The sequence below is a fragment of the Chanodichthys erythropterus genome, chromosome 12, assembly GCF_024489055.1.
Source record: "Chanodichthys erythropterus isolate Z2021 chromosome 12, ASM2448905v1, whole genome shotgun sequence".
NCBI lineage: Eukaryota > Metazoa > Chordata > Actinopteri > Cypriniformes > Xenocyprididae > Chanodichthys > Chanodichthys erythropterus.
The window spans coordinates 55,415,563-55,487,651 of record NC_090232.1 but is presented as its reverse complement, the minus strand read 5'-3'; the positions used below and the strand labels follow the sequence as shown (position 1 = coordinate 55,487,651).

General features: G+C 37.2%; 3 protein-coding genes, 1 long non-coding RNA gene and 3 pseudogenes across 4 annotated transcripts in view; all 7 read left to right on the top strand.

The window, feature by feature from the left end:
* The window catches only part of LOC137031998 (microfibril-associated glycoprotein 4-like), a 1,578-nt gene extending 231 nt beyond the window's left edge, over positions 1-1,347 (top strand). The window contains exons 2-6 of the mRNA XM_067403430.1: positions 1-28; positions 115-327; positions 408-504; positions 607-774; positions 861-1,347. The exon at positions 1-28 is cut by the window's left edge and continues 37 nt beyond it. Of these exons, the coding sequence (XP_067259531.1) occupies positions 23-28; positions 115-327; positions 408-504; positions 607-774; positions 861-1,117 (741 nt within the window). The 5' untranslated portion in view covers positions 1-22 and the 3' untranslated portion in view covers positions 1,118-1,347. The remainder of the gene's footprint in view (positions 29-114; positions 328-407; positions 505-606; positions 775-860) is intronic.
* A 1,252-nt stretch (positions 1,348-2,599) lies between these two features.
* LOC137031996 (microfibril-associated glycoprotein 4-like) lies at positions 2,600-5,103 on the top strand. Its single transcript, XM_067403428.1, has 6 exons — positions 2,600-2,642; positions 2,743-2,807; positions 3,807-4,019; positions 4,100-4,196; positions 4,279-4,447; positions 4,580-5,103. The coding sequence occupies exons 2-6, from the start codon at positions 2,802-2,804 to the stop codon at positions 4,836-4,838; spliced, it is 744 nt and encodes a 247-aa protein (XP_067259529.1). The 5' UTR covers positions 2,600-2,642; positions 2,743-2,801; the 3' UTR covers positions 4,839-5,103.
* A 2,114-nt stretch (positions 5,104-7,217) lies between these two features.
* On the top strand, positions 7,218-13,364 carry LOC137032000 (microfibril-associated glycoprotein 4-like; annotated as a pseudogene).
* A 1,929-nt stretch (positions 13,365-15,293) lies between these two features.
* On the top strand, positions 15,294-16,310 carry LOC137032489 (microfibril-associated glycoprotein 4-like; annotated as a pseudogene).
* A 6,242-nt stretch (positions 16,311-22,552) lies between these two features.
* LOC137031999 (microfibril-associated glycoprotein 4-like) lies at positions 22,553-44,802 on the top strand. Its single transcript, XM_067403431.1, has 5 exons — positions 22,553-22,650; positions 22,760-22,972; positions 23,053-23,149; positions 39,096-39,263; positions 39,343-44,802. The coding sequence occupies exons 1-5, from the start codon at positions 22,648-22,650 to the stop codon at positions 39,597-39,599; spliced, it is 738 nt and encodes a 245-aa protein (XP_067259532.1). The 5' UTR covers positions 22,553-22,647; the 3' UTR covers positions 39,600-44,802.
* Positions 44,803-44,809: 7 nt separating this feature from the next.
* Positions 44,810-49,818, top strand: LOC137032001 (uncharacterized). The gene is made up of 3 exons (XR_010896635.1): positions 44,810-46,989; positions 47,300-47,894; positions 48,683-49,818. It is a non-coding gene; the product is annotated as an uncharacterized lncRNA (long non-coding RNA).
* An 11,977-nt stretch (positions 49,819-61,795) lies between these two features.
* On the top strand, positions 61,796-62,824 carry LOC137032488 (microfibril-associated glycoprotein 4-like; annotated as a pseudogene).
* Positions 62,825-72,089: the final 9,265 nt, after the last annotated feature.

Below are 72,089 nucleotides of genomic sequence, written 5' to 3'. Positions count from 1 at the left end.
CAGCTGAGAAAATATTGAGAAGATGGCGGTAAGCTCAATCACATTTACTGTTTTTACTTTTATTATAATTGATCATCATGAACGAGGATCTTGATCAGTCGTGTCTCCGTCTAGATGACGGTGTTTGTCGCGGCTCTGTTCTCTGTTTTCACGGGGTTTGTTGTGTCGGTTCCTGATGGATTCAAGCCGGTCGACTGTTCTGACCTTTATAAAGCAGGACAAACAGTCAGTGGGATTTACTCCATCTATCCAGCAGGTGACGTTCCTGTCTGGGTTTACTGTGACATGATCTCAGGTGGGAAAGATGAAGATAAAGGAGGATGGACGGTACGAATGTGACTGTAGATCATTAAACACACATCAGAACATACATTATGAATCATATCTTCTATATAAACCCATCACAGGTGATTCAGAGGAGAATGGACGGCAGTATTAATTTTTATCAGCCGTGGAATCAGTACAAGAGAGGATTCGGGTCCACTGAAGGAGAATACTGGCTGGGTAAGATCTCACAGTGAGTGTCCATTTGTGTGGATGATCATGTGTTTGGTTGAACATGTTCTTCATGTGTGTGTTTGTGTGTGTGTGTGTGTGTGTGAACAGGGCTGGAGAACATGCACCAGCTGACACGTAACAGGAAGTACATGCTGAGAGTGGATCTGGAGGACTTTACCGGAAGGAAAGGTTTTGCTCAGTACTCGTCCTTCTCTGTGGATTGTGAAAATGTTGGGTATAAACTGCATGTTTCAGGATTCACTGATGGAGGAGCAGGTAGGACACTTTCATTCATATTAAAATCACATTCAGTTGAGTAAATATGCACCTGATGTCCTCAGTGATGCTCTTCTTCTCTACAGGTGACTCTTTGACCTACCACAATGGACAGAAGTTCTCCACTTTTGACAAAGACCAAGATTCCGATAAGAGGAACTGTGCCAGACTGTATCTCGGGGCATTTTGGTACAATACCTGTCACTATGCAAACCCCAACGGTGTGTATTTATGGGGAGAAGATCCCACCATTTTCGCCATTGGAAATGTTTGGTACCACTGGAAGAACAGTCATGCTGTTGGTATGAAATTCATCAGCATGAAGATCAGACGTGTGTCTTAGACCTTTGAAGAAACATTACAAAACAAAACAATCAAATTAAAGTTTAGTTTCCTTTCCTCTGTTAACTGTGTAACTTAGTAAATAATGTCAGAATATATATCACTGATGTTTTGTGTACTCATCAATTATTTTCTTCTTCTTTGTTTTGGGTCACTTCTTTAAATTTACAACTGAACTGAATCAACAATAAACTCCAGCAATGAAAGTCAATATATATCAATGTGGTTTTGATTATTGCCATGTGAAATAAGTCATAATTTTAGTTCTTGAAACTGAGTAATTTCTTTACTCCATTCTCAAATATTTTAAATAAAATTGAACAAAAATATTAAGTATATTTTAAAAAATATAATTTGTTAGTCAAATACTAATTTCCTTTAAAAATTTAAATGAGAAAAATGTAATCAATAGATTTTAGACAAATCAAACTGTTGGTTTTTTTAGGAGTTTATTTTGGTATGGTGCACAGATATTTTTAGAGTGTACTGCTAACCATGTAACTTACCACCAGTTTGTATTTCAACATTGTGCAGATGTTCTTACCGATAAAAGTTCAGATGGAGATTTGCAACATATCAGATCCTGCTGCTTCTCTTCTGTCCTGTCAAAATAAAAGCAAAAAGCTTTTTAATTTAATAAATAATAAGAGAAGCAGGCATTATGTCAAAGGGTTAGTTCACCCAAAATTGTCATCAAATAACTGGGATTTTATTTAAATAAGTTAGACTGGTGTGATCACATGAATTACTTGTATAAAAGGCTCAGAGTCATATCCACTTGAGTTTTGGGGTGTGCCGGGTTTAGTTATGGACTTTGTATGATACACTGCAGTGGCATCTGTAATTTTGTATGCTGTGGTATGTTGGGGTGGGGAACGAGGCCAGCCCTAGAACAAGGGGCTCTCTGAAAATTGAGATTATAGGGATCTGTCTTCCCTCATGAAGTATAAATCTCACCCTCTCCATGACACAGACTATGTGTAGCTTATTTACCAACAGACTTCAAAAGAGCGATATAGAAGGTCTTCCATCTGCTGTGAGAATCTTTAATCAAATGTGATCATGATTTGTGTACCTTGTGTCTGAGATGTTGTGTTTGGTGTAGTTTACACTGTATTTTCTGTATATATCCTATAGTATCTAACGTATCACCAGTTAGTATTTCAACATTGTGACTGAAATGACAGATGCTCTTACTGATAAAAAGGTTGGTTGAAGATGCGAGTGACTCAACTATTTTATAGACATCTCTATGATGAATGAACCCAAATTAAATTATCATTCTGTCATCATGTCAGAGGTGTGTTGATGCTGTACTTTCCTGCAGCTTCTCCTCTATCCTGCCAAAATAAAAGCAAAAAGTGATTTAATAAATAACAAAAGTAGCAGGCAGCATGTTAACATTCAGTTTGTGGCAAGAATCAAGGGTTTTGCAATATAAGTTTCAACAGTAACACAGAGGAGGAGCCTGAGAATCTGTTATAAAGAGTTTGTGTCAGACTGAACAACACAAGACACAACAAACGGTGGGTTACTGTTTTATTCTGCATTATTTCCACAGAGAATATTAAGACATTTCAAGACAAAAAACAAACATCTGATGACTTTTGGTTTGCTTTCTTCAAGATTTAAAAAGAAAACATTGATAAATCTCTGCAGTGATCAGCTGAGAAAATATTGAGAAGATGGCGGTAAGTTCAATCACATTTACTGTTTTTACTTTTATTATAATTGATCCTCATACACTTAAAAAATAACTCTTTGAATGAACATAAAAAATCATGGAAAGGATTTCCACATGATTAAGTTGCTTTATTTCAGCATTATGCAATTCTGTTCTTCCAATTTAATGTACTTATGTACTAATAGTGTCAGCCCAACTAATTTTCAATGTTTTGGAAAATAAATAAAAAGCAATAAATAAATAAATAAATAAATTGTTTTCATATACATTGATTTTTACAAGTAATTCTTCTTGTTTAATTTTGTGATTTATATAACTTTTGTGATGTTCTGTGTTAGAAATTTAGATGTGATACTGGATTCATCCTAAATTGCCTTAACCAAAAACATTGTAAAGCCTAAATTGATCATAAGTCCATTGGTGGCAATGGTTTTATAATCAACATATGCTTACAATGCTTTTGGGAAATGCAACCCAGAGCACTACCACATTGATTACTTTCTTATAAAAATAATATGAAAGTTTATTAGCAGGTACTCAACCCAAGCACAAGTGCAACAATTCACCACAATGGTAACCCTATATTAATTAAAACTAAAACTATTAATTAACAGAAACTTTTAAAGACCAACATAATAGAACAGCAAATATTAAAAAATCTTTCCATTTTCTCATCTTCCTAAAAGCTGCTTAAAATAACACTTTATTTCAACATTTACACTCCTAGTTCAGCCCCTTTGCAAAGCATGATGGGAAGTGAAAATCATGTTTGATTGAGTCCTGGTTGGGTTTACTTGATTGAATCATGTTATTCCAACATGAAACATCAAGTTATGTCAAAGAGTAATCATTTCAAGTCAATTTAACATGAATCAATCACATTTAAACCAGAAACCTGATATAATGGTGTTGAATCAAAATAAATTGTTTAAATAAACTGAACAGCATCAAAAAATCTTTTTTTTGAGTGTAAACGAGGATCTTGATCAGTCGTGTCTCTCTCTAGATGACGGTGTTTGTCGCGGCTCTGCTCTCTGTTTTCACGGGGTTTGTTGTGTCGGTTCCTGATGGATTCAAGCCGGTCGACTGTTCTGACCTTTATAAAGCAGGACAAACAGTCAGTGGGATTTACTCCATCTATCCAGCAGGTGATGTTCCTGTCTGGGTTTACTGTGACATGATCTCAGGTGGGAAAGATGGAGACAACGGAGGATGGACGGTACGAATGTGACTGTAGATCATTAAACACACATCAGAACATTCATTATGAATCATATCTTCTATATAAACCCATCACAGGTGTTTCAGAGGAGAATGGACGGCAGTATTAATTTCTATCAGCCGTGGAATCAGTACAAGAGAGGATTCGGGTCCACTGAAGGAGAATACTGGCTGGGTAAGATCTCACAGTGAGTGTTCGTTTGTGTGGATGATCATGTGTTTGGTTGAACATGTTCTTCATGTGTGTGTGTGAACAGGGCTGGAGAACATGTACCAGCTGACACGTAACAGGAAGTACATGCTGAGAGTGGATCTGGAGGACTTCACCGGAAGGAAAGGTTTTGCTCAGTACTCGTCCTTCTCTGTGGGTCCTGAAACTGAGGGGTATAAACTGGATGTTTCAGGATTCACTGATGGAGGAGCAGGTAGGAAACTTTCACACTTTCACACTTGAGTGCACTTGTTCATCCACAATCAAATGTTTTTGTAATTTCACTGAAATGTTCTTCATCTAAATATGAAGTTAATGTCCTCAATGATGCTTTTCTTCTCTGCATGCGACTCTTTATCTTACCATAATGGTCAGAAGTTCACCACCTTTGACAAAGACCAAGACCCCTATGATGGGAACTGTGCCAAACAGTTTCTCGGGGCATTTTGGTACGCAGTAGGATGTCACCACACAAACCCCAACGGTGTGTATTTGTGGGGAGAAGACAACACACATCATGCCATTGGAGATGTTTGGTACAACTGGAAGAAAAGTTTCTCTGTCGGTATGAAATTCATCAGCATGAAGATTAAATGTGTGTCTTAGAAACATTAATGTTTTCAGGAACAAATTATCAGCTGTTGTTTTCAACATATAACAAATGTAAAGCTTCAAGGTTTTACTTTCCTCGCTGTAAGTAAATCAATGTATATCTTTGGTTTTGTTCTTTTGATTTACTTAAACATAAATAAATCAAATTAACTCCAGCATTGATATGTCTTAATGCATTATGTCAAATGTGTTTGATCTCATCAGATGAATTATTGCGAACCAGAAAGATTCATTTGTTGATATGATGGGTTGATTCTGCTCGTCATTATATAATGAGGCCTGATGCATCCATATAATAACAAACCTGATGCACAGTATGTGATTTTTCCAACCTTTATGGTTGTTACTGTCTGATTTTATGATATGGTGAGATCCAGCATGAAAGCAAAGGCAGAATAGATAATATCAGTGTTTTTTAATGTAGACATTTAGGCTTACACTCTTAAAAATAAAGATTGCAAAAATAAATTTACTTTTTTTTAGTGCACAAAAATATTCTCGTTGCCTTATATAATAGTAAGTAGAACCACTGAACTCACATGAACTGATTTAAAGATATTTATGGATCTTGAGAGAGGAAATGTCATTGCTGTCTACGTAGGCCTCGCTGAGCCATCGGATTTAATTAAAAATATCTTAATTTGTGTTCTGAAGATGAACGAAGGTCTTACGGGTGTGGAACGACATGAAGTTGAGTAATTAATGACAGAATTTTCATTTTTGGGTGAATTAACCCTTTAAGTGTACTATAAGTGTAACTGGTGTGTGTTTTGAGACAAAACAATGACACTGACTTATTTTAAGTTATGTCAGTGCAAGTTTCTTTCAGTTACAACAGCTCAAACATGCATTTTAATCAGTGGCAGAGCCAGGATTTTTTTCACATGGGTGGCCACACAGGGGTCAGCAACCAGTCCGGGGTGGCACAGAAATATTCATTATTTCAACATAAAAATGAGTCTGACTCACAACTGAATACAGTTAATTTGTACTTAATTGTAATTGAGATAGTGAATTAGATCATGAATTTTTTTTTCTTTCTTTTTTTTATCATTCCTCACTTGCAGTCATAATAAAGGGGCTCACTCTATAGCTGAATTGTTCAGTCATTTCTGGTTCTCAAAACCCCAATAGCTTGTTCTTCATTGTTGCATCTCTTCATGGATGAGACATACTGTAGTTCAAAGATTATTCAACCTTCACTGAATTTTATGTATAATCAATTAAGTTCAACAATTCTGAGTTTGTCTGTTTCAAAAACTAACCAAAAACTTTCTATATTATCAAAATAAATGATTGCAACAGATCATACCTAAATTAAAAAAAGAAGAAAAAAAGTTCTCTTTCAAATTCTGATTGGATGATGTCAGAAGTGAGCACATAAATGACATGGAAAAGTAATTATGCATTTAAATGTGATACTTGTTCATTTTTACTTTGTAAATTAATGCAAAATCAGCATCTTTTAGTACAAATGCACAGTTCTCACATTTATTTACACATTAAAAAAATACATATCAGTTTGTGCCTTATATTGTGATTTCACATATAGCAGAATATTTTAGTCGCATATATATCCATCTCAAATAGACCTGCATACATGTATTACATGTTTTAATGCAACTTTAATCGCAGCTTTGGTTATTTCAAGACATAATGGACCGCAGAACTACGACGTTGCATGCTCCACTTTTGCGCTTCATTGAGTAATATACAGCGCGTCGCATTTGCGTGATTGAAAAGTGCGCAATCTTGCAACCCACCAGATGAGAAACATTTACTTAAGCTATATATATATAATGTTTGATGTTCTGCTGAAGTTCATTCAGCATTTGTATTATTTCCGCGCGCGTTTGACCTACGCTTGGCGCTGAGGTGAAGTTGGAGTGTGCGTCTGAAAAGTCTCCCGTTTTTGTGGTCTTAAAGAAACGGTTCTGCGTTTAAATAAACGCAATTCTTGTCAACAAAACATAGACAGAAACAGCAGTTGCGAGCGGGGTGGCCAAAGGGGTGGCCACGGCCACCCCTGGCCACCCCCTGGCTCCGCCCCTGATTTTAATCTTCGACTATCTCAAGCCTTGTTTGTGAAAACGGGGGATAGATTTTTCTGTCAGTATAAGTCAAGTACAATTAAGTGCACTTTTAAGTATATTTCTCAGAAGTATATAAAAAGTAAACTGAAAGTATGTTTTCTTATTTTTAGTTTAAAAGAAGTATACAAAAAGCACACTTTAAAGAACTTCTTTTTCGTAAGGTTCATCTTCCTGTTTTTTTGTTCGTTTTGTCTTTGGTCCATGTTGCATTCATATAATGTACATGATTTTTTGATGCAAAAATTCCCGGAAAAATTATCCGTGAGGAAAACATCAACAGTCTTCTCCTGCACCCCTTTCTCCCACAGTTAAATTTTAGTTGGCGATCAACAAAACATTAAAACATCAGGCTTATTTTTTGTACATATTATTTGAAGAACATTGCAAAACAGTCAAATGGACCAACTGATCATTTTCTGAACGCTTGCATCAAAGGTAGACATTCCAACATTATTGCACAATAAAATAATGATTCAGATGATTTTAAAAGGTGGTTTCATACTGATAAAAGATGGGTTGAGAAAACTGTAAACGCTCTAAATAAAGGACTCAGCCATTGAACACAAGATCCAGTGATCTGAACAGAACAGAAATGGTGAGTTACTCTTTTATTCTTCAGCATTTACCCCATAGATAATGAATTTATTTATTTATATATTTTGGTTTAATTTCAGTGTGATTTGATCATTATAAGCGAGGATCTTGATCAGTTGTGTCTCTCTCTAGATGATGGTGTTTGTCGCGGCTCTGCTCTCTGTTTTCACGGTGTTTGTGGTGTCGGTTCCTGATGGATTCAAGCCGGTCGACTGTTCTGACCTTTATAAAGCAGGACAAACAGTCAGTGGGATTTACTCCATCTATCCAACAGGTGGCTTTCCTATCTGGGTTTACTGTGACATAATCTCAGATGGGAAAGATGAAGATAAAGGAGGATGGACGGTACGAATGTGTCAGGTCTCGGGTCTGATCACCTGTCTTTGTGTTCGTGTTTTGTGTTTTGGCTTTGTTTTGACAGCTTGCCATGTGCTTGTGTCTCTGCCCTTACCTGTTCCTGGCCGTTAGCTCATCTCTCACACCTGGTTCTTGTTGTCCTCATTATTATTTCCCTTTATATAGTGGTAGAAACCATATCAGTCTGACAAAGGACAGAGACACACGAGGGGATTATGCTTGTATTGTGGCAAGCCGGGCCATTTTGTCCTTCAGTGCCCGTTAAAAGCCAAAGCCCACCAGTGAATCGGGGAGTCCTGGTGGACGCTTTTTCCTGTTCTAACTCTCCAGCCACGCGCACTCAGATGCCTTTTCATCTCGCCTTCCGGGGAGATGCCCACTCGGGTCAAGCGCTTATAGATTCAGGCACTGAGGGAAATTTCCAGGATTCTGCCTCTGTTCTCAAATGGAATATTCCCACCATCCTCTTGGCTGAACCCATTGTAGCATGGTCGCTGGCAGGAAGTCCCCTTACTACCATCACATACGTCACTCCCCGTGTAAGCCTTTCACTTTCTGGTAATCATTGTGAGGAGATTGAACTGTTTATTTTGGACTCTCCTAATGCTCTGTTAATATTAGGACACCCATGGTTGCTAAAACACAACCCGCAGTTTGACTGGGTCAATAATTCCGTTTTAGCCTGGAGTCAGTCTTGTCACGTGTCTTGTTTAGGTGCTGCATTTTCTCCTGTTTCTGTGTCTTGTGTTTCACAGGTGGATCCTCCTGACCTTACCAGTGTACCTGCGGAGTACTTTGATCTTCGGGGTGGTCTTCAGTAGGTCTCGGGCCACCTCACTTCCTCTGCATCGTCCTTATAACTGTGCCATAGAGCTCCTCCCGGGCACTTCTCCGCCTAAGGGTCGTCTTTATTCCCTTTCTGGTCCTGAAAGAGAGGCTTTGGACAAGTATATTCGTGAATCACTTAAGTATGGGCTCATCTGCCATTCCTCCTCTCCTGCTGGTGCAGGGTTTTTCTTCGTTCAGAAGAAAGACGGCTCCCTACGTCCTTGTATTGATTACAGAGGTTTGAATGACATTACTGTTAAGAACATATCCCCTACCTTTAATGTCTTCTGCCTTTGAATTATTACAGGGAGCTCGGGTCTTCACCAAATTAGACCTCCGCAACGCCTACCATCTGGTGCGCATTCGGGAGGGGGATGAGTGGAAGACGGCATTCAACACTCCATCGGGGCACTATGAGTATCTGGTTCTTCCGTTTGGTCTTACCAATGCTCTGGCCGTCTTCCAAGGTCTCGTCAATAGCATTTTGGGAGACATGATTAATCAATTTGTCTTTGTGTATTTGGATGATATTCTTATCTTTTCTCCCTCTCTCCAAGCACACACCCAACATGTTAGACATGTCCTCCAGCGTCTGTTAGAGAACCAATTGTTTCTCAAGGCAGAGAAATGCAAATTCCACGCCGAGTCTGTTACGTTCCTTGGCCACATTATTTCATCCAGGGGGATCAAGCCTGATCCAGCCAAGATAGAAGCTGTCGCTAAGTGGCCAGTCCCCGACTCTCGTAAGGCTCTGCAGCGCTTTCTAGGTTTTGCCAACTTTTACGGATCACAAGAATTTATAATATATCCGTTCGGCCAAGAGGCTAAACTCACGCCAAGCCCGTTGGGCACTCTTTTTTGGCCGGTTTAACTTCACCCTCTCATACCGGCCGGGGTCCAAAAACATTAAACCCGATGCTCTCTCGCGTCTGTTCAATGCTCCAGAGGGAGACTTTGCGGCCGATGCCATTCTCCCTGAAGGGGTGGTGGTTGGGGCGCTCTCCTGGGGTATTGAACGTGTTCGTGTTGGCTGCGCTGCGCTCTGAAGTCCTTCAGTGGGGTCATTCGTCCAGGTTGGTCTGCCATCCTGGGATTCGGAGAACGTTGTCTGCCATCCGTCAGCGTTTCTGGTGGCCCTCTCTGGCTGCAGATGTCAGACAGTTTGTGTTGGCCTGCCCCACTTGCACTCAATGTAAGCCGATTAACCGCCCTCCTGATAGTCTGCTCCGCCCCCTTCCCATACCCTCCCGTCCTTGGTCACACATCGCCCCCTTGACTTTGTTTCTGGGCTTCCTCCCTCATTCTCACGGTGGTGGATCGTTTCTCCAAAGCGGCCCATTTCCTTCCCCTCCCTAAATTGCCCTCCGCACGGGAGACCGCTCAGCTGATGTTGGATCACGTCTTCCGTTTCCATGGTTTGCCGGTTGATGTGGTTTCTGATAGGGGTCCTCAGTTCGCCTCCCGGAGGAAGGAATTTTGTAGACAGATCGGGGCCTCTGCGAGTCTGTCTTCTGGTTTTCACCCTCAGACCAATGGGCAAAGTGAGCGGGCCAACCAGGATCTGGAAAGAATGCTCCGCTGTCTGACATCCAATAACCCAAGTTCCTGGTGCCAACAGCTGTCTTGGATTGAGTACGCCCGCAACTCCCTTCCGATGGCGGCTTCAGGTATGTCCCCCTTTGAGTGTTCCGTGGGTTATAAGCCTCCTCTGTTTCCATCACAGGAACCCGATGCTGCGGTCACGTCTGCCCTGGCTTTTGTCCAGCGTTGCCGTCGCACCTGGAGAAAGGTCAGGGGGGTTTTGGCCCAGACCTTTAGACGAACCAAAGCAGCAGTCGATCACCGCCGGCCCTCTCCTCCTACCTATGTGTGTGGTCAAAGGGTATGGCTCTCTACCAGGGATCTGCCTCTCCGGGCGCCCTCTCATAAGCTGGCACCCAGATTCATTGGTCCATACCGTGACACCAAGGTGGTTAATCCAGTGGCAGGTCCAGAGGAGAGGTGCTGGGTGCCATCCCAGGACATTTTGGACCGCTCGTTGATCAAGGACTTCCGTCGGGGACGAGGTGAGCCTCCTCCTGGGGCACCTGGTGGCTCTCCTGGGAGGGGGGGTACTGTCAGGTGTCGGGTCTAATCACCTGTCTTTGTGCTCGTGTTTTGTGTTTTGGTGCGTGGCTTTGTTTTGACAGCTCGCCATGTGCTTGTGTCTCTGCCCTTACCTGTTCCTGCTCGTTAGCTCCTAACTTGTTCTCCTCATTATTATTTCCATTTATAGCCCCTCATGTGTCTCTATCCTTTGTCAGACTGTTATGGTTTCTACCGCTATTCTGACTGCCTGTGTCCGTATCAGTACGCTTGTCTTGTCTTGTCTTGTCTCTTCCTGTCTTGTTCAGGCTCCAGTGCTTGTGGCTGCAAGTTGTCTCGCCATTCTACTGCGCTCACTGTGGACTCAATCATCACTCGCATTCGGCGGCGATTGTCTGGATTTGTGAGCAGCCTTTTCCGTTTGTGCCGATTGCCGCGGTTGCGGCTTTTCCTGACCCACGACCTGTTTTTCCGACGCTTCAGTTATTTTCTGTTCAATAAACCTTCTGTTTGCACCCGCATCTGAATCCTGCCTATTTACCTGACAGAATGTGACTTTAGATCATTAAACACACATCAGAACATACATTATGAATCATATCTTCTATATAAACCAATCACAGGTGTTTCAGAGAAATTAATACTGCCGTCCATTCTCCTATCAGCCGTGGAATCGCTACAAGAAAGGATTCGGGTCCACTGAAGGCGAATACTGGCTGGGTAAGATCTCACAGTGAGTGTCCGTTTGTGTGGATGATCATGTGTTTGGTTGAACATGTTCTTCATGTGTGTGTGTAAACAGGGCTGGAGAACATGTACCAGCTGACACGTAACAGGAAGTACATGCTAAGAGTGGATCTGGAGAACTTCACTGGAAGGTGAAAGGTTTTGCTCTGTACTCGTCCTTCTCTGTGGATTGTGAAACTGAGGGGTATAAACTGCATGTTTCAGGATTCACTGATGGAGGAGCAGGTAGGACACTTTCATTCATATTAAAATCACATTCAGTTGAGTAAATGTGCACCTGATGTCCTCAATGATGCTCTTCTTCTCTACAGGTGACTCTTTGACCTACCACAATGGACAGAAGTTCTCCACTTTTGACAAAGACCAAGATTCCGATAAGAGGAACTGTGCCAAACTGTATCTCGGGGCATTTTGGTACAATACCTGTCACTATGCAAACCCCAACGGTGTGTATTTATGGGGAGAAGATCTCACCATTTTAGCCATTGGAAATGTTTGGTACCACTGGAAGAACAGTCATGCTGTTGTTATGAAAATCAGCATGAAGATCAGACGTGTGTCTTAGACCTTTGAAGAAACATTACAAAACAAAACAATCAAATTAAAGTTTAGTTTCCTTTCCTCTGTTAACCTTCTGGAGTCTGAGGCTGATTTGGGGATTGGAGAAGTTTTGACATGCCCTGACATTTGTGCTTTTTTTCAGTTGTTCATAAACACATTAATGACAAAAGTGTCATTACACTGTATTCAGCACAAACTAGGCTACAATAATATGTGAGGAACATGTATGTACATGTTTGTGTTTTTGAAGGAATAATGTTTGTGCGTGGTTATTGAAAAAAAAACAAAAAAACTTAAGTCACTGAAATAAGGCCAAAAAAAGTATGTTAAATCTGTGTTCACAAGACTTCTGGGTATTGGAGGTTGTAGACTAGAGTTTTTGCTTCATAATTATGTAAAAATTATGCTGCCTACTCCTTCATATAAAACAATATATTGATTTAGTTTTTGTAAGACATTTTTTGCCAAGAAACACAGTATGCGTGGAGGCGTGAATCTGCATGAATAATGGGCCATTTACACCTGATAAGACAAAAGAATCACATAATAATGACCTGAAATGACTTGCATATTAATGAAGTCTTTCAGTCAGGTAGGCTGTGAAAAAAACCCTCTGTAATAATGTCTCAGCTCATCATAAACAGCAACACTGTGAAATATTATTACAATTTAAAATAATGGTATTCTATTATACTCTTTAAAATATAATGTATTTCTGTGATGCAAAGTGTCTGAACAATTATGTTACCACTATGGCATTTCATATAGGCTTTTAGCTTAAAAGCAAGCACATTTGGAGAAATATTGATGGATTCTTATATATTTATGTCAATTTTCTATACTGAGAAGTAATATTTATTGTCATCACTATGAGTGTTGGATACTGTGTTTTAAATTCATACTTGCAGCTGGAGGGCGCTCTCTGTACACATTTAGTCCACAAATTATTCTAAAGAAGAAGAGGACATTTCAGGAATGGTCTTTTCAATTCATACTTGCAGCCGGAGGGCGCTCTCTGTACACCTTTAGGCCACAAATTCATATAAAGAAGAAAAGGAACTAGGAACTAATGGCATATCTTCTAGAGATCGCTAACCATGGCTTTAACATCCAAATAAGCACTTTTCAAGACAATAAATACACGACTGAGATGATGAATGCATGTATTGCCTCTGAATTTGCCTCTGAATAGCGCTCGCTCCGTGGGCGTGGCCGCATTAGCGGGTAATGAGCTGAATCTCGGACTTCTGACAAGGCTCTCTTTTCATACAGATTACATAAACACAGAATGTTTGTTTTCGATTTGACTTACACGATTTAAAACCTGACATTTCAACGTTTCTTTAGACGTAAGTGTCATTTTTTTGTCATTAGCATTCATAAGTTACAGTTCATTTTCTGAGAACTATCAGATTGGACTTCGTTCAGAGGGAGAGGAGAGATCACGCATCATGTTAGTTTTCTTTATTTTACAAAAAGCACAACATTGTGTTTTTATTCTGAGTGTATACAAATAAAAGAAGACATTCTATAGTTTCAATTGACATATTACTTATGTCTCTATGACAAGAAATGACAGTGTATTTTAAGTCTGTTTTGGTGCAATGTGAAAAAAATCCTGCAAAACGCGCCGACGCGATTAGTAAATCATGTCAGAATATATATCACTGATGTTTTGTGTACTCATCAATTGTTTTCTTCTTCTTACTTTTGGGTCACTTCTTTAAATATACAACTGGAATGAATCAACAATAAACTCCAGCAATAAAAGTCAATATATCAATGTGGTTTTGATTATTGCCACGTGTAATAAGTCATAATTTTAGTTCTTGAATCAGAGTAATTTAATTACTCCATTCTCAAATATTTTAAATAAAATTGAACAAAAATATTAAGTATATTTTAAAAATATAATGTGTTATATTTCCTTTAAAAATTTAAATGATAAAAATGTAATCAATAGATTTTAGACAAATCAAACTGTTGGTTTTTTAGGAGTTTATTTTGGTATGGTGCACAGATATTTTTAGAGTGTACTGCTAACCATGTAACTTACCACCAGTTTGTATTTCAACATTTTGCAGATGTTCTTACTGATAAAAGTTCAGATGGAGATTTGCATCATATCAGATCCTGCTGCTTCTCTTCTGTCCTGTCAAAATAAAAGCAAAAAGCTTTTTAATTTAATAAATAATAAGAGAAGCAGGCATTATGTCAAAGGGTTAGTTCACCCAAAATTGTCATCAAATAACTGGGATTTTATTTAAAGTTAGACTGGTGTGATCACATGAATTACTTGTATAAAAGGCTCAGAGTCATATCCACTTGAGTTTTGGGGTGTGCCGGGTTTAGTTATGGACTTTGTATGATACACTGCAGTGGCATCTGTAATTTTGTATGCTGTGGTATGTTGGGGTGGGGAACGAGGCCAGCCCTAGAACAAGGGGCTCTCTGAAAATTGAGATTATAGGGATCTGTCTTCCCTCATGAAGTATAAATCTCACCCTCTTCTTTACCAACAGATTTGTTAACCCTCGTTGTTTAAAAGAGCGATATAGAAGGTCTTTTCTTCCATCTGCCGTGAGAATCTTTAATCAAATGTGATCATGATTTGTATACCTTGTGTCTGAGATGTTGTGTTTGGTGTAGTTTTCATTCACTGTATATATCTTATTTATAGTATCTAACGTATCACCAGTTAGTATTTCAACATTGTGACTGAAATGACAGATGCTCTTACTGATAAAAAGGTTGGTTGAAGATGCGAGTGACTCAACTATTTTATAGACATTTATATGATAAATGAACCCAAATTAAATTATCATTCAGTCATCATGTCAGAGGTGTGTTGATGCTGTACTTTCCTGCTGCTTCTCCTCTATCCTGCCAAAATAAAAGCAAAAAGTGATTTAATAAATAACAAAAGCAGCAGGCAGCATGTTAACATTCAGTTTGTAGCAAGAATCAAGGGTTTTGCAATATAAGTTTCTACAGTAACACAGGAGCCTGAGAATCTGACAGATATATGGAGATTGTGTCAGACTGAACAACACAAGACACAACAAAAGGTGGGTTACTGTTTTATTCTTCATTATTTACCTCAGAGAATATTAAGACATTTCAAGACAATAAACAAACATCTGATGACTTTTGGTTTGCTTTCTTCAAGATTTAAAAAAATCTTGGGGCTCTGCTCTCTGTTTTCACGGGGTTTGTTGTGTCGGTTCCTGATGGATTCAAGCCGGTCGACTGTTCTGACCTTTATAAAGCAGGACAAACAGTCAGTGGGATTTACTCCATCTATCCAGCAGGTGACGTTCCTGTCTGGGTTTACTGTCACATGATCTCAAGTGGGAAAGATGAAGACAACGGAGGATGGACGGTACGAATGTGACTGTAGATCATTAAATACACATCAGAACATACATTATGATTCATATCTTCTATATAAACCCATCACAGGTGTTTCAGAGGAGAATGGACAGTAGTATTAATTTCTATCAGCCGTGGAATCAGTACAAGAGAGGATTCGGGTCCACTGAAGGAGAATACTGGCTGGGTAAGATCTCACAGTGAGTGTTCGTTTGTGTGGATGATCATGTGTTTGGTTGAACATGTTCTTCATGTGTGTGTGTGAACAGGGCTGGAGAACATGTACCAGCTGACACGTAACAGGAAGTACATGCTGAGAGTGGATCTGGAGGACTTCACCGGAAGGAAAGGTTTTGCTCAGTACTCGTCCTTCTCTGTGGGTCCTGAAACTGACGGGTATAAACTGGATGTTTCAGGATTCACTGATGGAGAAGCAGGTAGGACACTTTCACACTTTCACACTTGAGTGCACTTGTTCATGCACTATCAAATGTTTTTGTAATTTCACTGAAATGTTCTTCATCTAAATATGAAGTTAATGTCCTCAATGATGCTTTTCTTCTCTGCATGCGACTCTTTATCTTACCATAATGGTCAGAAGTTCTCCACCTTTGACAAAGACCAAGACCCCTATGATGGGAACTGTGCCAAACAGTTTCTCGGGGCATTTTGGTACGCAGTAGGATGTCACCACACAAACCCCAACGGTGTGTATTTGTGGGGAGAAGACAACACACATCAAGCCATTGGTGATGTTTGGAAAACCTGAAAAAACAGTTTCTCTGTCGGTATGAAATTCATCAGCATGAAGATTAAATGTGTGTCTTAGAAACATTAATGTTTTCAGGAACAAATTATCAGCTGTTGTTTCCAAAATATAACAAATGTAAAGCTTCAAGGTTTTACTTTCCTCGCTGTAAGTAAATCAATGTATATCTTTGGTTTTGTTCTTTTGATTTACTTAAACATAAATAAATCAAATTAACTCCAGCATTGATATGTCTTAATGCATTATGTCAAATGTGTTTGATCTCATCAGATGAATTATTGCGAACCAGAACGATTCATCTGTTGATATGATGGGTTGATTCTGCTCGTCATTATATAATGAGGCCTGATGCATCCATATAATAACAAACCTGATGCACAGTATGTGATTTTTCCAACCTTTATGGTTGTTACTGTCTGATTTTATGATATGGTGAGATCCAGCATAAAATCAAAGGCAGAATGGATCAAATCAGCGTTTGTTACGGTAAACATTTAGGCTTACACTCTTAAAAATAAAGATTGCAAAAATAAAGTTTTTTTTTTTTTTAAAGCAATACCAGAAGGTCTAAGGATGTTAAAGGTTCTTTATGGAACCATCAATGCCAATAAAGTACTTTTAGGGTGCGTTCACACTTGTAGTTTGTTTCGAAAAAAGAAGAAAAAAACATTTAGGTCTGGACGGATTAGCATTTTGATTGGCAATTTTATTAACCAAAAGATATGAAACCTAAAGGCATAGGGATACATTCACAGCCTGATTTTAAATCGGATTTTATGATGTATCGCCTATTTTGCAACAGTTGTTTAAACAACTTTAATGCAGTCATTTGTCTATTATTAAAACAGACATGTTGATCTGCTTTATCAATGCAAAAATGTTTTCTGAAAACACCTGCAATTGCTGATTAATAACTTAACAAACGTCAAGGGTCAAGAGCTCAACTAAAACAAACACAGATCTCCATTATGGTGACCCCGGACTCGCACAAACACATCAACATCTAAACAACATCTGTTAATTCTCAGTAAGAGCTTCTGTAGACGTGTGACAGAAATAAAGTCAGTCTGGTTAGTAATAAGTGAAGCTGGTAATGCTGTTTGTGGAGTTGTTGAATCAGATCTTCAGAGATGTCTTTAATGTCTTTTATCTTCAGTTCATCTAAGGCTGTGGCTGAAGAAAGTTGTAGTTTGTGTTCTTATTTCTCTTTCTTTCAGTGTTTGTTCACAGCAGGTGTTTGAATGATTGAAAGAATGTTTCAGGAACATCATACTAACCTTTAAATAACATTCTACTAACATTAAGAAAACTGAACATTTTCATGTTCTTGGAATGTTACAAATCAACGTTCCTACAATGTTGAATTTTAGATCAAAATTAAGTTGAAAGAACATTTAAGGAACATTATACCTTATAAAAACGTTCCTCTAACGTCAAGAAAACTGGAAGTTTTTAATGTTCCCAGAACCAACACTGAATATTTAGAGAACGTTCTTATAACAAAATTCTGTTAGCTGGGAACAAAAGGCTATGGAAGCTGTTGTGGCTATGCAGAGTTGTAAGGCACCTGGACCGGATAGCTTCCCTATAGAATTTTATAAAAAGTTCTCAGCTCTGTTGAGCCCACTTCTTGTAGCAGTATATAATGAGTCTTTTGAGAAAGGCTCCCTCCCTTTGATTCTTACACAGGCTTCAATTTCGCATTTGTTAAAAGAAAACAATAACTCTACATTCTATGAATCTTACAGACCAATTTCACTACTAAATACTGATTTTAAGATATTGGCTAAGGCTCTTGCGCTTCGTCTAGAACCCATCTTGCCCACAATAATTCACAATGACCAAACAGGATTTATTCGAGGTCGCAACCCCTTTAACAACCTCAACGTTTGTTTAATGTTATGTATACTCACTCACATGCAGATACAGAAAGCATTATCTCTCTTGATGCTGAAAAGGCATTCGACCGCGTTGAATGGGAATATCTTTTTTTACTCTCAAAAACATGGGGCTTCCCTGAAGATATGATCTCCTGGATTAAACTTTTATACTCCGCCCCATTAGCCTCTGTTTGTACAAATAATGTATTTCCAGAATACTTCTCCTTACAGAAAGGGACAAGGCAGGGTTGCCCGCTTTCGCCCTTGTTATTCGCAATTTCTATAGAGCCGTTAGCCACATTACTTCGTCAGTCCTCTGTTTTTAAAGGGGAGGGGGGTATTGGAAAATCCTCTTTGCAGAAGCCTAAGTGCCATGGAGGGATGGCTTTACCAAATTTTTTATTTTATTACTGGGCAAGCAATATTCAAGAAGTAGTGCATTGGATGCCAGCTTGGGACTCGCAGTCTATTCCTGTGTGGGTGCAAGGGGAGGAAGCATGTACCAAATATTCTCTTAAATCCTTGGTTTGTGCACCACTTCCAATTTCAGGAAAGAGTTTCATTACATCACCTAATCCATTTGTTGTACATACATTAAGAATTTGGTCGCAGTTTAGGAGACATTATGGCTTACAGACTGCCTCAATTGCTGCATTGTCTCTAATTGTTTATTTCCCCCATACTATACAGACAGTGCATTTTTGACATGGGAGGGGCAGGGAATTAGATTTTTAAAAGATTTATTTTTTAATGGTGTTTTCTGTTCCTTTGAGGAGCTTGCACACAATTTCTCTCTGCCCAAAACAATCTTTTTTTTTTCTTTTTTTTTTCTTGAAATTTGTAGATAAGGAGTTTTATTATGTCATTATTTAAGTCTTTTCCTGAATTACCTGCTTCTTCAGTTATGGATTCATTGCTGGATTTAAAGGGCAGAGGATTAATTTCTCACATATATTCTCTTATAAGCACCATAGGTCCACATAGTACAGATTTTGTTAAAAACTCTTGGCAACTTGACCTTGGTAGAGACTTTACTGATATAGAGTGGAGTGGTATTTTAGACAAAGTACATTCATCATCATCCTGTGCCAGACATGCCCTCATCCAATTTAAAATAATTCATAGGTTGAATTTCACAAATTCAAAATTAGCTTGGATCTATCCTATGATTAGTCCTGCATGTAACAGATGCCAACTCTCACCAACCACAACAGCCCATATGTTTTAGTCATGCCCAAAACTGGAGGGGTTTTGGAAAGATATGTTTAAGTCTTATAGTGAAATGTATGGTGTCTCTATTGACCCTGACCCCCTGCTAGCTGTTTTTTGGTACTAGTCCTGAAAATATTGTGCTTAAGGAAAGAATATATAAGTTAATCGCCTTTACCACACTGTTGGCAAGACACTTAATTCTCCTTCATTGGGAAAAACCTGAACCCCTAACACATAGCAGATGGGTTAAAGATGTAATGTATTATATCCAGCTGGAAAAAATCAAATTTACTGTCCGAAAAGCAAGTTTTTTGAAACATGGTCACTTTTCTTAGTATATTTTGATGATTTGCAATTTTCAGAGGGAGGGCTCTCTTAAACACCTGACCTCATGTGCACCTATAGATTTTATATTATTATTTTCTTTATATTTGTTTGTGAGGTGATTTTATTTTATGATTTTTTTAAAATATTATTATAACTATTATTATTTTTATGTTTTATTTATTTATTTTTCTGATGATATGTTACTTTTTGTTTTAAAACCTTTCACGTTAGTCACAACTTTGGAAAACTGGGCAATTTTTGAGGGAAACGGGAAGTGGGAAGTATTGTAGAATGTTATGTTAATTTTTGTTGGTTTTCTTTGTATACTATGTCATAAATACCTTAAATAAAGTACTCAAAAAACAAAACAAAATGTTCTGTTAGCTGGGGAGACGCACGTCTGATGCCTGTATTGGGAAAACTTGCAACTATGATGGGAAAAACCAACATGTGTGAGAATTCTACCCTCTTTAGGGCCACCCCTTACGAAAAAGAAGTATACTTTAAATTATTTTTTCAAGTATACTTATGTAATGTTCAAGTATTTATTTATATATTATAGTACACTTAAAGGGTTAGTTCACCCAAAAATCAAAATTCTGTCATTAATTATTCTCCCTCATGTCGTTCCACACCTGTAAGACCAGGACCACACCTGTTCATCTTCAGAACACAAATTAAGATATTTTTGATGAAATCCGATGATGGCTTGGCGCGCCAAAGTCATGTGATATCAGTAGTTTAGACGTTTGATAGGCGCTCTGAGTCTCTGATTCGATTCGTAAAGCTCCAAAGCAGTGTTTTGAAATCGGCCCATCACTATATAGTTGAAAAGTCGTTATTTTGTTTTTTTTAGTGCACAAAAATATTCTCGTTGCCTTATAATATTAAAGTAGAACCACTGAACTCACATGAACTGATTTAAAAATATTAATGGATCTTGAGAGAGGAAATGTCATTGCTGTCTATGGAGGCCTTGCTGAGCAATCGGATTTTATTAAAAATATCTTAATTTGTGCTCTGAAGATTAATAAAGGTCTTATGGGTGTGGAACGACATGAGGGAGAGTAATAAATTACATTGTTTTCATTTTTGGGTGAACTAACCCTTTAAGTGTACTATAAGTGTAACAGTAGTAAACTGTAAGTACACAACTAGTTCACAGCTCTCATCTGTACTGCATCTGTACTACAAGTGAACTTATACGTATACTAGTAGTTTACTATTTTAATACTAGTAGTACATTTTTAGTATATGAAAGTACACTTTGAAATATACTCTCAGTAAACTACTAGTATAGTGCAATTATACTTGTAAGTTTTCTTCAAGTAAACATAACATCACACTAATAGTTTACTTTTTATATATTATTTTTGCACTTTAAGTATACTGCTATGTCCCTATTTACCTATTATTTTTTATACTTGTAATACTCTTTACATTTTAAAACATTTCATTCTAGCTTCATGGATCCTTTTTTATAAACACTTAAATATGGGTAAGTCTCATTAAAAAAAAAGCTAAGAAAATTACATTTTTGTCAAAGACTATGTCCGGATGGGATTCAGAACTTAGACCAGTCAGTCAACGGCAAGGAAAGAGTGAAGTAGATTTGAGGTAAATTCCTATGTACACTACCAGTAGGAATATATCTGTTTTCTTTATGAATCAATAATGTCAATGTACTTTTACAGTATTATTTTATAAATATACTTTTAAGTATATATCGATCAAAAGATTGAGTCCAAGTATAGGCCAAATTGGCGCGGTTTCACAGACAGGGCTTAGCCTAAGCCAGCGTTAGGCCTTAGTTCAATTAGGGCATTTAAGAAACTTTTATAAATGTTCACTAGAAAATAACATTACTGGTGAGTGTCTTGAGACAAAACATTGATGACTTATTTTAAGTTATGTCAGTGCAAGTTTCTTTCATTTAAAACAGCTCAAACATGCATTTTAATCTTGGACTATCTTAAACCTTGTCTGTGAAACCGGGGGATAGACTTTTCTGTCAGTATAAGTTAAGTATACTTATGTAACTTATGTAAGCTCTGCAAGCTTTTATTAACAGAACTCATGGTCAAACATGCAGGTGTCAAACAGTGGCAAACAGGTATGGCAGAGAGCTGGCAGAATCGTGGTCGAGGAACAGTCAATGGGTCAGGGCTGGCAGATAACATCACAAATCCAGGAAACAATAAACAGTTCAAAGGGCAGGCAGCAGAGTATCATACACAGGGAATAAACAGGATCAGAAACAGGCAGACAGACAGGGTAAATAACGCTTAGAATTGTCACAGGATTAAACAAGACTTCGCAATGAGGTGTTGTGTGAGTGAGTCTTAAATAGTCCAGATAATGTGCTTCATCTGTAAGTGGCAATTGATGATTGGTGTGGAATGTGTGCATGTGACTGGCAGGGAGGATTATGGGAACTGAAGTCCAAGAACTGATAGGAATCGTGATAACTTATGTGCACCTTGAGGTATATTTCTCAGAAGTATATAAAAAGTAAACTGAAAGTATGCTTTCTTATTTTTTAGTTTAAAAGAAGTATACAAAAAGCACATTTGAAAGAACTTGCGTTCATATAATGTATATGATTTTTTGATGTAAAAGTTCCCGGAAAAATGATCTGTGAGGAAAACGTCACCAGTCTTCTCCTGCACCCCTTTCTCCCACAGTTAAATTTTAGTTGGCAATCAACAAAACATCAGGCTTGTTTTTTGTACATATTATTTGAAGAACATTACAAAATAGTCAAATGGACCAACTGATCATTTTCTGAACGCTTGCATCAATGGTAGACATTTCAACATTATTGCACAATAAAATAATGATTCAGATGATTTTAAAAGGTGGTTTCATACTGATAAAGGTTGGGTTGAGAAAACTGTAAACGCTCTAAATAAAGGACTCAGCGATTGAACACAAGATCCAGTGATCTGAACATCTCAGCTTCAGTCGTCACAACAGAAATGGTGAGTTACTCTTTTATTCTTCAGCATTTACCTCATAGATAATGAATATATTTATTAGTTTTTCCACATTGGTTTAATTTCAGTGCGATTTGATCGTGTCTCTCTCTAGATGACGGTGTTTGTCGCGGCTCTGCTCTCTGTTTTCACGGGGTTTGCTGTGTCGGTTCCTGATGGATTCAAGCCGGTCGACTGTTCTGACCTTTATAAAGCAGGACAAACAGTCAGTGGGATTTACTCCATCTATCCAGCAGGTGATGTTCCTGTCTGGGTTTACTGTGACATGATCTCAGGTGGGAAAGATGAAGACAACGGAGGATGGACGGTACGAATTTGACTTTAGATCATTAAACACACATCAGAACATACATTATGATTCATATCTTCTATATAAACCCATCACAGGTGATTCAGAGGAGAATGGACGGCAGTATTAATTTCTATCAGCCCTGGAAAGAGTACAAGAGAGGATTCGGGACCACTGAGGGCGAATACTGGCTGGGTAACAATTCACTAGCGATTTTGGGTTGCGTCAGAAATTAAAACATTTACTGGAAACTTAAGTCACTACAAAACATATAGCTCTCTTTGCATTATTTAACAAAAGTATTGAATCCAGTGTCATTTATGTTAAAGAAATGGAAATGAAGTTTCTTCCATTTTAAAATAGGCTACATACAATAGATATAATGTGAACCCTTTAATTGGCAAGACCATAAAGAGACATCAGAAAATTAATTTATTGCTATTTTCCGTCTTATTAGGACACAAATAATACACACTGAACACTGAATTCTAGTTTGGCAGTGCCTTTTACAACATTTTAAACTATTTTAAAACATTTTATTCTCTTACAACATACAATAAACATCTTTTCTAACACATTCTGATAAAAAAATAAGTGATAAACAATATTTATGAATTCATTTATAATGCAAACTCATATGTTCATTCAGCACTAAAAAGGGCAAGACCATAAAGAAAAATCAGAAAATTAATTTATTGCTATTTTCCATTTTATTAGGACACAAATAAAACAATTTAATGAAAAAAACAAAACATGACTTTTATTTTTTATTGTAATGTTTTTATCTCCAGGACACGTCTCTTTGAGTTTATAAATTATCTGAAAATACAATGCTTGTTTGTCAAAGCAAATTGGCACGCTACATTTTTAAAACATTTATTCTCTCTAAACTTAAACTAAACATTCTTTGTAAAATTATGTTGGACAATAAGTATAATGCCTGTTTATATATTATATCATATTTAATATGAAATTTAATTTTACAATTCTAGGGCCTATAAATGATGAATTTGACCAAAACTTTGCTGAAAAAATCTGTTTTACACAAACTACTTCATTCCTTCTGTCCTCTGATTGACAGATCATACTTTTCCAAGTAAAGTCTTTTTTTGTTTGTAAATCTTTTTATTTTTATTTTTATTTTAATTTAATTATTTTTATAAAGTAAATGTAGATAAACCTTTTCAAGAAACTCAATTATTCATATTCATACACCATTTTTAATGTAAAAAAAATTAAAACTTCTTTTTACATTTTTTTCATGTTAATGTAAATGTCAAATATGACAGAACAGGCTTTCGGGGAACATTTATTTTTCCATCTGTCAATTTAATTGAATTGCATATATGAGCTTTAAAACCCAGATGTATAAATATGATGCTCAACAAAAACTATGGAAGCCCGTTTCCGCCACTTAAAAAAAAAAAAAAAAAAAAAAAATCCACAAAAAAAAAAAGATTGCGACTTTTTATCTCAGAATTCTGACTTTTTAACATGCAATTGTAAGATATAAACTCGGAATTTGTGAGATATAAACTCGTAATTGTGAGTTTAAGGTCAGAATTCTGAGATATAAAGTCGCAATTGCGAGTTATAAAGTCAGAATTCTGAGATATAAAGTCGTAATTGCGAGTTATAAAGTCAGAATTCTGAGATATAAAGTCGCAATTGCGAGTTATAAAGTCAGAATTCTGAGATATAAAGTCGCAATTGCGTGATATAAAGTCAGAATTCTGAGATATAAACTCGCAATTGCGTGATGAAAAGTCAGAATTCTGAAATATAAAGTCGCAATTGCGAGTTATAAAGTCAGAATTCTGAGATTTAAAATCGCAATTGCATGATATAAAGTCAGAATTGTGAGATATAAAGTCGCAATTGCATGATATAAAGTCAGAATTCTGAGATATAAAGTCGCAATTGCGACTTTATCTCAGAATTCTGACTTTTTCTCACTACTGTGAAACGTTATTTCTCACAGTTCTTACTTTGCTTGCGTTTCCTTTCATTGCGACTGACCATCAGGATTACTGCTTTGTTATTATTATACATTAAATAGACCATCAGGATTGCTGCTTTGTTATTATTATATATAAAATAGAGGACATCATAAAGGATTATTTTTAGCGCCGATTTACCAATAAAGAAATATTGATTTTACTGGAGGAGACACATAAAGATTAGTCTCCGGACATATGCATTATGCAGGAATATGCATATAGATTGTTTCCACGGTAACCTTGTACACAGCGTTTCAAGGAGAAAAAACAGCCTTTACTGCCATCTAGTGGGCTTAATACTAAAACAACCAATACCTATCATGTTTCATTAACTTTACAACTCAAGGGTAGAATCATGCAATTCTGCAAATTACAGTCGAGGTATTTGGGCAATAAAAGTTTTTTTTAACAGAATGGATACATTAATGCATTTTACACTTAATAACAATATAATAATAATAATAATAATAATAACAAGAAGAAGAAGAAGAATCAGCTGTGGCGGAGGTGCAATAAATCAGACAAAGCTGAAGTGGCACATTTTATACACCAACAGCTTCAGACTTCACTGCAGCACGGCTATCGTTGGATGCACTGTTACAGACAGAGATACTGACCATTAGTTAATTGCGAGAAAAAAAAGTCAGAATTCTGAGTGTATATCACACAATTGTGACTTTATATCTCAGAATTCTGACTTTATATCACGCAATTGTGAGATATAAACACGCAATTGCGAGTTAAAAAGTCATAATTCTGAGATAAAAATTCGCAATTATTGTTATTTTTTTTTAGTGACTTTTTTTTAGTGGCATTTTTTTTTTTTTTTTGTGGCAGAAACGGGCTTCCATATACAACATATGCATATACTACATATATATTTATAAGTTTGCATGTATTTTTTTGAATGTCATACACACACACATTCTCAAAAAGGATGTGTTAATTAATAACACATTTTCTGTGTTATGGCTATTTTAACAAATTTTTTTGTCAATTTAAGTTGATCATGTGTAGAGAGAGAGAGAGAGAGAGAGAGAGAAACAACACTGTGTCCAACACAGCATGTGTTAACTATCATCCAATCACATTGCTGCTACGTCACTCCACGAGCCATTAAGCAAGTTTGTGCCTCTTTCTTCATCGGTGGATGACTCGTGTTCATTTTGACACACACACAGTGTAATGGTTTTAACACAGTAAATGTGTCAGGAAGGTGATCTGATGATAACAAGCAGAACCAAAGGAGAAAATCACAATTTTAAGTCACCATCATTGAGATCATGGTTTGCTTTAGTTGCGCTTTCCCCCTTGACTTTATAATATTAGATTTTGTTTGGGCTGTTGTAACTTAGTTAAAGTGACGGGAAGTTTGGTTCTTTTCCGCGAACTGGTTCTTTCGGACAGTTCGATTCAATAAACCAGTTGAGAATTTACGCTCCGACGTAATGACGTCATCCGTGATGACATCGTCTATCGTGGGCCGGGATGAAAAAACTTAAGACATTCAAATATATAAAGTCAGTAATCATAACATCAGTCAACTAAAACATTATAATCTGAAGCTTTTCTTACAATTTAGTTTTGCATCTAAAGCATCCAAACACATGACATATACAGGCAGTGATGTGCAAACAAAGTTTTACAGTTATAAAGTGAATAAATTAGTCTTCATCAGAGCAGAAACCATGTTCCTCTTACATTTCGATTTATTTGTAATTAAATAAACGTACGTTTCGCCAGATTGGCCCCTCATTCGAGTCCTCTCATAGCATCAGTTGTCCTAGTTAACCGGTGCTGTGATGTTACTGTTCTGTAGCTTCAGAGCACACGCTGAATCACGCATGCGCAGTATCATCAGCTCACCGGTTCTCAAATGTGACACGTCCGAAAGAAGCGGTTCTCGGTTGTGTACTGATGATCCGAAAACTCGAGAACGAGATTGAGATTCGAGAACCGAGAGAGCGATTCAAAAGGAGCTTGTTTGCTCTCGCTGTAGTTTGATTACGTCATTTTTTTTTATCTTTATATCACCTTGTTTAGAAATTAATCTGTCCATGGATTATTTATGAAACAAATAAATGTTTCCAATCTTTAAAAAAAATTAACTTGAAATCATAGCTGCACAACTTTCACTATATTGCTTTTTAAATAACATTAATATAAAAAATTAATTTGTAGAACTATTTCTGAACATTAGTTTGAACTGTGTACAAAATATTATGTTCATGTTGGCATGTAGTTTATTATGTACAGTATTATGTACAATATTTAATGCTATTAATCTGCTATGGTGTATTTGGAAAAGCACAATAAACTTTTTGTATTTTGAATTAAGTCATAAACATATTTCCAGTATGTTTTATATTATCACACTGTCCGATGTTCAACAAAACTTTACTAACGTGCTTTTCGTTCTCTTGAAAAGTTAAACGCATGCGCAGTATCATCAGTTCACCGGTTCTCAAATCGGACACGTCCGAAAGAAGCGGTTCTCGGTCGTGTACTGATGATCCGAAAACCGTTGCAACCGGTTCTTGACTGGAGAACGAGAACGGTGACTGGCCGTGTACGTTCGTTCATGTATGCCGTGCATGCGCACTCATATCAGCTGCTCTGCTGCTCGTGCTCAGCATCATCAGTTCTCTCTTCACAGCAGGTTAAGTCACTGTACTGTTGGAGTAACTGAATAACTCCGGGATGTTGGTTTATTTCGAGAGGGAGTGTCAGGACCGTCAAAAAGTGAGTAACATTAGTAATTTGTGGATTTGTGTTTGCTAACTGCAGATGGAACTGTTTGGAACGATTCAGACCGATTTGGTGAACTGGTTCACTGAAAAGAACCGGTTAAAAAGAACGATTCGTTCACGAACCAGACATCACTACTGAGTTATAACAGCCAGACAAGCAAAGATGATCAGGTGGTGTTGGTTGTGTTTTCACATAATCATTATTTGACCTGAACTCATTTAGAGCCCAATCTCTGTGCTAGATTTATATTATTGATTACAGCAGAAGATCAGCTTTTTCTATATTTTTTTTAGGCACACACAGACATCAAGAATCAGCCTGTGAATCTCAACAACGGTGACAAGCAACATATTCTGATCAACTGATCACATTAGAAAACAAGCTACTAAAAAGACACATAAAACAGAAAAATAAATAAATAAAATAAAATAGTGAGAATAAAGGAAATTATTAAGACAATTCAGTTCATAATTTATTCATGCAGCAATGCATGATGGGAGCCATGGATGAATTTTGATTGGTGGCACCCAGAATGCACTGCAACATGCTTTATTATTCTCACCACTGTTGAGATTCACAGGCTGATTCTTGATGCCTGTGTCTAAATCAAAAAGCTTTAAATAATAATAATAATAAAAAAAAATTAAAAAAAATCAGAGAAACTTTTGTGAAATCCTTCAGATTATATTGATAAAGCTGATCGTCTGCTGTAGAATCACAGTGCTGCTGTAATCAATAATGTAAATCTAACTCAGAGATTTAAATGAGTTCAGTGATTCAGTCAAATAATGATTATGTGAAAACATAACCAACACCACCTGAACATCTTTTCTCTATGATTGACTAGCTGTTACAACAGCCAAAACAAAATCTAATGTTATAAAGTCAAGGGTCAAGAGCTCAACAAAAGCAAACATTGATCTCCGTGATGGTGACTTACAATTGTGAATTTCTCCTTTGATTCTGCTTGTTAACAGCAGATCACCTTCCTGACACAATGAATGTGTCAAAATGAACACGAGTCATCCACCGATGAAGAAAGAGGCACAAACTTGTTTAACGGCTTGTGGAGTGATGTAGCAGCAATGTGATTGGATGATAGTTAACACATGTTGTGTTGGACACAGTGTTGTTTCTCTCTCTCACACACATTAGTGTGTTAAATATTTTATGCCTGTATCAAGAAAAAAATAGCACTCTGGTTGAGTTAAAAGTAACATAAAATGTGTTGTCCTTAACTAGACACACACAGGTTGTGTTCTTTTTAACACATCTGTTTTAAGAGTATATATATATATATATATATATATATATATATATATATATATATATATATATATATATATATATATATATGTGACTGTGTGTGTGATGGATGGAATAAATTCACTCGGAGAACAGGTGGATGGTCACTCAGGGTTGCTTTACTGTATCTGTGACACGAGAAAACTGGGAAAACAGCACCAAAAGGCTTATCAGCAAACAGCATATAGCACATCGATGTCGCATTTAACGTCAGCAGGATGAGCTATGAGATTCTGATTATATGCATTTTCTCAATTTATGCTGAATTTAACATACATTATTTTTAAACGCCGTTACATACACCCCCCTTAAATTCTGCTAAATTGGGCTAGAACCAGCATATGCAACAAATAGAATACACAGTACAGATTACAGAAAAAAATAAAACAGATGTGAATATAAGAGCTTTACAATACAGTATGTCAGAAAATCATTCTCTTCCTAGGAAGTGCGTAAGAATGGAATGGTACCAGGTCCCATACTTAACACAGACTATAGAAGGTGCAGTCTACACACTCCAAGAGGCTAAAATTGTATCTCTGCTCTTCAAATTTCAGTGCAATGCAAGAAACTCTTTTCAAAGTTAAACACTTAACATTATAATTGACTTTTAGATATGAATCATCATTCACACTCTGACATATTAAACAAAAACGTTCCTTAACAACTCAACAAAGCTAGTTCCTTGAAAAATAACTTGAGCATCAATGCGTGAATCAATGACAATTTGTTGATTATCAATTTCACAGATAAGTCTGTTAGGGGGCCTAACTGATCTCCCTATCCGTGTAGTGATGTGACTGGTTAGTTTGCTTGTGGGCTGTTCGCAAATAACAGTCAAGTCAAGTCAAGTCAAATTTATTTATATAGCGCTTTTACAATTGGTAATTGTTTCAAAGCAGCTTTACATATTAGAAGCACAGAAAAAAAGGGAAGTGGTTAAAACTGTACAAACAAGAGTGGTAATATGTAACATATACAAGATGGTGCTACATTAAGCCAATGTCGGCTGACTTCCAGGGGTGGAAAAAAACCCCTAGGAGAAAAACCCAGCGTGCTAGCACTGGGAAAAAAGTCCTAGGAGGGAAAAAACCCCTTGGAAGATATATATATGTAAATGTATATGGAGATCAAAATCTGAATTGTACATTTTTATTATAGAGATTAAAAATCGATTATATATAAATATATGTAAGCGGATACAGGGATCCTGGGCTACGTTGTAGTCTGGTCCAGACGCAGGTTCTCCATCTGACCTGGATACGGCCTGGATACAGCACCTGGCAAACCTCAGGATAAGCAGAGAGACAGATATTAGCGTAGATGCCATTCTTGTTCTGATGTACAGGTATATCTAGTGTTATAGGAAATGTTCTCGGTTCCGGCCGACCTAATTATTGCAGCGTAACAATCCTTTAACGGATTTGAAAAATGTTAATGTATTGATAATGTGTTATGTGTATGCAAGAGCAAAGAGATGTGTTTTTAGTCTAGATTTAAACTGACAGAGTGTGTCTGCTTCCCGAACAATGCTAGGAAGATTGTTCCAGAGTTTAGGTGCTAAATAGGAAAAGGATCTGCCGCCTTCAGTTGATTTTGATATTCTGGGTATTATCAACTGGCCTAAATTCTGAGATCGCAATAAACGTGAAGGACTATAATGCATTAAGAGCTCACTTAGGTACTGGGGAGCTAAACCATTTAGAGCTTTATAAGTAAGTAGCAAGATTTTAAAATCTATACGATGTTTAATAGGGAGCCAATGTAATGTTGACAGAACTGGGCTAATATGGTCATACTTTCTGGTTCTAGTAAGAACTCTAGCTGCCGCATTTTGAACCAACTGTAGTTTGTTTAAAAGCCGAGCAGAACAACCACCCAGTAGAGCGTTACAATAATCTAGTCTTGAGGTCATGAATGCATGAACCAACTGTTCCGCATTTGTCATTGAGAGCATAACAGGAACATATCTGTTATCAGGTTCTTGCACACAACTGGAGGACTCATTGGGCTTAGATGCAGGTAAACTCTCTGTACTCTCAATAGGTTCAGGAACATGCTCAGTTTCTGGACTGTGCTGATCATTATCAGAACATTCTGAAGGAGTCATCTCATCAGGGATGTCTGAAGCTTCACCACAAGTGGCATCCTGCATAACATCACTGTTTTGCGTTCCATCCATCTGCAGTAACCATTCAGATGTCTTTGAAACAGGATCAGTATTATCCATAAGAGCAGTATCAAGAGCACTGCCACAGGTAGCATCGGTGGAAGCTGATTGAAGCGACTGCTCCTCATCATCACCATCCCAGGATAAGAAATTCACTGGAAGTAACAGGTTTCTGTGCACCACTCTTTCTTTGCCAGTCTGGACATCCTTAATCCTGTACACATTAATCTCTGGTCTGACTGATTGTACTTCATACAGAACAGAGTCCCACTTGTCTGCAACTTTCCTCATGCCTTTCTCTCCACGGTTAGCCAGCAAAACTCGATCTCCCACTGCTAAGGGTGAACCTCTGACCTTTCGATTGTAAAGAATGGCATGGCGGTTCTGCTCTTTGAGACTGTGCTTCCGGGCAATTTCTGCAGCTGTGCTCAGATCTCTTCTCAGCGCAGAGACAAACTCATGGTGGCTGACCACCCTATCATCACAAAGGACGTGCTGAAACATGATGTAGGTAGCCTCGGGATACGCCCAAACATAACATAAAATGGGGCAAACCCGGTCGTTTCATGGACAGTGCAGTTGTAACTGAAAGTTAATGTCCGTAGAAGCTGTGGCCACTTTGCCTTATATTTGACTGGGAGAGCTCTTATCATGTTCCCCAGAGTCCTGTTAAAACGTTCTGCTAAACCATTACCCATAGGGTGGTACGGTGTGGTGCGTGATTTCTGATCACCAGCCATCTCAAGCAGGTTCTTAATGATCTTGCTTTCAAAGTTAGCACCCTGGTCTGAATGTATTCGCTTTGAAAATCCGTAAATGCAAAAGAAGTCATTCCAAAGGTGACGTGCAACTTGTTTAACAGACTGGTTCTGACAAGGGAAGGCGTGTGCCATCTTAGAGAAATGATCCGTTACTACTAGGACATCAACAACTTTTCATGAAACCTGTTCAGCACTCCAAAAATCAATACAAATGAGCTCCATCGGCTCAGAGGTCCGAATGTGCTCAAGGGGCGCACGAGCATCTGGCTCTGGAGTTTTCCCGACAACACATCTCTGGCAGTTCTTTACGTAAAGCTTCACATCCTTGCTCATCCCTGGCCAAAAGAATCTTTCAGCTGCAAGGGAGAGCGTTCTTGCACACCCCTGGTGTCCGGCGGCATCATGAAGACCACGGAGAACATCATGCTTCAAAGAATCAGGTACAACATACTGAAAGAGTTTTCTATTCATTAGCCGATCCTTTTTCACTCTGTACAGCACATGATTACGAATCTTTAGCTTTTTCCAGTGCTTCAAAAGGTTTGTTACAGAGCCAGGTTCCTTTGCTCTCTCACTCCTTAAAGGACGTTTATGTCTGAGAACATAGTTGATGACTTAACCCACTATGTTGTCCTGCTCTTGAAGACTGGCGAGTCTGGAAAACGGGATTGCAACAGATGGATCTTCAACGGGGAGCTGGAGTGACGTTGGACTGGCTACGGGCAAAGGACTAACTCCACCATCGCAGTGAGCACCTAGGGCAGCAGAAACTTCAGCAGCATCAAAGGATCTGGGACATGAGTCATTTATATCATCCTGCAGCTCATTCTCAGTTTCACCTCCACTGGCAGCTTGCACATTCTGACAGTTGTTAGTGACACGAAAGGCATCTTGCACAGTACCAGTAACAACACCATTGAATTCATCCAAGAGAGAAACGTATGGTTCTTTCAACAGACGGTGGCTGACACATGACTTAACAAAGGGCTCTCTGCTCAATGCATCTGCAACAACATTCTTCGTACCTGGCACATACTTCAGGTCAAAGTCGTATGCAGCGAGCTTCGCCACCCATCGCTGTTCACACGCGTCCAATCTGGGTTTGGTTAGAATATAGGTCAAAAGGTTATTATCAGACCATGCTGTGAAATGTCTCCCTTTTAGCCAGTGGCTAAACTTATCACAAATAGCCCACTTTAAAGCCAGAAATTCAAGTCTGTGTGCTGGGTAGTTCATCTGAGACTTCGAGAGTGTTTTGCTTGCAAAAGCAACTGGGCGTGCAATTTTCTCATCAGGGGGTACCTGAGATAAAACAGCTCCTATGCCATCAAATGAAGCATCAACAGAGAGAATGAAGGAATGACTGAAATCTGGGTGAGCGAGAGTCACACTATGCAAAAGTTCCTGCTTTAAGATTTCAAAAGCGTCTTGGCACTCACTAGTCCAATCATCGGGTGAAAGCTTCACAACACTGAGTTGCTTCCACATACGACCACACTTCCTCTGAACTTTATTCTGTGACCGATCTGATAGGAGACTGAACAGAGGTTTCGCCTTAGCAGAACAGTCCTGAATGAAGTGCTGGTAGTATAAGATCATACCCAGGCAAGATCTGATCTTCTTTTGAGAAGGGGTTATACCATCAGCTTCCATGAGATCGATGGTCTTTCTCTGGGTCAGTCTGAACACCATGCTCAGTGACAATGTGTCCTAAGAACTTAACAGATCTCCTGAGGAACATGCACTTCTTTGGAGCTAACTTTAAGTTGTGTTTAGACAGGCGTGAGAAAAAAAAAAGTTGTCGAAAATGTTTCCTCCCAGGGCTGCAAGTGCATCTGCTTGGTGCGGGAGTGGGTGGGCGTCCATTACCGTCTTCGCATTCAGCCATCTAAAATCTGTACAAATACGAAGGTCGCCATTCTTTTTCCACACCAAAACTAATGGAGATGCATATTCACTCTGAGATTTTCTTATAATGCCCTTCACTTCCATCTCATTCAAGACAGTACGCAGCTTTTCATAGTGGCAGGGGGCTACATGTCGATAAGGGAGTCGAAATGGCTTCTCGTCCACCAAATGAATTTTGTGGACAAAGTCGGTGGCTTCCCCACAGTCCATCTTTCCACGTGAGAAAGTTGACTCATACTTCTCAATGAGATTCAAAAGTCTATCCTTCCACTCATCTGAGACTTCACAAGCATCCAAATCCAGATCCTGCAGTCCTAACATATTCAGAGCGTTTGTTCTCTCATCACTGGTCCGCACATGACTCACTGGACTCACAGCACACTGAACATTACTTTTGAGGGACTCAGGAGTGGACAACTCTTCAACAGCTATACAAGTGAAAACATCCACGATTTTTGTATTCTTCTTTAGAACGATTACTTTGTCTGTAGGGTTCATTATTTTGAACGGCACCCATCTACTGCCCCACATAGGTGTGATGACTCTCCCTATGATCACATTTCTTGGACGGCATTTACACAGGGTTGGTTCAACAATGACTGTGCTCCCCACAGAAACAGCTGTTGACTCAGGAGGCTGAGCCCAAGCAAGATGCTCATGGTGTGGTTCTAGAGTTATCTTCTCCTTCAACTTAGCTGTGCCCACCTTGTCAGGCATGTCTTCTCCCTTCCATTGTTCCACATTTGAAAGTAGAGACAAGAACTGGTGACATTCAACATCATCCGAGTTAGCTGGGCTGGACACAAGTCTCCAGTATCCCTCAGTTTCCTTCATTTTTTGAATCAGCCACTTGATAGCGTTGCTACCGAGGATCAAATCTATTATTGGCATCAAATCATATTGATCAATTATAGGCCCTAGAAATTTGCATATTAAATATGATACAATAGGCTAATATATACATAAATAGGCCTTATATTTATTGTTCAACAGAATTTTACAACAAATGTTTGCTCAAAGTTATGAGAGAATAAATGTTTTAAAAATCTGGCTATAATGTTGTAAAAGGCATTGCCAAACAAGCACTCTTTTTTCAATTCATTTATACCACTAAACTGGCAACGTATCCTGGGGGATACAAACATTTACAGACAGATTATGCAAAATGTAATAATTAAATTCATAAATTTTCAACATTAACGTAATAAGCTAACACTGAACAACAACTTTTTAAACATGCAAGTCAATCAGGGTATCTTCCGTTCATTCATGTTTTGATTTGAAATTGAAATCAGAAAAATTAGAAAACCACACTTTTTTCGTTTTTCATTTTCAAAATGAAAACAAAAAAAACAAATAATTGGCTTGATTATTCTTTTTTCGCTCTGGGGTTGGAAACAAATAAGCAGTTTGAATATTCAATCTCTACATGTGGGCGGGAATGAAACGCCTCTTTCCGCTGATTGGTCAACCAGACGTCAAACCGTGTCATCATCAGTTGTTCATCGGTTCTGCTCAACAGAATAAACGTCCTTGTGCCAAATACATGAACTGAAGGCGCGGCTTGATCTTTGGTTGACCAATCAGCAGAAAGGGGCATTTTATTCCCGTCCATGTAGAAATCGAATATTCAAGCTATTTATCCATTTTGGTTTTAGTGTTTTTCCTTTTGGTGGATTAGAACAAAGTGTGATTAAAACAAAAATAAAAATATGAAAAAATGACTCGAGATTTGTTTATTTATGCTCATGAGGAGGGACAAATATGTGATGAATGCTTTCTTCGTTTTTCCGTTTAGCAGACAAAAATGAAAAAAAAAAAAAAATTATACAAAGGTACACGGACCAGATTTCCCACTACAGGTGGTCATGCTGTTTTCAAATGCTGCCCGTGAGCTAAACAAAAACTTTATGAACAAAGTCAATATATCTAAATATTCACAACAAACACCCTTTCAACCTTTCAACATGTTTGATTGATTACTTTATTTCGAGCCATAGAAATAAAAGTATTGTACACAGAAAAATAAATATTTTGAACAATATTATACATTATACCCACACTGGGTGGAAAAAACAAACAAAAGAATCAATCGGAATAACAGTATCTATAAATATATTTCAGACATATTCACAGTTTGTATATTATAGCTCGAAAAGGAGTGGGAAGAAGATTAACTTATTTAACCCCACCCCCTATTCATCCTAATGAATGGTTACTAATATAAAGAACAATGTATTTATATACAATATCTGACATATGTCATACATTATAACTTAATAATTACATTACACATATGCAATGTAGATGTTTCTTTCTAAGCTTATGATACTTGTTAATATAAATATTACTTTTATAACTCATTTTACCATTGTATATCATCATATATCAATATATTAGTTAAGAATTGGATAAGAATAATACTTCCAATTATTTATAATATACTATAACTTACTGTTTAAGCATGACAGTTGTATTAAGTAATTACGATGTCTTAAGCCGAGTTCAGACTGCATGATTTTCAAAGTAGTCGGTTCATTGTTCTTTTCACACTGCACGACTATCTTGGCCAGCATTCAGTCGCTGCTGTGTTGATCGGTGACAGAAGGTTTCACACTGCATGACTTTACAATAGGAAGAATCGCCGACAACTCTGTCTGGCACGCAAACTACGTTTCACAACCAAACACACGTGACATGACAAGGAAACAACACGATATCATGCGTGCAAGACTGGAGTTATTATTATTATTAAAAACGGTAGCCCGCAAGAAGCTTGCAATACAAATTGCCTGTGCGCTGATTTGCAGCGAAAACAACAAAAAGAAAAGAAAAATATGGAGGAGGAAATGGTTGGGGAGACTGTGGATTGTGTGTTCTGCAATGAGAGTTGGAGGTAAATAAATAACTTTTCAATGTGCTGCTGTTGCAGATGGTCAAGCAAATGTTTGTGCTTTGTTTCCGTTTGATAGAATTGTAATGTTTATGTGAATGAAGCCATGCTTGCTGATACTGTGGTCTATAACTCCTCCCCGAACTCCCCGCTGCTCTGTATCTTGCTCTCTCATTGGCTGTCGGTGATCGCCGATGTAGTTTTCAGTCAGAACACTTTTTACACAGCAGGATTTTGAAACGCAGACAGGTCCAGATATTTAGCATGCCAAATATCTCACGGGTGTCGGCTACTCGTCGGCGATTCTCTCAGGATCGGGTCTTTGCTCATTCACACTGCGTGATTGTCACTCGCGTGAACGAGCAAGCTAAAATCGTGCAGTCTGAACTCGGCTTAACAACAGCACCACCCTTTGCCTGTCTATGCTGTGCATTAAAAGAGACAAGATTTTGGCGAGTCGGCTGCCAGAAGGGGGCGCTCTCCGAGCAACAGAGCCACCACTTGCTAGCCCTGTCCTGAGAATTATGTTGTGTGCAGTAGATTTAATTACTGAAATATTTATAAGTGTGTTTCCATGTAATTATCTCTATATTTATTACCATCAACACTGTCACCACTTTCTTGAATTGATTCAGTTCAAGCTCCTGACCACAAACTGATTGTTATATACTGATATAATAATAATGACAATGATAATCATAGCAGCAAATATCAAGCCTGGAGACATTATATAGATAATATATTGATCATATGCAATATCCCACATTACTCACTTATGCCTACACTGTAGGTTATTGTTACGTGCTGGTGTTGTAGAGATGAGGCGTTCACGGACTTCCACAGTAAATGTGTATTTATTAACATAAAGGAGCTAGAAACAACATCCAACACATCAAATAACATTTAGAACAGACAAGGAGTGAAGGGAGTGAGTCCATATATAAAGGGAGTGCAAACGAGGAAGTCCAGGTCATGACGATAAGTGATGATGGGGAGATGACGAGGGAAGTGAGTGAGGGTGTGGAGAACAGGAGGACTGTGAGAAATGGAGTCCGGGGAACACGGGAACTGTGACAGTTATAACATTATCTCTTCTGGGATGCTATTTTCATCTTATTATCAAATCCGCCTACTATAATAACCTAATAACTGTTATAAAATAATCATGATAATCAGTCAGCTAAAATCACAATATGCTTTCAGAGACCAGTATTATAGTGTAGTCATAGTCATTAATCGTATAATATTTATATATATATATATATATATATATATATATATATATATATATATATATATATATATAAAGTATCTTATCTACTTAACTATGTATTTAAATCAGTTTAATTATTTACCCATAACAGTCAAACACCACCTTGCTCATTAATGTAATGTGACAAAACCATTTCCTTATATCTAATTTTAAAATGATGAATATTTGGATAATGCTTGAGCTGTAACCCCAATCAAACACACACAAACTTTTCCTTGTGGTTCTCACTGCCTGAACTTTAAAGTTACCAAACCCCCTCAGATTATCACTCCCTCTCTCTGCCAAAGAGCTTTTGAATATTCCTAGGAAGTGTACTTTTACTGGCTTTGTAAAAACAATTGCACAGTATAAAATCAACTAAATCAAAGAATTTTAACAATATAGAATGCAGAAATAAACCATTTGTGTGATCACAAAATCCTACCTTATGAATAATTCTTACTGAAACCAAGAAATGAGACCTAAACTTTCCCTCACTCTCCCCACAGCCTCTCAAATGTTTGTATCCCACAGGATACGCCGCCAATTAAAGGGTTAAAAAAATTAAGAAAAGTGCCAACTTTTGGTTGTGAAACTGTGTGGATTATATTTGTCATGATACCTGTGTGAACTTGAGGAGAAATTACTTCATCCATTACAAATCACATTGAGACTAGTTGTGAGAAATCCTGGTTAGGCTGCAAAGGCTCTTTTCTTGTCCTCATGCCGTAATTAACTCTCACATGTGCTGTTGCACACGCACACCGTCCACATCCTGAGTTTTCTGTGGAACTGTATGCGGGCGACAGTGCATGTACTAACTGATTGAGAAAATAAACATAGTGCACATGTGCCGAACACGTCCATGAATGACTTTGTGTGTGAGAAAATTGAGTATTCTTGGGCTTTTAGTGGTTTTGGTATTTTGAATCTAATGCGTTAAATTTAAGACATTGTTAAGTGGGACTGAAGTATCCAAAAGAAGCCAAATACATGTTGAGGCCGCTGTATATTATGGCTGGAATGACTATAAACTTTTAAAATGTGATTTATGAATGTCCAGTGTTTGGTTGAACATGTTCTTCATGTGTGTGTGAACAGGGCTGGAGAACTTTCACCAGCTGACACGTAACAGGAAGTACATGCTGAGAGTGGATCTGGAGGACTTTGAAGGAAGCAAGGGTTTTGCTCTGTACTCGTCCTTCTCTGTGAGTCCTGAAACTGACGGGTATAAACTGCATGTTTCAGGGTTCAGAGATGGAGGAGCAGGTAGGACACTTTCATTCATACTCATGAAAACTCATTCCAGTTGAGTTACTGTCCTCAGTGATGCTCTTCTTCTCTGCAGGCGACTCTTTATCTGCTCATAATGATCAGAAGTTCTCCACCTTTGACAAAGACCAAGACTCCTATGGAAGTAACTGTGCTAAAGAGTTTCTGGGGGCATTTTGGTACAAATTTTGTCTCAATGCAAACCCCAACGGTGTGTATTTATGGGGAGAAGATGACACCCATTTCAGCATTGGTGTTGTTTGGTCAACCTGGAAGAGCAGTTTCACTGTCAGTGTGAAATCCTTCAGCATGAAGATCAAACGTGTATCTTAGGAATATTAGTGTTTCTAGAAGCAATCATCTGCTATATAACAAGATTTAATGTTGTGCTTTCCTTCCTTAACCATGCAACTGAGTAAACCAATGATGTTGTCTTTATTTTTTGGTCAGCTTTTATTGTCTGTCAGAGGGCTTGAAGTCTGCCCAGATGAAAACAGAAAACAGGAGCTCACATAAGAACAGTGTGCATGCAATAACGTACGCCACAGAAGAAGTCATCTTATTACATTAATGTCATTTAACAATATTCAACATTAGGTAAAAATTTAGCTAAAGGCTGCCCTTAGCTGTACATAACTGAGTACAACATCACTCATACATGAAGAGATGTTATTTAATTGAACCACAACTCTGGACCAGTAAGTCTGAATCACATGACAGTCCTGTATACAATGAGTATAACCTCCTATATCAGACTTCATTCAGGGCAGAGCGGTGAAATAGTTGAATTGTGTGTCTTATATGAGGCGTAATATGAGGATTCTGTTACACACTGAAAGCCTATTGGTCTGGGACCAGACCGTCTCCCACTCCTCTTCCAAAATATCAGAGTCAGAATCCACTTTTATTGACAACTACAACATGTACAAGGAATTTGCTTTGGTATGCAGGTGCATAAAAAGAAGAATAAAAACATCTATAAATTTTAGATAATAATCCATAAATAAAATATCCACCCTGAGCTCTTTCCCAAATCAATCTGTATAGAGCTTTATAGAAAAGAAGAATGAACTTGTCCGGAGGAGGTTTCAGAAGGATTTTCTCAATAACTGAGAATGAATATTTAGTATATTCATTATATATTTTTTAAAATATAGCCTAGGTAAATTATATCTTGAGATGTTATCAAAGGAAAGTAGAGATCCCTCCTTAAATATCCCACAAATACCAAGATCCTGCCATAAGTTACAGTAAATCCAGGGTCTGTACTTGACAGGACCTCCACTGTGGTACAGCGTTGCCATATGTAATCATTGATATTTTCTCAATTTACACTATGTTTGGCAAAGTTGATTTGTGAATAAAAATATCTAATTTACTTATCAACGATGCTGCAAAAATCCCCTTTGAGAAGAGATGTTTAGAAATGAGGTTAAAAGAGCAACTTCTGGAGCACTTCAACAGGCGTCTTCAGTGTGAGGGTGACTGTGGGAAAGAGAGTTTTAGAGGGACATTCACATGTCATGTGACTTAAAAACATCATTGGCTACCTTAAGGCCTGCGCCTTTAATTTCCATAGTGCAATATGTTGTATTTGTTTCTGAATAACAAGGAAATAATTAGAAATTAATTGTTGCCATATGCCAACGTCTTACCAGAGGGTTAAATCATTTGAATATGTTCACAAGGCATGGTGTGTAATTATCAACATTAACCAGATCATAGATAAATATAAAATGTTGTAAGTTTGGCTTAATTACAACTCACATGACTTCCCGCTGCGTGTGAATTTGTGAATATACTGTACATGCTTTTTATTACAGTTTTTTTAATCACTTTGGTGCTTTTTTCACAAGTACATTTTCAAAACGTCAAACTGATCACACTTGTGCTTTCTTTCTAGCTGTACATGTTTTCATTCTACATAATCACTGTTTCAAACACAAGATCTTTGTGATGTGTAAAGAGAACATTCGGTTTAATCACCGAAACAACAGTATGAACTTCTTTTTTTAGTTTAGTACTTTTAACAGTCAGTTCATTCAATAGCAAACAATGCGAGATACATGTTTCAAATCACACTTGATGCTGAAATAATTACAGTTAGACAGGCTACAGATGCCACATTAGAAAATACACAAACATTACCTAACTTATAGAATTGGCATAAAAGCCATAATATTTGTAATAGTATTCAGTGTGTTTTCAAAAGGTGTGATGAAGTCATGAAACAGTCATGTGCTTTTGTGTAGAACAGAGTTTGCATCGAAATTGCGATGTGCGCATCCGCGATAGTCACAGGACGTGCGATGTCTAGTATAGGGATCGGCATCACGGTTAAAAAAAAAACGTAGGTGATTCTTTGATTAATTGCAAAGTCTGCCCATCATACAATGAAAGTTTATCACTTAAAGGTGTTTTAGGTCCTGTCAGTTTAAACATTCAAGAGATTTTAAACCATTTGAGTGCAAGAAGACACGAAAGACAGATCAGTTCTAAAAGTGCGGCTGTTTTATGTGTACACACACACACACACACACACACACACACACACACACACACACACACACACACACAAAGATGCGCAGATGCATGCGAACACCGCATACCACAGGGTGGTTGTGTACACACACTGCTAACACACATTAATGCCCAAACACCATGCAAAAGTTAATTTTGCATAATAGGTCCCCTTTAAAGTACTTGGCAAACAGCTTATCACTGCATCAGTAACTACACAGTTACTGCTTTAAATAAAGCAACATGCAGCATAACATCAGTGTTTCTCAGCTCATCATTGACTGAAGCACAGGATCTACTCTCCAGCACACTGATGACCTACAAAACTCAGACAGAAACACTCTAAATCTGCAACATTTAAGTGAGATGCAGCTGTTGCGGTGTGAGGGAGAACAGATCAGACAACAAGACTGTAGAAAAACCCAAAGTTTATTAACACAGGGGAAAAGGGACAATACAAGAGAAACATGAGGAGCAAATAAAGTAAAAAAAAACACAAAGGTGTCAGTAAACAAAGGAAATAATCAAACAAAAGCCCATTAACTAATGCCCAAACCCCTAAACTGACTACCAAAAGAAAAATGTAGAAATGAAACCGCAAGCTTCTGCATATGCGACACCTTAAGTCAAGTCATGTCAAGTCATCTTCATTTATATAGTGCTTTTCACAATACATAATGTTTCAAAGCAACTTCACAGTGACAATAGGAAAATTCTTCTCAAGCTAAAATTTTTGATTGAATCACTTATGTTTTAAAAATGGTTAATTATTACTTTTGGGGCCACTAAAATGACACCTTTCCTACTGAAAACCAAATACCTTTAATGCATTCTTGCCATTCATTTACGTGTTGGTTTAGGTGTTTGAGTGTGTAGAAGCTTGGTTTTTTTTTAAAAAGTGATATTTGCCAAATTACTTTACTGTTCTGCATAATACAGAAAAATTAGTTGTGTCCGCGGATCTATGCGAACTGGAATAATTTTGATAACGTTTTATCTATACACAGGGAAAGGAAAGGGAAATGGGCCTTCGCAGGGATAGATTGGTTGAAAGTCAGGACTGCGTTATCATCATGTCTAGGCGCAGGTCCTTTATCTCATCTGGATACGGCCTGGATCTGTCAGACTGCGCCAAACCTCGGGATAAACAGAAAGAGACTAATATTAGCGTAGATGCCATTCTTCTTATGATGTAGCGAGAACATCAGGTGTTATGGGAAGTGTTTTCGGTTCCGGCTGACCTAATCTATGCAGCCTAACAATTTACATGATTTGAATTATAAAAGTAGATAATGTGTTATGTGTATGCAAGTTTAAATAGATGTGTTTTTAGTCTAGATTTAAAATGACAGAGTGTGTCTGCTTCCTGAACAGTGATAGGAAGACTGTTCCAAAGTTTAGGTTCTAAAAAGGAAAAGGATCTGCCGCCTTCAGTTGATTTTGATATTCTAGGTATTATCAGCTGGCCTGAATTCTGAGATCGCAATAGACGTGAAGGACTATAATGCTTTAAGAGCTCGCTCAGGTACTGGGGAGCTAAACAATTTAGTGCTTTGTAAGTAATTAGCAAGATTTTAAAATCTTTACGATGTTTAACAGGAAGCTAATGCAGTGACGACAGAACTGGGCTAATATGGTCATACTTCCTAGTTCTAGTAAGAGCTCTAGCTGCTGCATTTTGTACGAGTTGTAGTTTATTTATCAGGCGAGCGGAACAACCACCCAGTAATCTAGCCTTGAGGTCATGAAAGCATGAACTAACTGTTCTGCATTTTTCATTGAGAGCATATTTCGTAGTTTAGATATATTTTTAAGATGGAAAAATGCGGTTTTACAGATGCTAGTAACATGGCCTTCAAATGAAAGATTGGTATCAAAGAGCACACCCAGGTTCCTAACTGATGATGAAGACTTAACAGAGCAGCCATCAAGTGTTAGACAGTATTCTAGGATATTATGTGAAGAAGTTTTTGGTCCAAAAATTACAATCTCTGTTTTTTCTGAATTTAGTAGTAAGAAATTACTGGTCATTCAATTTTTTATGATATGTTTTTAATAAGAGGTTTTTTACCCTCTGGAGTCTGAGGCTGATTTGGGACTTGGAGAAGTTTTGACATGCCCTGACATTTGTGCTTTTTTCAGTTGTTCATGAACATATTAATGTAAAAAGTGTCATTACATTGTATTCAGCACAAACTAGGCTACAATAATATGTGAGGAACATGTATGTACATGTTTGTATTTTTGAAGGAATAACGTTTATGCGTGGTTATTGAAAAAAACAAAAAAACTTAAGTCGCTGAAATAAGGCCAAAAAAAGTATATTAAATCTGTGTTCACAAGACTTCTGGGTATTGGAGGTTGTAGACTAGAGTTTTTGCTTTAGAATTATGTAAAAATTATGCTGCCTACTCCTTCATATAAAACAATATATTGATTTAGTTTTTGTAAGACACTTTTTGTCAAGAAACACAGTATGCGTGGAGGCGTGAATCATCATGAATAATGAGTCATTTACAACTGAGAAGACAAAAGAATCACGTAATAATGACCTGAAATGACTTGCATATTAATGAGGCCTTTCAGTCAGGTAGGCTGTGAAAAAAACCTTTGTAATCATGTCTCAGCTCAATTTAAAATAATGTTATTCTATTATATCTCACATAGAGACTGTGTCTGTACCTCGAACTAGTAAATACAAAAAACTTCCGAAACCTTTTAAGGGTAAAAATTTAATTGATGTTCAAAAAATGAAAATCACAGATAAATCAGATAAACAAATGATAAAGCTTGGGTTACTGAATATTAGATCTATTTCTTCAAAAGCACTTATTGTAAATGAAATTATCACAGACAACAAAATAGACTTGCTGTGTTTGACAGAAACCTGGCTAAAACCAGATGATCCCTTGTGAAAAAGAAGTGCACTTAATTGTATTGAAAGTGTACTTTGTGTGTACTTAGTATACTTTTTAAAAAGTGCACTTGCAGATAATACAATATAATTAAAATTAAAGGCCACTTAAGTGTACTTAAATAGAATATACTTTAATGGCAATATTTATTATCATGCTTAAGTGCACTTTTTAAAAATGCACTTTGTAATAATGTCAAATTAAGTTGTACTTAAAGACAGTACACTTAAATGACAATATTTATTATCATGCTTAAGTGCACTTTTTAAAAATGCACTTTGTAATAATGTCAAATTAAGTTGTACTTAAATAAAGTACACTTTAATGACAATATTTATTATCATGCTTAAGTGCACTTTTTAAAAATGCACTTTGTAATAATGTCAAATTAAGTTTTACTTAAAGAAAGTACACTTTAATAACAATATTTATTAATATGCTCGAGTGCACTTTTTAAAAATGCCCTTTGTAATAATGTCAAATTAAGCTGTACTTAAAGAAAGTACACTTAAATGACAATATTTACTAACACACTTGAGTGCACTTTTTAAAAATACACTTTGTAATAATGACTTATTAATTGTACTTACAGAAAGTAAACTTTAATGACAATGTTTAATAACACACTTGAGTGCACTTTTTAAAAATGCACTTTGTAATAATGACTTATTAAGTTGTACTTAAAAAAGTACACTTTAATAGCAATATTTATTAACACGCTTAAGTGCAGTTTTTAAAAATGCACTTTGTAATAATGACTTATTAAGTTGTACTTAAAGAAAGTACACTTAAATGACAATATTTATTAACACTTTTTTAAAATTGCACTTTGTAATAATGACTTATTAAGTTGTACTTGAAGAAAGTACACTTTCATGACAATATTTCTAAACATGCTTAAGAGCACTTTTTAAAAATGCACTTAATTTTTACCTAATTATGACTTAATAGTGTTTTAAATAAGTAAACTTATTCTGATGTATTGACTTATATATTAAAGCACATGAAAAATAATTTATTTTAATTTCAACTTAAGTGTGTTGTCCAAGATGACATTTGTTAATGTATTTTAAATGTGCTTAGTCTTTGATAAATACTGTGTGCATTAATACACTTGAAATTTATTTTTCTGAATTTCAAAACACTTGCTTATACAGTGTATAATCCTGTACAACTTATTGTTGAAATTTTTATCACCAGCACCAGCTGTCAGTTTTCTACATAATATTTGACATAAAATTATTTTATTTTTATTTATTTATTTATTTGTTTTTTTACGGAGTGCTGTATTTGTGATACTTAATGCAACAGTGCTGTACTTTACATATCTGTATAATACTTATAATATCATTGTTGTTCTAAGTTGATTAAACCTATTTAATTGCAAGCAAAAGTTTAACAGATCTAAAAAATCATTTGAATTCATATTCAGTTAAAATACATTTAATTTTAATCAGACTAAACTATAAAATTATTTAATTTCACTTAGGTGAATGAGTCACGTTCTGTAAACTTACAGTCTAACTACAACAATGAATTAGAAAAACTTCAACTTGAACAAATTTAATCATGCGCATGCGCCACAATACTACGTCATGACGGCGCATTACTTCACCAGAGTTTGAAAAATGCACCTTCAGCCATCTTTCTGTGATCGCGATGCGCGAGGCAACTTTGCTGATCAAAGAAGAAAACAAAGGATTGCACGTTTGGATGACTACAAATGAGACGTTATGTATTACAAATAAAGAAGCAAGTAAGTATCTTGATATATGCTCTCTTTATCTTTATTTTTTCACCGGAACATAGCAGTTCTTATGAGTGTAAATTATTTAGTTTAATCGCAATATGGAGGTGAATTAATCATGTTTCCTGTAATTTATTTATATATTTTATATATAATTTATATATTGCATTATAATAATTTCTTATACAATATGAACGTGGTCGCGTGTGTGGGCGTGTTTAAAGAACACTGAACTCTGACTTTTTAAATCATTTTAAATGACTTTAAGTTAAATTTGCAGAACTAAATTCAAAGATCCGTATTTGTAACATTTAAAGACAATTATATACATTTAATCGCTATTATAACCACCAGTAATGCTTATAATCTATTTTTCTTTTTGCATTTGAAAAGTTAGTTGTTCAATTACTGTTTGTGTTTGTAATATGTAATATTTTTGTGCTTATCTGTTGTTTTATATATTCATTTTGTAGGATCAGTACAGATTTGTTATTGGAGATACAGTGCAAGCTATGTGGAATCAAAGACCTGTATTGATGAGGTGATGTTCCATGTTTTTCCATTAATTAAGCTAAAACACTGCCATCAACTGTCCTTATAGCTTTTAAATGCTTTGAATCTTTTCTGTTTGCAAGTAATAAATTCTCACCTGTGCACTTACAAATCCCCATCTAATCATTATATATTTATATTTATATAGAATGATATTATTATATAATTATTTTCAAAGCAAAACCCCTCAATTTGCTTGGGCCTTGGGTTATTTATCTATATTTGTGTAATTGATAAAGTTATGTTTAATTCCTTGTAAAGTATAAAAATGTTTATAAAAATGTTCTCTATTTTGAAAGGCCAGTGTCAGTGAAGATGGTGTGGTCACTGGAATCCTGGTGTTTGTGGGAAATGTGAAGGAGCTTCTCCCAGCATTCTACAACAGTGTTGTCACGGAAAGAATGACAGATGCAAGTGCAAGTTAATCTCTTTATTAGAGCTTCACACCAGAGTTAGTCATTAAACGAGGAGAGACAGTAGCAGGAGAGTGGTGACGCAGGGACTTCGATGGGCAGCTGGAAATCCTGTGGTGAGGTGAGATGGTGTCGTAAGTCCGTGAGTCCGTGCGTCCGAATCCGTGAGTGCAATCCAAAGTGAGAGTCCGACGGGGAACAGGAACAGGAAACAACGACGAGGTAATCCACTCCGGGGAACAAACAAACACGAGAGAGCACAGGACACAACACCAGGATTCCAAACAACAATCTGACAAACATGAGACGAAAGACAAGGTGTTAAATAGGCAGATAGTGATTGCACACAGCTGCCGCTGATCAACAATCAGCGGCTACGCCCACACAGAACCATCAACCAGACACACCCACACAAACACACAGACACCAGAATGAGACAGCGGATTGATCAACCGTGACAAGTGTTGTCCTGATGACTGAGGTAATTCATCTTGGGTGATGCAGTTGCGGTCAAAAGTTTACTTACACCTTGCAGAATAAACTGCTTCATCAGGGAAGTACTAAATAAAGAAACAAATACAATGCTAATTTGTATGATTTGTTTGTTTTATAATAAAGTTATGATTATGTAAACTTTAGAATTACATAATCATATTTCTACTCTAAATTGTTTTTTGAAATATAAACATTTAAATTGTAGCTGCCATAAAATATGTATTCAATCATTAAATACATAAATTAATTATAAAAAAAATATTTAAAATAAAATTATAATGAATATGTAACGTGGTGCATATAATTAGCAGAACGCTCCTCTCTATAGCTGACTAATGAGTTTATGCTGAATATGATTTTTCTGAAGTAAATGTGATGTTACATGACATTGTTTACAAGCTGTTTTATTGACGTCTTTCCACGCGTTGAAACACTGATTGAGCGATTAAATGTGACATGTTATGGATCAGTTGTACTGTATCTTGTAACACACCTTCAGATGTTCATTCATATTTATTTCACACTGTAACTGGTATTAAAGTGGAGGACATTATCAGTACACAGTAAACATCTTGGCCACAGGCTTCAATCACTATCAGCAACTCTTTGCCTTTAGGGAATACCAAATGGGTTTTTATTATTTTCAAACCTACAAAGGTGTATATAAACTTTGGAATTCTGTATATATATCTATATCTATTGATTTCATTCGATTGAACCAATTATAATAATGGACTGACTCTTACTTCTTTTTTGTTTTTTTTTTTCCTCCAGGTATTTATTTTTTTTACTTTCTTGCCTCTTTGGAACATGTTCATTTATGCATACTGTGCAGAGGTGGTTCGCAGCTTCATGGACATTTAAGGTTTTCTGCCGATGAAGAGCTTCTGGGACATTGACACTTTTTCATACAACTTAAAAAAAAGGTGGTGACAGACAATTTTGGTTTTCTTGTTTTTGTGTCTTTGGAATTCATTGTTTTTTTGTTTGTTTTGTTTTTTCTTTTCAAATTACATTCACTGTAATGCTGGAGTAAGATTTTAGAAGAAACCTTTTTGTCCTGTTTAATGTTTGTGCTAGTAAGGGTTGCAGAGCTTATAAGTAACAAGGTTTACAAAAGGTAACACTTTACAAAAGGTCTTGCTTGTTAACATCAATTAATATATTAGATAACATTATCTAACTATGTGCATTGACTTTTTTTTTTTACAGTATTTATCAATATTTGTTAACATTAGGCAATACATTTTTTTTTTCTCAAGTTAATAAAATGTATAGTTATTGTTCCTGTTAGTTTACAGTGCATTATCTATTAACATATGCAACTTTTGATTTTAATAATGCATACGTAATATTAACTAGGATTTATAAATGCTTAAAGTATTTTTCATTCATAGTTCATGTTAACTAAAGTAGTTAACTAATAGAAAATTATTGTAGTGTTACCCAAAGTTTTGATTCTTTTCTTTACATTTTGTTTGTATTAATTCATGGGTGTTATCTTATTTATCATCTTATACAGAATGATTTTATCTGAAAATGTAAAAATGCAGAAAGATTGTGATGGTAGGTTTAGGTACCTTTGTATGTGATGGAGAAAATTATAGTGCATATAAGCCTCACTGTCCTCCAGACTCTTTCTAAATAAGAGTTAAAGTGTTGTAATTGTTTGTGATTGTGTATAGTGTTTCTTGGGTTTTTCTTGTGCATCAACAAAAAGGTTTTTGTGCATTTGTTTTAGAGATTATTTTGTCAGTAAATGTAGAGGGTTTCAATTTGCATTTGTGTTGATTGTAATATTTTGAAATATACTAAATTGTAACTTCATTATTATATGTACAAAAAATGTAATTGCAAATGTATTAAATTATATAATACTGTACATGTAAATTACATTAAAGTATATTTAAGTTCGCATTAATTGCTTGTCAGTACATTCGGAAGTATACTTTTACCATATTTTGAAGTACATAAAATTTTTTATTAAAGTCCTACTTAAGTGCTTTAAAAAAATCACTCAGAAATTCAACTTATTGCATTTAATATGAACTTAATCTGTGATATATTTGAAATTGATTACAAATAGATTGCACTTAAGCGGATGAAACATTACATTTAATTCACACTTAAGTGTATTGATATCTGATATTAAAATATATTTTAGTTCAAATTAATTGCTTGTTAGTGCATTGGGCAGTGCACTTCAACTATATTTTAAAGGTACTAGAAACAATTACGAAGGTTGTCATAAAGTTGTATTAAAGTACCACTTAAGTTGTTCAAAAAAATCACTCTTAAGTTCAACTTATTGCATTTAATATGAACTTAATATGTGATATATTTGAAATTAAGTACAGATATAATGCACTTAAGCGATGAAAACATTACATTTAATTCACACTTAAGTGTGTTCTTTTAAAGTATATTATTTTTGCAATAAGTACACTTTATAAAAGTATACTAAAGTGCACTTTTTTTCCACAAGGGATTACATTACTTTAAATGAATCTAGTCCTCAAGGTTATGATTATCGACACAATCCTCGACAGAAAGGCAAAGGGGGAGGTGTTGCTGTAATTTGTGATGGTGCTTTATGTAACATTATGTAAGTTGACATTTGTGCTGGCTACTGTATACAGACCACCAGGGCACCATACTGACTTTATCAAAGAATTTGCTGAGTTTCTATCAGAGTTAGTACCGGCTGCGGATAAAGTCCTTGTTGTTGGTGATTTTAATATCCATGTAGATAATAATAAAGATGCATTTGGATTGGCATTTGCAGATATTTTAAACTCTATTGGAGTTAGACAACACGTGTCAGGACCCACTCATTGTCGTAATCATACCCTAGATCTAATACTGTCGCATGGAATAGATATTGATGCTGTTGAAATTCTACAGCAGAGCGATGATATATCAGATCATTATTTAGTCTCGTGTATAATACAATTAGCCAAGGCTACAAAACCACCACCCAGCCATAAATATTGTAGAACAATCACGTCTACCACTAAAGATTGCTTTATAAATAATCTCCCCGAGCAGTTTCATCGCCTTAGTATACCTGACAACTTAGAAGAACTCGATGCTGCAACAGAAACTATTGGCTCTCTCTTTTCCAGCACATTAGATGCAGTCGCTCCTTTACGTCTAAAGAAGATTAAGGAAACTAATCCAACGCCGTGGTATGATGAGCTCACTCGGGCTCTAAAACGAGCTGTTAGAAAAGCTGAACGTAGTTGGAAGAAAACAAAAATAGAAGTTTTTCGCCTTTCGTGGAAAGAAAAAAATGATTGAGTACAGAACAGCCATAAGAAATGCTAGATCTACTTATTTTTCAAATCTCTTAATAGAAAACAAACATAATCCTAGGTATTTATTTGACACAGTGGCTAAATTAACTAGAAACAGAGATTCAACTGCTGACGTTTCCATAGAGCACAGCAGTAATGACTTTATGAACTTCTTTACTTGCAAGATTGATAATATTAGAGAGAAAATTATAAACATGCAACAGTCTACAGTTTCGCTTCAGACAGTGCACTGTAGTGTCCCTGAGGTAAAACTAGAATCATTCGCCGCTATAGGAGAGGAAGAATTATCTAAACTTATCAAATCATCAAAATCAACGACATGTATGTTAGACCCAATGCCGACTAAACTACTGAAAGAAATGCTTCCAGAGGTCGTAGGTCCACTTCTTGATATAATTAATTCATCTTTAACACTAGGACACGTGCCAAAAACCTTTAAGCAGGCTATTATCAAACCTCTTATTAAAAAACCTCAACTAGATCCGAGAGATTTAGTAAATTACAGGCCAATCTCGAATCTACCTTTTCTGTCAAAGATACTAGAAAAGGCAGTTTCAACACAACTGTGCTCCTTTTTAGAAAGAAATGGAATCTGTGAGGATTTCCAGTCAGGATTTAGACCATACCATAGTACTGAGACTGCTCTCATTAGAGTTACAAACGATCTACTCCTATCATCCGATCGTGGCTGTATTTCTCTATTAGTGTTATTAGATCTCAGTGCTGCTTTTGACACTATCGATCATAACATTCTTTTAAAAAGACTATATTGGCATTAGTGGAATTGCTTTGGCATGGTTCAAATCATACTTATCTGACCGTTATCAGTCTGTGGTAGTTAATGAAGAGATGTCGTATCGATCACAGGTTAAATATGGGGTACCACAAGGCTCAGTATTAGGACCGTTGCTTTTCACTCTGTACATGCTGCCCTTAGGAGAGATAATTAGGAAGCATGGTGTTAGTTTTCACTGCTACGCTGATGATACTCAGCTCTATATTTCCTCGTGCCCTGACGAAACCTACAAATTCACAAAACTAACAGAATGCATAGCTGACATTAAAAACTGGATGACAAGAAATTTCTTATTATTAAATTCAGAAAAACTGATATCCTAATCTTTGGACCAAAAACTTCCTCACGAAAAAACCTTGAATACTCTCTAACACTTGACGGGTGCTCCATTAAACCTTCGTCCTCAGTTAGGAACCTGGGTGTGCTCTTTGATAATGCGGCAGCTAGAGTTCTTACTAGAACCAGAAAATATGGACCATATTAGCCCAGTTCTGTCAACATTACATTGGCTCCCTATTAAACATTGTATAGATTTTAAAATCTTGCTACTTACTTATAAAGCTCTAAATGGTTTAGCTCCCCAGTACCTAAGTGAGCTTATTAACATTTTTCAAATCCGTTAAAGGATTGTTACGCTGCAATAATTAGGTCGGCTGGAACCGAGAACATTTCCTATAACACTAGATATACCTGTACATCAGAATAAGAATGGCATCTACGCTAATATCAGTCTCTCTGCTTATCCTGAGGTTTGCCGGGTGCTGGATCCAGGCCGTATCCAGATCAGATGGAGAACCTGCGTCTGGACCTGACTACAACGTAGCCCAGGAGACAATGGGCCTAAAGATCCAATTCTGGCTGCATCTATAATTCAGATTTTTAATCCCCGTATCCGCTTACATATATTTATATATAATCTATTTTTAATCTCTATAATAAAAATGTATAATTCAGATTTTGATCTCCATATACATTTACATATATTATATATATCTTCAAAGGGTTTTTTTTCCCTCCTAGGACTTTTTTCCCAGTGCTAGCACGCTGGGTTTTTCTCCTAGGGGTTTTTTCCACCCCTGGAAGTCAGCCGACATTGGCTTAATGTAGCACCATCTTGTATATGTTACATATTACCACGCTTGTTTGTACAGTTTATTTTTAACCACTTCCATTTTTTCTGTGCTTCTAATATGTAAAGCTGCTTTGAAACAATTACAAATTGTAAAAGCGCTATATAAATAAATTTGACTTGCCTTGACTTATATTCTTTAAAATATAATGTATTTCTGTGATGCAAAGTGTCTGAACAATTATGTAACCTCTATGGCATTTCATATAGGCTTTTAGCTTAAAAGCATGCACATTTGGAGAAATATTGATGGATTATTATATGTTCATGTCAATATTCTATACTGAGGAGTAATATTTATTCAATATTTATTATCATCACTATGAGTGCTGGATACTGTGTTTTCAATTCATACTTGCAGCCGGAGGGCGCTCTGCACACCTTTAGGCCACAAATCCATATAAAGAAGAAAAGGAACTAGGAACTAATGGCATTAGTCTTCTAGAGATCGCTAACCATGGCTTTAACATCCAGATAAACACTTTTCAAGACAATAAATACACGACTGAGACGATGAATGCATGTATTGCCTCTGAATTTGCCTCTGAATAGCGCTGGCTCCGTGGGCATGGCCGCATTAGCGGGTAATGAGCTGAATCTCGGACTTCTGATATGGCTCTCTTTTCATACAGATTACATAAACACAGAATGTTTGTTTTCGATTTGACTTACACAATTTAAAACCTGAAATTTCAACGTTTCTTTAGACATAAGTGTCATTTTTTTGTCATTAGTATTCATAAGTTACAGTTCATTTTCTGAGAACTATCAGATTGAACTTCGTTCAGAGGGAGAGGAGAGATCACGCATCATGTTAGTTTTCTTTATTTTACAAAAAGCACAACATTGTGTTTTTACTCTGAGTGTACACAAATAAAAGACGACATTCTATAGTTTCAATTGATATATTACTTATGTCTCTATGACAAGAAATGACTGAGTATTTTAATGCTGTGTTCACACCAAACGGGAATAGAGCGTCTGGCACGAATGATTTCAATGTTAAGTCAATGTACAGACGCGTTTACGCGCGTCTGGAGGTCTCGCGGCGCGAATGAGGCGTTTAGCGCGATAGCGGCTCAATTCGCGCGATACGCACGAATGGTGCTTTTGTTGCATTTACGCGTATGACGCGAATTCGCGTCTGACGCCCAAGTTGAAAAATTTGAACTTTGGCGTAAATTCGCGCCGCGTTAACCAATCAGGAGCCTGCTTGCTGCTGTGGCGGCAGGCCCGCCTGGAGTCACTCATTCAAAATGGAGGAATGACTGATATTATCAGTGAGCAGTCACCCAGAGATTTATGACACAAGTTCATACTTCAGACAGGAATAAAAAGGAGCTCGCTTGAAAGAGTGTCGGTGAGGAGATTGGGCTACCTGGTAAGTTGTAAATACACATTTCACTTTTGAGTCACGTACACGTTTATCGACCTGCGGCCTTCCCGCGACGCTGACCCCAACGCCGCTGTTCTGCTCTCCAGAGTAAATACAAAGCAGTGGCTCTCTCGATGAATGCACGATCAACATCAGCCATCTTGTAAACAGACAACCGCCTAGCACTTGCCCCTCCCACAAGAAGCGGATTTCGCCTCGGACGCTTGTTTTTTACGCGCGTCTATTTCGCTCTATATGCGCGAATGCATTCAAAATGTTCAAGCGGCAAACTGGACGCGGTAGACGCGAATTTGACGCTCTGTTCGCGTTTGGTGTGAACACAGCATTAGTCTGTTTTGCTTCAATGTGAAAAAATCCTCTAAAACGAGCCGGCGCGTTTTCAGACCTCAGGGAGTTAATAAGAGGTTTAAATTATTTATAAAGCAATCTTTAGTGGTAGAAGTAATGGTTATACCATATTTATGGCAGGGAGGCAGTTTAGCCGCTTTGACAAAATGTAGTATACACAAGACTAGTTAATGATCTGAGATGTCCTCACTCTGCTGCAGAATTTTAACAGCATTAATATTGATTGTATGTGACAATATTAGATCTAAAGTATGATTACGACAATGAGTGGGTCCTGACACCTGTTGTCTAACTCCAATAGGGTTCGATAGAATCAATTTGAGTGTGAAACCAGGGGGGACCGGAAACAATCGCCCAGTGTGAAAGCCCCCTTAGACAGCCAGCCATTGAGTGATAACAGTTTGCTAAGTATCTCATCACTTCGACAAACAGCAAGAGGGCTAGAGCAAATTACAGTGTCTGACATCGTACTTGCGAGTTCACACACCTCTTCAATGTTAATTTTAGTGCTCTCCAACTGGCGAGGTCGAACATCATTAATGCTGACGTGAATAATAATCTTAAGAGTACTTACGATTAGCATTAGCCAGCACTTTAAATTTGCTTTGATGTCAGGCGCTCTGGCTCTCGGTAAACTTGACTATGGTGGCTGGTGTCTCTATTTTCACGTTCCTTGTAATAGAATCGCCAATAACTAGGGCACTTTCAACAGGATTCTCAGTGGGTGCATCACTGACTGGAAAGAACCTGTTTGATGTTCTAATTGGAATGGAACAGTGGTGTTTTTCGTGACTAGGCTGTCTCACGGTCACTCAATTGCCCTGCTGCACGGGCTCTACAGCCGGAACCGAACAATGTACAGAGTTCACTAAGCTAGTCACATCCAAAACAGTATCTAAAGCCCTTGCATTCTTACTATCGTCAATTAAAGTTTGGATCCGTGTCTCTAATTCGGAGATTTTCTATGTCAGCCTGACTATCTCCCTGCATTTATGACATGTGAATCCCTCGCTGCTGACAGAAGAGCTATACTATGCATATGACAGGCAGTGCAAGTAACAACAAAAGGAGAGGATGACATGACTCACCATGTTTGTAGACTGACCTGACTCACCATGTTTGTTTGATAGACTCATAGAAAAAGGGGCACGTGAGAAAAAAGGATGGCGGGCACGGATGACAAGCTAACAAGCTAGCATAATGCTAACGCGTTGTGATAGCGATTTAGTGAGCAACGTCAGATTAGTGTTATAGGCAATAGCTCTCAAGAAAAATGTCTTTAACTTGAGTAGAGAAAAGTTCTGAGCAATGTGTTGTACTCTGGGTCATGGCAGTCAGCTGATCTTCCAAGGCAACAAACATCAAAATCAAACATCAGTCTATGTTAAATAGATTTATCTTTTATTTAACTGAGTCTGGTTGATGAGACAATATTTGTCCAGGATGTGCTGAAGGAGGGAAACAGCATTTGCATTTTGCCCTCATTAATCCTTTTTGTTTTTAGGGAAAATATCTGTTGCAGTTATATATGCAGATATATATTTTGCAGATCCTTTTGTTTCTGTAAAACCATTAATATGACTGTAAAATGTGCAATGAATTCAGCTCTGCATGAGCTCCGGAATCAGAGGAAAAGTGTAGTTTCTATGTGTTACTGTTGAAAATATTCAGTCGATATTCAGATTTTCCTCTATCTATGTGCCAATTTTCACAACTTTCAACCAAATTCTGATTGCTTTTACAGGGAAAAGCTGCCCATGACGGCTGGTCTAGGATCAGTTTTCTCCATATTAATTGTATACTGGTGAAAAAGATCTGTGTTGTCGCTCTAGAGAGCATCAAATGTTTCTATTTACAAAAATGTTTTTGCAGCATTGCCAATCACAAACATATCTGTTGACTTGAATGGCCAATCAGAGGTGTTTAAGTTAAAATCCACTCACCGCCCAAAACAATTCATATTGTTTTTATGTGCGTATCTAAACTTTTTTTCAGTGCTGAGTTCTGCACACTCATGAATCCTCTTATTATAACAAGCAAAGCACAGACATTATAAGAGATTCATGGTGCAGTCAGCATCATTTATCATAATGGAACTTTGTGAGGTCATATTTAACTAAAATGAGTGACAGCTTTTTAGTGATTATAAAAGGAGCCCACTTTGCAGGTTTTCTCACAAGCCAAATCACACATGCAGTAGCCAATACTTGCTTTTCTGTTAAAGGTGCTCTAAGTGATGTCATGCGTTTTTAGGCCAAAACATTTTTTGTCACATACAGCAAACATCTCTTCACTATCCGCTAGCTGCCTGTCCCCTGAACACACTGTAAAAAAACGCAGTCTCTGTAGTCGCCACAAGCTCCGAAAACGGCAATAAAAACAAACTGGTGCAGCCTGGACCACGAAACATAATAAACATGCTCCAGCCAATAACCGACAAGAATGATTTTAAATGTGCATTCATGACTGTTTCAGGAAGCACGGAGGGGAGGGATAGGAGGAGGAGGGAGGGTCTAGCTAGCTCCTGTTTTGTTTGATAACACTTCGAACGTCAACAGAAATTTACTCCATCCAGGATCGCTTAGAGCACCTTTAAAGCTGCTGTCCATAACTTTTGGCGCTCTAGTGGTGAATAAACAGAACTGCATACATCTTGCAGAAGAACATTGTAGCCGGAGCTACTTCTCTCTGTTTATGTCTAAGACGAGTCATTACTGTGCTACTCCGCAGCGGTTTCTACCAGACCGGTCTAAAATAGTCTGAATATAAACACTTATTATAAGTGTACCAGAATGATTCCAGGTAAGACAAAAACACGGTTTGGAAAATTGATTCATGTTGTACATTCTCATTATATAATTTTTGAAAATTTTGAACACAAAAAAAGTTACAGATGTAAAAGTTATTTATGTAGCTCAAATTTAACACAACTGTAGTTGATTCAAAGTGCATTACAGTAGATCAGAATTTAAAGCAGAAAAGGAGGAGGAAAAAATTGGAGATAAAAATCTAGTATCAAAATCAATCTGTTACAGTGGTATCCTAGAGAAGACGATGAAGGCAGGAGTAGGAACAATAACGTAGTTTAATAACATAAAGCAGTCAGGATACACGTAGGACCAAGTAACATTAAACAATACCGGACACTCGAGTGAAGACAGGGAGGAACTTAAATACACACACTAATAGGAAACAGCTGGGGATGAAATCAGTGTCCATGGTGAATAATGAGTGGCGGGAGCAAAACACAAAGGATCACGTGACAGTCAAACAACCTGGACGAGACGGTGAACGTAACAGTAGCTCCCCCCTCCGGCAAGGCGCGTCCTCGCACCGTGGAGGAACATCACAGGGGTGGCCGGAGGGGGCTCTGGAGGTGGGCGGAGTGAAGGTGATGGAGTGATGAAGAGAAGACGACGATCCCCTGGCGGCGTGGGTGGATGACCTCTGTAGCTGAAGGGGTGGAGGGACGGAGAGTGCTCGACGTCTCGAAAGTCCGTGGTGGAAGAGGAGGGATGACTGACCAAGGGGGAGCCGGCCGGACGAGGGAGGCCAGAGGAGCCGTCAGTCGGAGGGTCTCCAGCGGAACCGTAGCTGGGAGGAGCCTGGACAGAGCCGGCAGGTCGACGGGCCGAGATGGAGCATTGAAGACGGCAGCTGGAGGTGGAGCCACCGGAACCTCTGGCTTATGTGCTGCTGGTGGGAGTGTGACCTGCGGCTCAACGTCACAGGGGTTCCCCGGAGACGGCGCAGGGCAAACGATATCCAGCAGCGATGGTGTAGGAGGACTGGCTAAGCGAACAGTAGATGAAAAATCTGTAAATAGAACACAGTCCATAATAATGTCTCTAGTAAGTAACGAGGATGAAGATGACGGGTGGGTTTGGGTGGGCGTAGACTCATCGCTGAAGTCAATCAGCCAGTCCTCCCTCATCCGTAGATGTCGTGGGCTCACACCCCTGGTCAGACGTCTGGTGGAGTTCCACTTCCTGGACGCTGGTCGCCTCTGTCCTCGGTGGTCTCGGGATCTGGCTGACCTGTAGCTGCCGGTGGTAACTCTCCGTCTGCGGGGGGGTCGCACAAGTACTCCACGGTCCGTGGGGAAGGTACGGGCTCTGGGTCTGGCTGTGCTCTGGATCGGGGACGAACGGTCCAGGGGATGATGGTAGTTGGCCCCGATCCAGAACAACGACTTCAGGGTTTCGTCGTCGAAGGAGCAGGAGAGTGCAACACTGATGAATTCCTTGGTGAATAAACAAAAATCGTGTTTCTTCTGTGCCACTAGCGTGAATCTACCGCAGAAATCCATCTTTCGTTTTTGGGTCCGGTATTCTGTTACAGTGGTATCCTAGAGAAGACGATGAAGGCAGGAGTAGGAACAATAATGTAGTTTAATAACATAAAGCAGTCAGGATACACGTAGAACCAAGTAACATTACACAACGTGAACATGAACGTACATGAACAACATGAACGTAACACAATCAAGCAAATTGTATATACATACAAAACATAGAACAGCAACTATTCAAAAATACATGCACAACATCACTTGAACTCTAAAGAGTAAAAATAAGTCTTTAAACTGGTTTTAAAAGCATCCAGTGATGGAGAGCCCCTGATACTCAAAGGTAGACTGTTCCAGAAAGCTCAATCGCCTTTTGATTTGCAATGAGAGTGAGGGACAAATAAAAGTAACTGATCACAAAATTTTAATGACCTAACAGCTGTGTATGGCTTAATAAGATCAGAAATATAATCCAGGGCCAAATTGTGCAATGCCTTATATGTGAAAAGAAGGATCTTAAAGTCAATTCTAAATGTAGATGCTGTAATAAATTATTTATCAGGAACGTTTATGATGGGATGAAGGTTGTTGCTAGGCGGCCTAACTTGAAACTATTTCATGGAAATTTCATGGACGTACTGAAAATAACCCATGTATACTTTTACCTGTGGGCAGGGGTGGGACAAAACATGAATGTTTCTGGTGGGAATGGGAGATATTAACATAGTTTTGGGGAGTGGGACAGAATTTTGTTGGAGCGGGCAGGAGTTTGTTGAAGATTGGTCAGAATTTGTAGAAGACAAGGGGGAAAAAAAACATTTAAATTAAATTAAAAATGGTGGAATATTTTATCTGCCATACACTGTAAACATGGTATGTATCTTAGAGCTGTCAAAATGTCTGAAAAGCTAAATTCGAAATTCTTTCTGAAATATTTGCGAAATTCGAATTATATTTGAATTCTAAAGGCAATACTTAATGTTAGAGGAAAAAAGTACTTTATTGTCTGCTATGCCCACAACAGAACGCAAGCGAGCGCCATAAGTAAATATACACCAAATCAAGCATCGCATCTTTTATTGAAATTAAATGACATTCACTTTTTTTTTTCAAACAACTGTATTTAAATAAAATATGTCATTAATGTGCATGAAAGGTAACAAAAAGTGCATAAAACTGTAAGTACATCACGACACTAACCTGAGAAAACACGCTTCAGCGTAATGTTTGTACTACATGAACACAAAATAGCGACCTGCCATTCAAAAACAATCCGCTCACTACACATATTGCTCATGAAAAAAAAAAAACAAACACCAGGAAGTGTTTTTTTTTGACAATGTTTCCAGCTGATGAAAACACATGCTCAGCTCTGGGTTGTGTTTCCCGAAAGCATCGTTAATCAACTATGGCCATAAGTCCCAATGAACTCTCTTGGTAACGACAGAACTTGCGACCACAGTTCGCTTTGGGAAACGCACCTCTGACCGATATGGTCAAGTATGTCTTTGCCAGCTGCGCAATATGTGGAAAAAAAACATACCGCATGGTTTTTGCCACCAACTGAGAGGGTTTTCGTCAACGGGTAGCGTAGCTTCTCTTTCATACATATCCATCTGCTCCAAAGGCCTGATGCCTTCTTCAGCACTGCTAAGGGTCTGACTGCATACGCCGTCGAACTAGTTGGCCATAGCAGACAGCGCAGTCTTTTTTTCTTGCGTCAACATCAGTGCGCTCACTTTTTGACTCCTCCATGATATTTATCACATTAATGCACCCAGCACCGTGCTGTACTGGATAACCTAACAACAAACAAGCCGCGTCAGTTACATCATCATGGCTTGTGCTCCTCTTGACACTGCAAAAATTTGAATGCACGGGTTTTACACTCGAATGTGCCTTTTTTTTTTTAAATTTGACGAATATTCGAAATTCAAATTTTTTTTGACAGCCCTAATGTATCTGACTTAGAATGAGTGCTGGAATCAGAGGAAAAATGTGCTCAGACTCAGACTCTTTTCTTTCTATGTGTCAGTTTTCACAATTTTTGACCAAACAGTTCTGCCATAGACTTCCATTAAAGAAAAGGAAGAAGAAGAAGAATTTGGGGCCAGGCACTGCAAAAACAGCAAACACCACATGGAAAATTCATGAAATCTAAGGCAAATTATGAGAGAGACCACATTTACATTTACATTCAAAATAATAAACATGATGGATTTAATCAAAACTACAAAATGTATCTCTAAACTAAATCAGCCAGATTCAGTGAGATTTACTGAATAGATAAAATACAATACACTGCATATATATTTGCATGACAGATGCCTTTTTTATTTGCATCCAAAATGTGGGTGTTCATTAAGTAAATTTCTTCTGTGACACAGAGGAGGAGCATGAAAATCTGACAGATATATAAAGAGTGTCTGTCAGACTCAACAACACAAACGGTGAGTTACTGTTTTACTCGTCACTTACCTCAGAAAACATTCAGACATTTATACAACTTTAAGATTTTTTTTTTTTTTTGTCTAGATTAAACAGATCTCTGCTGTGATCTACTGAGGAGAGACTGAGAAGATGGCAGTAAGTTCATCAACAACATTTCTAGAGATGGTTTTCAGTGTGATGTTCATCTCTTTCTCTCTCTGTCTTGTGTAGTTGGTTTCTCTAGCGGTTCTTTTCTCTGTTGTTCTGATGAACGGATGCAGTACTGAAAACACGCCGGTCGACTGTTCTGACCTTTATAAAGCAGGACAAAAGCTCAGTGGGATTTACTCCATCTATCCAGCAGGTGACGTTCCTGTCTGGGTTTACTGTGACATGATCTCAGGCGGGAAAGATGAAGATAAAGGAGGATGGACGGTACGAATGTGACTGTAGATCATTAAACACACATCAGAACATTCATTATGAATCATATCTTCTATATAAACCCATCACAGGTGATTCAGAGGAGAATGGACGGCAGTGTGAATTTCTATCGGCCGTGGAATCAGTACAAGAGAGGATTTGGGAATGTGGAGAGCGAATACTGGCTGGGTAAGATCTCACAGTGAGTGTCCGTTTGTGTGGATGATCATGTGTTTGGTTGAACATGTTCTTCATGTGTGTGTGTGTGAACAGGGCTGGAGAACATGTACCAGCTGACAAGTAAGAGGAAGTACATGCTGAGAGTGGATCTGGAGGACTTCACTGGAAGGAAAGGTTTTGCTCAGTACTCGTCCTTCTCTGTGGGTCCTGAAACTGACGGGTATAAACTGCTTGTTTCAGGATTCAGTAATGGAGGAGCAGGTAGGACACTTTCATTCACATTAAAAGAAATTCACACTCAGTTCAGTAAATGTGCTCCTGATGTCCTCAATGATGCTCTTCTTCTCTGCAGGTGACTCTTTGACCCACCACAATGGTATGAAGTTCACCACCTTTGACAAAGATCAAGACGTCCGGGATGTTAACTGTGCAAAAATGTTTCTCGGGGCATTTTGGTACAAAGCCTGTCACGAAGCAAACCCCAACGGTGTGTATTTATGGGGAGAAGAAGCTACTCAATACGGCATTGGAAATGTTTGGTACACCTGGAAGAACAATTTCTTTGTTGGTATGAAATTCATCAGCATGAAGATCAAACGTGTGTCTTAGACCTTTGAAGAAACATTACAGTGTTTCTCAGAAACAAAATCAAATTAAGATTTTGGGTTTCTCTTCTTCTGTTAACTCTGTAACTTAGTAAATCATGGTATATATTGTAACAGGATATATGGCTGTTGTTTTGTGTATCTCATTAATTATTTTCCTTTTTCTTTGTTTTGGGTCACTTTTTTAAATCTACAACTGAAACAAATTAACAATAAACTTTAATAAACTCCAGCAATGAAAGGCATTATGTGTTGATGTGGATTTCTTTAACTCTACAAAAGACCTCAGGAAACGTAAATGAGGAATTCCGTTCAACTGCTCATAAACTTTCCCTATAAATACAACCTTATATGTAAATGAACTTTGTGGATGGTTTTCTTATCACAGACAAGCTTAGCTTGACTCCTTTACAGAAAACATGATTTATTTGTGAAGTTTTTTTGTTGGGAAAGATAATGGGATAAGAGCTAGCTTCTTTTTTTTTTTTTAACCTTGGTTTCAAATCTGAAAATAATAGGTGTAACTAGGCTGTGCTTTTGTCAGTATGACCTAGTGTCACTTTCTAATATCAAAAATATTATTCTCCATTCAAACCGTGCATCTTGCCTCAGTGACGCAGTTCCTTAAAGGATGGTGTTGATATTAGTTGCCCAAACATTTTATCCATTATTAATTACAGTTTCCAGAATGGGATTGTACCGCTTTGCAATCAAGCTATTGTTGAGCCCATCAAAAAAAAAAAAAAAAAAAAAAAAAAAAAAATATATATATATATATATATATATATATATATATATATATATATATATATATATATATAAATAATAATATAGCTGCGAGCAACAATGGCGGGCCCAAGCCCGGTGGCACCGCCACCCCGATGGCTTCAGGGCAACTGTGCACAGCGGGCAATAGGCACTTAACTACTGGCTAACAATCCTGATGTGTGTGTGGAGTTTCAAACAATTTGAAGCATGCTAAGAGTCTCAAAAGCATCCAAAATGAATACTGGAGTTTGATGTGTTTCCAAGGCAACTATGTTTGAGATATCACGATTCTTTTCAAAGGTCTACATGTGACATGTTTTAACATTATTCTAATTAAATTTGAAGCAAATCAGGTAAAAATAAGATGGTGATCTCAAAGCATGCTGAAAGTAACACATTTCCTGTTGCCAGTTGGTGGCGCTATAACTTTAAATCACAATAGTCATATCTATGTGATCAGCCTTGCAAAACGAACACACAGCCGAATATTCATCAAAATCAATTAATGTATGCAGAAGTTATAACACTTTGTTTTCCTTTTCTTGCTATAAATTCGTTGTCTCGCCACGGCCAAACTGTTTGAGATATCTGAAATCCATTTGCAATTAAACAACTTCAATGTGTTAGCACCAAGTTAAAAAAGTTTGGTGCAAGTTGTATAAACCCTGTAGGAGTAGTAGTATAAAATGTATAGCCTGTTTTTTCAAATATTTAACATTCAAACCAAAATAGCTGACTTCCTGTTGGTCGGAGCTAATGAATGTAAATTAGAAAATTGTCCGGCTTGATGAGAACAATATGTGTACCAAGTTTGGTGACTGTAGGAAAAACTAACCCCCCCACTTTTGTCAAAAGGTGGCGCTACTGAGCCCCTCCATCATGCCCATTTCTATGGCTTTGTCCATGTCTACTGGGTGACAATATTGATATGTGTGTGTCGAGTTTCATGCATTTTGAAGCATGTTAAGAGCCTTAAAAACGCTCAAGAATATTATTAAAGTTTGACGTGTTGCCATGGCAACAATATTTCAAATATCAAAAATCCGGTCAAAAGGCCTACATCTGCTGTGTATTAAAGTCATGGGATAAGTGGGTAGAGTTTTGAAAACTGTGTTCAAGCAATGAAAAACAAACTAGAGTTTGGTCCACATGAACTGCTGCTGTGCAGACTGTAGTTAGAGTCTTGCACATGTGACTGGTTTATTCTGCATTATTTTTATTTCTAGTAGATTAAAGCGAAGGTATTACCGCAAATCTGTGTTCAGGATTGATCATACAGAAGGTTTAATAGATGGAGCATATAGGGCACATCAATTAAGTCCATTTCGATTTCTGACTATCACTGCCTTAAATAAGTTTCAGTTTTCATACATATCGCGACCGACTTAAAGGTAGATATTTAGCCTGCATCCAATGTTTAAGGTCAGAACTGATGAGTTTGTGTCCGAGAAGAGCACTCAGTCAGCCGAAGTGACTTTTCTAAAGTGATACCGGGACTGCAGTGACCGAATAATTGAAGATACGAGGTAATCAGAATAATCAAAGATCTAAATTAATGAATAACCAATGATGAATTTCTAAGTGGAAACACAACCTAAGAGTAATAATCATTTGAAATTGGAGTCAGATTAAACAAGTGAAATTAAGTGAACTTCACAGGGGCGCTGAAAAGGCATACACGCATTAACCTTCGCCCAGGCCGTCGGATTCCATTTTTGGGCAGATGGGGGGTTTCAGTAAATACAGTAAGAGATGTATTGGTTAGTTCATGTTACTTAATACATTAACTAATGTTTAACTAATTAACCTTATTGCAAAGTGTTACCAAAACTTATTTTTTTCATATTTTTTTCATGTTAATGTCAAATATGACAGAACAGGCTTTTGGGGAATATTTATTTTTCCGTCTATCAATTATCATTGAATTGCATATGAGCTTTAAAACCCAGATGTATAAATATGATGCTCAACAAAAAACACATGCATATACTATATACAAGTTTGCACATATGTTTTTTGAGTGTCATATTTCATATATACACACACGTCTGGTTCACTATCTTTGTGGGGACTCTCCATAGACAATGATTTTTATACTGTACAAACTGTATTATATGTACAAATCAATGATAATTGAGAAATGGACAAATAAATGTTCCCCAAAAACCTGTTGTGTCATATTTTTGGTGTTTGGTTGAACATGTTCTTCATGTGTGTGTGAACAGGGCTGGAGAACATGCACCAGCTGACACGTAACAGGAAGTACATGCTGAGAGTGGATCTGGAGGACTTCACTGGAAAGAAAGGTTTTGCTCTGTACTCGTCCTTCTCTGTGAGTCCTGAAACTGACGGGTATAAACTGCAAGTTTCAGGGTTCACTGATGGAGGAGCAGGTAGGACACTTTCATTCATTCTCATGAAAACTTATTCCAGTTGAGTTACTGCCCTCAACGATGCTCTTCTTCTCTGCAGGCGACTCTTTATCTGCTCATAATGATCAGAAGTTCTCCACCTTTGACAAAGACCAAGACTCCTATGGAAGTAACTGTGCTAAAGAGTTTCTGGGGGCATTTTGGTACAAATTTTGTCTCAATGCAAACCCCAACGGTGTGTATTTATGGGGAGAAGATGACACCCATTTCAGCATTGGTGTTGTTTGGTCAACCTGGAAGAGCAGTTTCACTGTCAGTGTGAAATCCTTCAGCATGAAGATCAAACGTGTATCTTAGGAATATTAGTGTTTCTAGAAGCAATCATCTGCTATATAACAAGATTTAATGTTGTGCTTTCCTTCCTTAACCATTCAACTAAACCAAGTATTGTCTGTCAGAGGGCTTGAAGGAGCTCACATAAGAACAGTGTGCATACAATAACGTACTCCGTAGAAGAAGTCATCTTATTACATTAATGTCATTTAACAGTATTCAACATTAGGTAAAGGCTGCCCTCAGCTGTACATAACTGAGTACAACATCGTTCATACATGAAGAGATGTTATTTAATTGAACCACAACTCTGGACCAGTAAGTCTGAATCACATGACAGTCCTGTATACAATGAGTATAACCTCCTATATCAGACTTCATTCAGGGCAGAGCAGTGAAATAGTTGAATTGTGTGTCTTATATGAGGCGTAATATGAGGATTCTGTTACACACTGAAAGCCTATTGGTCTGGGACCAGACCGTCTCCCACTCCTCTTCCAAAATATCAGAGTCAGAATCCACTTTTATTGACAACTACAACATGTACAAGGAATTTGCTTTGGTATGCAGGTGCATAAAAAGAAGAATAAAAACATCTATAAATTTTAGATAATAATCCATAAATAAATAAAATATCCACCCTGAGCTCTTTCCCAAATCAATCTGTATAGAGCTTTATAGAAAAGAGGAATGAACTTGTCCGGAGGAGGTTTCAGAATGATTTTCTCAATAACTGAAAATGAATATTTAGAAAGGACAGTAATATTTTTTTTAAATATAGCCTAGGTAAATTATATCTTGAGATTTTATCAAAGGACAGTAGAGATCCCTCCTTAAATATCCCACAAATACCAAGATTCTGCCATAAGTTACTGTAAATCCAGGGTCTGTACTTGACAGGACCTCCACTGTGGTACAGCGTTGCCATATGTAATCATTGATATTTTCTCAATTTACAGTAAAACTATGTTAGGCAAAGTTGATTTGTGAATAAAAATATCTAATTTACTTATCTAAGATGCTGCAAAAATCCCCTTTGAGAAGAGATGTTTAGAAATGAGGTTAAAAGAGCAACTTCTGGAGCACTTCAACAGGCGTCTTCAGTGTGAGGGTGACTGTGGGAAAGAGAGTTTTAGAGGGACATTCACATGTCATGTGACTTAAAAACAGCTCATCATTGGCTACGTTAAGGCCTGCCCCTTTTATTTCCATAGTGCAATATGTTGTATTTGTTTCTGAATAACAAGGAAATAATTAGAAATTAATTGTTGCCATATGCCAACGTCTTACCAGAGGGTTAAATCATTTGAATATGTTCACAAGGCATGGTGTGTAATTATCAACATTAACCAGATCATAGATAAATATAAAATGTTGTAAGTTTGGCTTAATTACAACTCACATGACTTCCCGCTGCGTGTGAATTTGTGAATATACTGTACATGCTTTTTATTACAGTTTTTTTATTCACTTTGGTGCTTTTTTTACAAGTATATTTTCAAAACGTCAAACTGCCCTTATGAAAAAGAAGTGCACTTAATTGTATTGAAAATGTACTTTGTGTGTACTTCAAATCTTAAAGTATACTTTTTAAAAAGTGCACTTGCAGATAATATAATATAATTAAAATTAAAGGCCACTTAAGTGTACTTAAATAGAATGTACTTTAATGACAATATTTATTAACACGCTTAAGTGCACATTTTAAAAATGCACTTTGTAATAATGTCTAATTAAGTTCTACTTAAAGAAAGTACTTAAATGACAATATTTACTAACACACTTAAGTGCACTTTTTAAAAAATGCACTTGGTAATAATGTCTAATGAATTTGTACTTAAAGAAAGTACACTTTAATGACAATATTTATTAACACGCTTAAGTGCACTTTTTAAAAATGTCCTTTGTAATAATGTCAAATTAAGTTGTACTTAAAGAAAGTACACTTAAATTACAATATTTATTAACACTTTAAAAAAAATGCACTTTGTAATAATGTCTAATTAACTTTACTTAGAGTACACTTTCATGACAATATTTCTAAACATGCTTAAGAGCACTTTTTAAAAATGCACTTAATTTTTACTTAATTATTACTTGTTTTTTAAATAAGTAAACTTATTCTGATGTATTGACTCATGAAAATGAAACATGAAAAATAATTTATTTTAATTTCAACTTAAGTGTGTTGTCCAAAATGACATTTGTTAATGTATTTTAAATGTGCTTAGTCTTTAATATATATATTGTGTGCATTAATACACTTGAAATTTATTTTCTTTTGAATTTCAGTACACTTGCTTATACAGTATAATCCAGTACTTATTGTTGAAATTTTTATCACCAGCTCCTGCTCTAAACTCGACTAGTGTCAGTTTTCTACATAATATTGACATAAAATGTTTTTTTACGGAGTGCTGTATTTGTGATACTTAATACAACAGTGCTGTACTTTACATATGTGTATAATACTTTTAATATCATTGTTGTTCTAAGTTGATTAAACATATTTAATTGCAAGAAAAATTTTAACAGATCTAAAAATGAATTTGAATTCATATTCAGTTAAAATACATTTAATTTTAATCAGACTAAACTATAAAATAATTGACTTTTAGTTAGGTGAATGAGTCAAGTTATGTAAACTTACAGTCTAACTACAACAATGAATTAGAAAAACTTCAACTTGAACAGAAATTGAATCATGCACGTATTATAGCCTATAAACTTTTTGTTTAATGCGCATGCGCCAAAATACTTTAAATGCCAGGGGTTTAAGAGATGCTGTTAAACGCAAGGCCTTGTTTTTGTTTGCCAGACAGTTTGGTTCTGACTTTGTATTTTTTCAAGAGTCCCATTCTAAAGATGGTGATAGAAATTTTTGGAGATCACAGTGGGGTAGCGACATATGGTTCTCTCATGGTTCGGGGCATTCAGCAGACCTGCGTGAAGTTGGCCCCCCACCCAACACAAAACGTCAGCAACACAGTCTCAATCGTTTGTGCTCCGTTTGTGCTGGTTTGTGCCATAAAAAATTTTGTTTGTGCTGCTTCAGTTTTTCAGATATTAAAAGAATATTAGGTGGTCATTCTGAGGTCACTCAGCCCCCCAACATGCTCCAAATTCAGCCAAAATAGTCTCAATCGTTTGTGCTGGTTTGTGCCGGTCAAAGTTTCATTTTTGCTGCTTCCGTTTTTAAAATATTACACTTTAAATTATAGGCGATGACGTCACCAGCCCCCCAACATGCTTCAAATTCACTCAAAATAGTCTTGATCGTTTGTGCTCCGTTTGTGCTGGTTTGTGCCGGTTACGTTTTTAAAATATTAGAAATGTAATTATAGACGATGGCGTCACCAGCGTTTGAGCTGCTTCCGTTTTTTAGACTGAATTATAGGCACAATACAATACTGACAGAATAATAGTAAAATACTACTGACATTTTATTTCGGGTTTGTCATTTATCTTTTATCATTTGTCTTTTACCAAAATGTTGGATGCTAGTAAAGATGTTTTAATAACAACAACTCATTCTCAATGTTTTTCTGCTGTGGTGTTTAATACAAAGATTTTGCTGTTCCGACATTATACAGATGCAGCTCAATATTCATCTGTTGTCGGACTGTTGTCAATAAACTATTATCTTTACTTCATTCACTTGTCTCTCCTGATTTATCTTTTTTTTTAAAGTACCATTTGTTATACTTCACTACCACCACTAGGCGCAAGTGACACTTCTGTTCAAAGTGCTTCTGTTCAAAGAGTTAGTAGAGAAAAAGTCTATATAAAATCAAACTACAAAAGTTGTTATTACAGTAGATCAAATTTCTGGCCAATGTAAGTACAATGTTTTACCACTGTCAATTACAGTACTATTAGTTAACTTAAAGAATAATGGTACAAAATTCAAGAGGCCAGATTGTAAGATTGCAAAGTATTGCTTAATACTAATGTAACTATGAAATTGTAATTACAGATGCACATGTGACCCATGTTATTTTTTTTAAACATTACCATATTGTCTTGATATAAGATATATTAACCTCATATTTTATTACTATATTATATTGTTCTTATATTAGGAACAAAATGTTATATTGTTATATTAAATTATACTGTTCATGATATCTTTTTAAGTATTGTGTAGTTAATCTGGTACAACTTCACACAATCAATGGATCAAAAGCTAGGTCAAAGGGTCTGAATAAACCAAAGATGGTGCTGAAAACTCAATATTTTGATCTTTCTGCTCCATCTTTTGTCTTTTTTCTGACCCCAAGTGTTGCTGGTATTGTCCATACATAGCATGATATTTTTAATCAGGATTATTTAAGTGGGTAATTATATTTTGCTTATGCCAGATGCCAAAGAAACCAGCAGTCGACAAGGATTCCATTTTCAAAGTCCTGTGCTCATCTAAAGAGGCTATAGTCCAAAATGGCAACATAGCTACTCCAAATCAGAGCATCTGGACAGAGCTTAGTAAACAGCTAGAAGACAAGATCACCGCAAAGGCTCTATACACTTTTGTTAAATTAAACAGACACAACATCTGGAAAGCTTTAGGGTATATTCTTGAAAGTGATCATTAAACAAGTGGCAGTAGTGATGACACTGATTTTGAGCCAGAGTCCCTTTCCTCCAGATCAAAAGATTGCTGGACTTTTAATCTTGAAGTTCCATTTCAGAAATGGATTGAATTCATGCCTGAAACGGTTAAATACAAAGACAAGGTCTCTAAAACACAAAAAAGAGAATACACAATTTTGAAGCCTGGCATCTGGACACATGTGATAAATCACCAGATTTGGCAAGAAGTAAAATGCCCCTGCACTTTTGTCTTTAAAAGAGCCAAGGTCTATCCATCAGTCACAGAGATATACATTGATGTCAGAGGCCAATGTAAAGAGTGTCATGGCCACATTCACATAAAATGTGAACGAGAGCCTGAAATTAACAGTCCGATGGTGCTCAAGTGTTTACTTAAGAACACTGATGACTCCCTGCACACTGGCTGTTCCAAGCGTCCGATGTCCGGTAACTTGCACATGCAAATAGCCAAAGAGCTGTGTGAAGGTAGAATGGAACCCCATGTATGGAGGGCATCAGAGGCAACAAATCTGATGGATTTTGGAGATCCCGAGCCGAGCCATCTGCCTAATTTGGCCACCCTACGCAAAGCTAAACAAGAGAGAAATGAATTGGAGTTAGGTGACAAGGATCCTATTTTGTCATTGCAGATATTAAAACATAGTGCACCTCATAGTGTTAGTATTAAAGATATTGGACTTGACAAGTTTTTCTGCCACTACTGGAGTCAAACTCAAATGTATATGTACAAGACAATATCAAAGATATCTACTAACCCCACTGTGAGTTTTGATGCAACTGGCTCAGTAGTGAGAGAACTACAGAGACCAAATGGCAAGTCTGGCCACATCTTCTTATATCAGGGTGTTCTGGCAGGGGATGAGAGCTCAAGTGTCCCAGTGGTGCAAATGCTGTCAGAGAGACATGATGTCAATGCGATAACACATTGGCTGTCAGAATGGATATGTGCAGGTGCGCCAACTCCAAAAGAGGTTGTGAGTGACTTTTCTCTGGCTTTGCTCGGAGCTCTGGTCAAGGCTTTTACTCCTCATCCTGATCTAAGGACCTACATCAATGAGTGTTGGGGTGTCTTACTTGGTAAACATTCAGCAAAAGTGCCACCTTGTTTTGTTCGGGTTGATGTTGCACACTGCATCAAGATGATCTGCCAGTGGGACTGCTTGAAGAAAAAACATCATCGCATTA

Coding starts and splice junctions, on each gene's coding strand:
- LOC137031996 (XM_067403428.1), top strand. Junction 4,020..4,099: donor GAGACAACGGAGGATGGACG/GTACGAATGTGA, acceptor AACCCATCACAG/GTGTTTCAGAGGAGAATGGA. Junction 4,448..4,579: donor TTCACTGATGGAGGAGCAGG/TAGGAAACTTTC, acceptor CTTCTCTGCATG/CGACTCTTTATCTTACCATA.
- LOC137031999 (XM_067403431.1), top strand. Junction 22,973..23,052: donor AAGACAACGGAGGATGGACG/GTACGAATTTGA, acceptor AACCCATCACAG/GTGATTCAGAGGAGAATGGA. Junction 39,264..39,342: donor GTTCAGAGATGGAGGAGCAG/GTAGGACACTTT, acceptor TCTTCTCTGCAG/GCGACTCTTTATCTGCTCAT.